The sequence below is a fragment of the Neoarius graeffei genome, chromosome 2, assembly GCF_027579695.1.
Source record: "Neoarius graeffei isolate fNeoGra1 chromosome 2, fNeoGra1.pri, whole genome shotgun sequence".
Classification (NCBI taxonomy): Eukaryota; Metazoa; Chordata; class Actinopteri; order Siluriformes; family Ariidae; genus Neoarius; species Neoarius graeffei.
This window is the reverse complement of record NC_083570.1, coordinates 121,539,984-121,612,072: the sequence shown is the minus strand read 5'-3', so window position 1 is coordinate 121,612,072 and position 72,089 is coordinate 121,539,984. Positions and strand designations below refer to the sequence as shown.

The 72,089-nt window shown below is 46.1% G+C and overlaps 1 protein-coding gene across 1 annotated transcript; it reads right to left on the bottom strand.

Annotated features, from left to right (window-relative positions):
* Positions 1-39,226: 39,226 nt before the first annotated feature.
* msto1 (misato mitochondrial distribution and morphology regulator 1) lies at positions 39,227-71,767 on the bottom strand. The gene is made up of 14 exons (XM_060915491.1): positions 71,521-71,767; positions 70,679-70,808; positions 59,494-59,563; positions 59,272-59,347; positions 58,164-58,227; positions 57,857-58,010; positions 57,652-57,766; positions 55,906-56,040; positions 55,671-55,823; positions 55,395-55,526; positions 53,638-53,822; positions 48,286-48,390; positions 48,046-48,155; positions 39,227-41,049 (listed from the first exon to the last, which is right to left on the bottom strand). The coding sequence occupies exons 1-14, from the start codon at positions 71,602-71,604 to the stop codon at positions 40,793-40,795; spliced, it is 1,770 nt and encodes a 589-aa protein (XP_060771474.1). The 5' UTR covers positions 71,605-71,767; the 3' UTR covers positions 39,227-40,792.
* Between the last annotated feature and the right edge of the window lie 322 nt (positions 71,768-72,089).

Below are 72,089 nucleotides of genomic sequence, written 5' to 3'. Positions count from 1 at the left end.
TCTAGTGAGACCACCACTTCTGATGTCCCAACAGGAGCTGAAGATAGAAGGACATTAAGAACTCTGGGAATGTTTGAGAAGGAATGTCGATTTTTCATAAATCCCGTCTGGTCAGACGATATAATGTCTAGCAGAACAGGTTCCAATCTTGTTGCAAGTATTTTAGCTAAAATTTTATAATCATTATTCAAGAGTGAGATCGGCCTGTAAGAATCGCACTCTGTACTATCTTTGTTCGGTTTCAACAATAAGGTTATTGAGGCTTCATTGAGGGTTTGAGGTAAGGTTCCCTGATCCAAAGAGTCATTAAACATATTAAGAAGAAGAGGGCTTAGCTTATCAATGAATTTTTTTATAAAACTCTATAGGATACCCATCAGGGCCAGGGGATTTGCTGCTTTGCATTAGTTTAATTGCATCAGTAATTTCATTAATTGTCAGAGGTTGATCCATATCGTTTGCTTTGTCAGGAGCAATGGATGGGAATTCCAAATCATCAAGAAATTTCATCCTATATGTATCAGTATTAGAGGCTTCAGAAGTATATAATTTAGAGTAGTAATTTTAAAGGTATCATTGATTACAGATGGGATTATTGTAAGTACTCCTGAGGAAGTTCTGATTTGTCTAATTTGTTGGGATGCTGTTCGACTCTTGAGCTGGTGAGCTAATAGTCGTCCTGCCTTCTCACCATGTTCATACAAAAAACCTCATGAGTGCAATAGTAGCTTTTCTGTCTCACATGTTGTAAGGAGATTATACTCCATTTGGAGATTTTGCCTCTCCTTTACCAGCTCTGGGGATGGCGACACTGATAGCTTGTTATCCAAATGTTTAATATTTTCCAATAACTGCTCTTGTTTTAGTCTTTTACATTTATTTAAACTAGAAGAATATGATATAATCTCTCCCCATATGACCACTTTTAATGTTTCCCAAAGCAAAGAAGGAGATATGGTATCTGAGTTTTTATTTATGAGGAAATTGTCAATTGTTTCAGAAATCATGAGGTTAAATGTGTTATCATTGAGCAATGTACAATTCAGCCTCCAGGGGGGGCGTGTTTTTTGTAGAAGCTTAAAGGAGAGATCAAGGAGCAGAGGTGCATGATCTGATATGACTATGGCTGAGTATTCTATGTGACTGACAGCTGGAAGGAACTCACTGTCAATGAAAAAGTAATCTATTTGTGAAAAACTTTGATGAACCTGGGAGTAAAATGAAAATTGTTTTTTATCAGGGTAGAGGAAATGCCATGGATCCACACTTCCTATTTGGCTCATGAAAGATGAGAAGGATTTAGCCATTTTAGATGGTGGGTATCGTCTGGAGGAGGATCTGTCTAATAGTGGGTCTACTGCACAGTTAAGGTCACCCCCCAAAATTAGTTGATGACCACCCACATCTGGGAAAGATGACACCACCCTTGTAACAAATGCTTCATCATCCCAGTTGGGTGCATACAAGTTAACAAGAGTGACTGCCACATTATTAAGAGAGCCTGTAACTATAATGAATCGGCCTTGGTTGTCAGTTATTATGTTAGATGGACTAAATTGAACTTTTTTATGGAATAAAATAGCTGTATCCCTTGCTTTACTATTGAAATTGGAATGGAAACATTGGCCAACCCATGACGCCTTTAGTCTGTGGTGATCCTTAGTGATCAGGTGGGTCTCCTGCAAGAAGGCTAGATCTGTTTTCAAGTGTTCTAAATGGGACAATATCCTGCCCCTCTTGACTGGACTATTTAGTCCTTTAATGTTCCAGGATACCAACCTCAAATTTGCTCCCTTTTATTATATTAGCCATATGTAATGGACAGAGGTATGTAAAACTGCCTTAACAGGAAAAAATTAGGAAGGGGGGGACAAAAAAACAAAAACAAAACAAAAATCTCATCTCATTATCTCTAGCCGCTTTATCCTTCTACAGGGTCGCAGGCAAGCTGGAGCCTATCCCAGCTGACTATGGGCGAAAGGCGGGGTACACCCTGGACAAGTCGCCAGCTCATCACAGGGCTGACACATAGACACAGACAACCATTCACACTCACATTCACACCTACGGTCAATTTAGAGTCACCAGTTAACCTAACCTGCATGTCTTTGGACTGTGGGGGAAACCGGAGCACCCGGAGGAAACCCACGTGGACACGGGGAGAACATGCAAACTCCACACAGAAAGGCCCTCGCCGGCCCCGGGGCTCGAACCCAGGACCTTCTTGCTGTGAGGCGACAGCGCTAACCACTACACCACCGTGCCGACCCCAAAACAAAAATCATATATATATATATATATACACAACTTGTAGTGCAGACACGCCCACCCACCCCTCCCAATCACACATATGTACATGCCCAACCACCCACCCATTTCCCTCCCAAAGAAAAACCCCATATTAAACTCTCAGAACGGAGAGTGTACAACACCAATGCAATATGAATGAATGGGGCCATGTATCGTGAGAGTTTGAGTGAAAACCTCCTTCCATCAGCAAGGGCTGATGGAAGGAGGATGGAGAACATTCCTAAGCATGTTCTCAGAACTAGAACTAGCAGCAGGATAATCCAAAAAGCATCACTTCCAGATGACATGAACCACTTCTCTCCTACTTTAGTCAGGGGGCTCCTATTTTAAGCAACGTATTCCACTGTAGGAAGGGCCTACACCAATGTACTGTACCTACAGTATACTGAAATAATAAACACTAAAACTAAATAAGATCAGTAGGGAGGCAATGTAGCCTAGGCCTGTAATCAATGTTCAGCTACTCATTCACATTAATTGTGTAAGTCTAATTGCATTTATAAGGAATAAGGAAATAAAATGATAGGCCCATAATAAAATATAGCCTAACTCAGGTAATCGTAAATCTCCCCAAAAGAAAGGTAGGCTACTTGCAACCTTATCAGTCTAAAACAACAGAAAATTCCAGTTTGCTGGCTGTAACAAACATCTTGGGATGAGGCCGGTCTCTGCAGCCTCCTGGGCTTTTTGTGGTGAATCAAAATGATAGTCCTGGTCTTGGAATGTGACGTGAAGATGGGCTGGATACAGTAAGTGAAATTTTATTCCTTTCAGATACAGGGAGTTTTTAATCCCATTGAATGATGCTCGCTGTTTGGCCAGTTCAGCACTGATATCTGGGTAAACTCTCAGTTCGGAATCGTGGTAAGTCATCATATGTTTCCTAGCCCATCTCAGGACTTTTTCTTTCTCTTGAAAACAGAGGAATTTGACAATAAAGGCTCTTGGCTTCCCTGTATTACTGTCTCCCGATCTATGAAGGGAGCGGTGAGCTCTCTCTATCTCTGGGGGACGACTGAAGACTTTGGAGCCCGTCACCATCATCAGCAAGTCCGACACAAACTTAGCTGGGTCTTGGCCCTTTTCACTCCCTTCTGGCACGTTGATTATTCTCAAATTTGAACGCCTGGATCTATTTTCGAGATCGTCGACTTTATCCAGAAGTTTTCCACACTGGGATTGAAGTGCCTTAACCGTAGCCTCCATTTCGGTGAGTTTTCCAAAGTTTTCCCCAGCCAAAGCTTCTGTTTGAGTGAGACGGCTATTAAAGGATGCCACCTGTTGTCCCTGTGAATCCACCGATGATTTGAGGGATTCTGTTGACTCTCGAATCAGAGTTGCCACATCAGCCTTGAAGCTTTCTCTCTGGTCATTGAGTAGAGCCTCGAGGTCACTTTTAGTAATCCAGCTGCCTTCATCATTGCTAGTAGAGTTAGCGTTTCTAGCCATTTTAGCTAATTTAGCCGAAATGCTACCTCGAGTTTCTTTCTGCTTCACTTTGTGTATTAGGCCTATTCCTTGATACTAATGTGTAAAATGAATATAAACGTCCAGTTTAAGGTTTGCAAAATAAAGAAAATAAGTATTAAGGTTGTTCAGTTTAACAATATGAAAAGTTTGGTCGAAGTCCCCTTTTGCATGTCTGCTCACGAACTCGCCATGCCGGAAGCCCTGTCTCCTCATTCTTAAGTTAAACACCCATAATGTCTCAGAAAACTGAGGCATGTGTCAACTGACTTAAATATTATGAGTAAAATTTATCAGTTTAATAAAAACATATCTGTAGCGCGTATCGAGTGTGGGTGGAGCACAGAGGACGGCAGGACAATGCTTTGAGGCAGATAAGGCTATTTATTTTTACAACTTTTCAGTCTAAGTAAGCCCATACACACACACACTTCGTCTGGTCCCGGGTTGCGCTCCCTCTCCTCTCTCTCTGCCTCCTTAAATAGGGAGCGGTTACTGGGAAAACACACACAAACACAGGTTAATTACCATCAGGTGTAGCGATTCTGCCACTCACCTTCCCTGGCTCCACCCTCCTGTCACAGACCAGCGCTTGACCATGCCCCCGCTGCCACATACCCCCACCGCCCGACTCAGGCCGGGCGCCCGTCCGGCCCGCAGCCGACTCCCCCCCCCCTTGACGGGAGAGGAAGTCCGCCACGACCATCTGCGCCCCCGGCCTGTGGACCACCTTGAAGTTGAAGGGTTGGAGTGCCAGATACCAACGGGTGATCTGCGCGTTGGCATCCTTCATGCGGTGGAGCCACTGGAGGGGCGTGTGGTCCGAACAGAGGGTGAAAGAGCGCCCCAGCAGGTAGTAACAGAGGGCGAGGACCGCCCACTTGATCACCAGGCACTCTTTCTCAATTGTGCTGTAGCGCCCCTCACGCACTGACAGCTTCCGGCTGATGTATAGGACCGGGCGGTCCTCCCCCTCCACCTGCTGGGACAAAACGGCCCCCAGCCCTCTGTCCGACGCATCCGTCTGCAACAAAAAAGGAAGAGAGAAGTCAGGGGAGTGTAAAAGTGGCCCCCCACACAGTGCAGCCTTTACCTCAGAGAAAGCCCGCTGGCACTGCTCCATCCACTGGACCGGATCTGGCGCCCCCTTTTTAGTGAGGTCAGTCAGCGGGCTGGTGACGTCCGAATAATTAGGTATAAACCTACGATAGTAGCCAGCCAGCCCCAGGAACTGTCTCACCCCCTTTTTGGTCTTGGGCCTCGAGCAGGCCACAATCGCTGCTGTCTTATTAATTTGGGGACGCACCTGCTCGTTGCCCAAGTGGAAGCCCAGATACCGTACTTCCACCCGCCCAATCGCACACTTCTTCAGGTTGGCAGTGAGTCCCGCCCGCCTCAGCGACCTAAGTACGGCCCTCAGGTGTTGGAGGTGCCGCTGCCAGTCATTACTATAAATGATGATATCGTCTAGGTAAGCGGCCGCATAGGTGGCGTGGGGCCGGAGGACCCGGTCCATCAGTCGCTGAAACGTAGCGGGCGCCCCAAACAGCCCAAACGGAAGTGTGACGAACTGGTGTAAGCCGAACGGTGTGGAAAAGGCCGTGTTTTCCCGGGATAATGGAGTCAAGGGGATCTGCCAATATCCCTTCGTCAAATCCAGTGTCAAGTAAAAGCGAGCCGTGCCTAGTCGATCGAGCAGCTCATCAATACGAGGCATTGGGTACACGTCGAATTTAGACACCGCGTTGACTTTTCTATAGTCCACACAGAACCGGACCGAGCCGTCAGCCTTGGGAACCAAGACCACCGGGCTGCTCCAGTCACTGTGGGACTCCTCGACGATGCCCATTTCGAGCATGGCCTGAAGTTCTTCCCGAACCACCTTTTTTTTGTGTTCGGGTAATCTATAAGGACGGCTACGCACTACCACCCCCGGGGGCGTCTCTATGTGGTGTTCTATGAGGTTAGTGCGACCGGGCAGGGGCGAGAACACATCCGAAAACTCGGCCTGCAACTGGGTAACCTCCGTGAGTTGGGTCGGGGAGAGGTGGTCTCCACAGGGGACCGGAGAGGTACATGATGCCAATGACCCTTTTTGGACCTCCGGCCCCAGCTCCGCCTTCTCCGGAACTACCGACACCAATGCCACGGGGACCTCCTCATTCCAGAGTTTCAGCAGATTGAGGTGGTAGATCTGTAGTGCCCCCTCCCTGTCTGTTTGCCTAACCTCATAGTCGACGTCCCCGACTCGCCGTGTGACCTCAAAGGGTCCTTGCCACTTGGCGATTAATTTGGAGCTCGACGTGGGCAACAGGACGAGTACCTTATCTCCCGGAGTGAACTCTCTAAGGCGCGTGCCCTTGTTGTACAGGCGGGCTTGCCGTTCCTGGGCCTGCCGCAAATTCTCCTGAGTTAGGTGGGTGAGCGTGTGGAGTTTTGCGCGCAGATCCATAACGTACTGAATTTCGTTTTTGCTCTGTGAAGGTCCCTCCTCCCAATTTTCCCACAGTACATCTAAGATGCCGTGCAGCTTACGCCCATATAATAATTCAAACGGGGAGAACCCCATGGAGGCTTGGGGGACCTCTCGCACTGCAAACAACAAGGGTTTGAGCCACTTATCCCAGTTACGTGCGTCCTCACTTACGAATTTTTTGATAATATTCTTGAGAGTGCGATTGAACCGTTCAACCAAACCATCCGTCTGTGGGTGATAAACGCTGGTGCGGATTGGCTTAATACCCAGTAGCCCATACAGTTCGCTCAGTGTTCGTGACATAAACGAGGTGCCTTGGTCAGTCAGAATCTCTTTCGGGATTCCAACCCGGGAGATGACGTGGAAGAGGGCCTCCGCAATACTGCGTGCTGAGATATTGCGAAGAGGCACCGCTTCCGGGTATCGCGTTGCATAGTCCACCAGAACCAATATAAAGCGGTACCCTCGTGTTGACCGATCTAATGGCCCGACGAGATCCATCCCAATTCTTTCAAACGGGGTCTCGATTAATGGTAGGGGGCGCAAGGGCGCTTTTGGAATGGCCGCTGGATTTACCAACTGGCATTCGCGGCACGCCGTACACCACTTACGGACGTCGCCGCGAATCCCCGGCCAATAGAATCGGGCCATTATCCGGGCGAGTGTCTTATCCTGCCCGAGGTGTCCAGCCATGGGATTAAAGTGAGCTGCCTGGAATACCAATTCCCGGCGGCTCTTTGGAATTAACAACTGGGTGACTCGCTCTTTCGTCTGAGTGTCCTGCGTCACTCGGTATAACCTATCCTTCAAAATGGAAAAATAGGGGAAGGATGGGGTGGCGTTTGGCTGGAGCGTCTGACCATCGATTACTCTCACTTGGTCAAACGCGTGTCGCAGAGTCTCGTCTCGCGATTGTTCCAGTGGGAAATCTGCGAGGGATTCCCCAATAGAAAGAGGAGGGGCCGGTGGCTCCTCACTCTGTCGCGGAGATGATGTAGACGGCTCTGCGACCGCAGCTCCAGCCAAAGCGACACCGGGACCTTCCCCTGTCAACCGGCAGGACCCACTCTTTACTAGGCGTGCCATTAAACCCCGAAATCCCGGCCAATCAGTCCCCAAGATCAAAGAGTGGGTAAGGCGAGGATTAACCGCCGCCTTCACTATCGATTTTTCCCCTCTGAAATGTATGTGGACCAACACCAATGGGTAGCTGTGAACATCCCCGTGCACACACAACACCTTTACCCCTTGTGCTCCCCCCAATGCCTCGTCTTGCACCAGGCTTTGGCGGATCGAGGTCTGATTGCAACCCGAATCCACCAACGCCTGATATGTAGCCTCTTGTACACTTACCGGTATGCGATACGCTCTGTCCCGATCGAGGGCAGCCTCTGGCGCGTCGGGGATCCGCACCACCGCCCCCACTTCCATCGCTGCACACTGTTGCTGCAGGTGGCCCGGTTCCCAGCAGCGCCAGCAAACTGGCCCAGGCCTTCCCTCTGCAGCTGTGTTCTGGGGCTCACTCACCTGAGGGGGGGGAGAGACAGACACAGAAGGGAGAACGGGAGGGCACCATGGGTGCGGTGGGCCGGCTGGGGTGGAGCCGGCCCCCGCCTCCGTGGTGGAGGAATGGGGCGAGGACGGGACACGGGAGGAGGGGGGGGAGAAAGAGAGAGAGAAGAGGAGAGAGAAGATGATGTCGTCCGCTGTCCTGCTGCCGGAACAGCCGCCAGATGATCCTCCGCCAGTCCCACGGCCTGATCCAGCGACACCGGGCGGTGGCACTGGACCCACTCCGCGGTTCCGGCTGGTAAGCGGGCGATGAACTGTTCCAGCGCCACCTGGTCGATGATTCCCTCGGCGTCGCGATCTTCGGCCCTCAGCCACCGCCAGCAGGCGTCCCGGAGCTGCTGGCCGAACGCGAATGGGCTGCCGACTTCCTCCATCCGCAGCGCGCGGAAGCGCTGGCGCTGCTGCTCCGGCGTGTGCCCCACGCGCTGGAGGACAGCCCGGCAAAGGTCGGCGTAGGCCAGCCTGCGGTCGGCGGGGAGCTGTAGTGCGGCCAGCTACGCCTCTCCCGTCAGGAGGGGGAGGAGGCGCGCCGCGCGCTGCTCCATCGGCCACCCCGAGGCTTCGGCGACCTGCTCGAACAAAGTGATGAAAGCCTCGGGGTCGTCCTGCGGGCCCATCTTGGTCACGGTGAGGGGAGATGGGCCCGCGGCCGGGGCGCTGGTGGACCCTGCCGACGCGAGGAGATGCCGGAACGCCTCTCGATCTTCCTGCTGGGCCAGCACCAGGGCTTCGAAGCGGCGCTCCTGCTCCTTTCGGAGCGTGACAAGTGCCTGGTGCTGGCTCTGCTGAGCCGTGGCGAGGGCGTGGACCAAGTCCGCGAACGGGGAGGATTCCATGGGGCTGCTGTGTTGGTGCTCCACCTTAATCCCGGGTTTCGGCACCACTGTAGTGCGTATCGAGTGTGGGTGGAGCACAGAGGATGGCAGGACAATGCTTTGAGGCAGATAAGGCTATTTATTTTTACAACTTTTCAGTCTAAGTAAGCCCATACACACACATACACACACTTCGTCTGGTCCCGGGTTGCGCTCCCTCTCCTCTCTCTCTGCTTCCTTAATAGGGAGCAGTTACTGGGAAAACACACACAAACACAGGTTAATTACCGTCAGGTGTAGCGATTCTGCCACTCACCTTCCCTGGCTCCACCCTCCTGTCACAGACCGGCGCTTGACCACGCCCCCGCTGCCACAATATCATTTCTTACTCACATCTCTCTCCTTTAGGACCACAAAGACACAAATTCTAAGCTACATTATTGTCTGTGAAGATTCTCAGTCATCCAGGTCATGGTAAACTGTGGGTGGTAAAAGAGAGCAACTGGACTTGCTTGAAGATTCTTGAAGACGTTTCACCTCTCATCCGAAAGGTTTCTTCAGTTCTGTCTGACTGGTAGGGAGCATCAGGTATTTATCCTCTCATGGATGAAAAGCTCATCTAAGGTGTCATGGAGTCATCCTGTTGGTGTGGGTCAACTGTGGGCTGGTTGTGAACGGCCTCGAGAGTCGTTAGGATGATCAATGGATTGCCTGTTGGAGTGATCAATGGAATGCTGATTCTCTCTGTCCTCCTGTGAGGACAGAGAGAAGGTGTGCATTCAGTTGTCTGGGAAGTGTGCCAAGAACTGCATTGTAGGTGGCTGATAAATGATGTCTAAGACCCCCACCTCTGTTCAGTGATGGCCGTTCCAGGTTGACAAAAATGGCTTCTTTAACTCCTCGCTCATACCAACGATTCTCTCTGGCTAAAATGTGTATGTTGCAATCCTGAAATTAGTGTCCTTTGTTGTTAAGATGAAGGTAGACAGCAGAGTCCTGGTCTGAGGAACTGGCTCTCCTGTGTTGAGCCATGCGCCTGTGAAGAGGTTGCTTAGTCTCCCCAATATATGAGTCCGTGCATTCCTCACTGCACTGAATGGCATACACTACGTTGTCCTGTTTGTGTCTGGGTATTCTGTCCTTAGGGTGGACCAGTTTCTGCTTCAGAGTGTCTGAAATGTACTGGAATGTTGTGTTTGTAGAAGATCCTCCTGAGTTTTTCAGATAGACCAGAAATGTAGGGAATGACAACATTCTTGCATTTGTTCCTGTTATCCTCCTTGTCCGTTCTGTTCCTTTTCTGCTCTTGAGGAAAGACCAGTTGGGATACCCACAGTTCTGAAGTGCTTTCTTGATGTGATTCTGCTCCTTCTCTTTTCCCTCTATCGTTGTAGGGATATTCTGAGCCCTGTGTTGCAAGGTCCTAATGACCCCCAATTTGTGCTCCAGTGGGTGGTGAGAGTCAAAGAGTAGGTACTTGTCTGTGTGTGTGAGTTTCCGGTAGACCTCGATGCTCAGGCTTCTGTCTTGTCTAATGTGTACATCACAATCCAAGAAGGCTAGATTATTCCCACTGACATCCTCCTGAGTGAAGTTGATGTTAATATCCACTGCATTGATGTGCTTAGAGAAGGCTTCCACCTCATGGGTTTTGATTTTAACCCAGGTGTCATCCACATATCTGAACCAGTGGCTGGGAGCAACTCCTGAAAAAGTGGTCAAAGCTTTATGTTCCACTTCCTCCATGTAAAGATTGGCCACAATAGGGGATACCGGTGAGCCCATGGTGCATCCATGCTTCTGTCTGTAGAAACTTTCATTAAACTGGAAATAAGTGGTAGTCAGGCAGAGGTCAAGCAGGGTGCAAATCTGGACCTGCAGGGTCAAGCAGGGTGCAAAACCTCACCACGGACCAGATTTGCACCCTGTTGATTACAGAAACCTGGCTTCATTCATCCATTCCGGACTCTGCTATCCAGCTAGCGGGTTACACAGCACAGCGTCATGACAGAACCAGTGACTCTGGTAAGAGCAGAGGAGGGGGAGCTGTGTGTGTACGTAAACAACACCTGGTGCACTAACACAGTGACTGTAGACAGTCACTGCTCCCTGAACTTGGAGTATGTGACTGTCAAATGCAGACCTGTTTACCTTGCCAGGGAGTTTACTGTGGTTATGATCACTGCTGTCTACATCCCACCAGATGCTAATGCTAACTTGGCTCTTGGACATTTGTATGGCAGCATTTGCAGTCAGCAGAGCATTTGCATGTTCTCCCTGTGTCTGCGTGGGTTTCCTCCAGGTGCTCCGGTTTCCCCCACAGTCCAAAGACATGCAGTTAGGTTGACATGGGGTGGCCTTGGGCTGAGGTGCCCTTGAGCAAGGTACCGAACCCCTGACTGCTCCCCAGGCACTCTGGGCTGCCCACTGCTCTGAGTGTGTGTGCGTGTGTGTTCACTGCTTCAGATGGGTTAAATGCAGAGGATGAATTTCACTGTGCTTGAAGTGTGCATGTGACGAATAAAGGTTTCTTCTTCTGACACTGTGTGCATCATAGATAGATAGATACTTTATTAATCCTAGAGGGAAATTCAAGGTATCCAGTAACATTTTCACATTGCACAAGATCAATACAAAAACTAAATAGCATTATACTAAACTAAAATACACTAAAATACAAAATACCAAAGAAATAAACATTACCAATAAGAGCAAGTAATAGAATATCCAGCTTTCAGTGTGGGAGGCAGTGTTGGTTACGTTACTTTCAAAAAGTAATTAGTTATAGTTACTAGTTACTTTTCCCCAAAAGTAACTGAGTTAGTAATGGAGTTACTTTGTCATAAAAGTAACTAATTACCAGGGAAAGTAATTATTCCATTACATTTTGTTCCCCCTCAAAAAAAATCAAATTCAATTAGTGTAATCATAATAAAAGTGAATGTTAAATGTGTTTAATGACTGAAATGGACACTTAACAGAACCAATTAGTAATGTTATCTACACTATATTAATATTTTTGTGGGACAATGTGAGATAAGACATCTATCAAATGTAATATATTTTTGTAGTTATTAAAATTATGTTACTAATTACTGGCCACTGACGAGGACAAATGCTTTGTTCCTCGACATAATGTGCATTGCACGTAAACACTCTTGCCTTTTATTTCAAGTAATGAAAAGTAATGGTTGTATTTCCAATGTGAAAACACAGTGCTTGGCTGACTGCTCGCCATCGCTGTGTCTTCCGATTGAAAGAGCGTGCAGTAGTGCAGTAGGCGTGGCCTACCTATGTATGTTGTCCAAATCTACTCTGATTGGCTTACTGTGCCGTTGTCTCGTGTCTCCCCGCCCCACACGAAAGCAGAGTAAAGAAAGGCTGAACGAGCAGCGTGCCAGATGAGAACAGCTTTAATAATGTAACGCATAGTATTTTATTGTAAGTAACGGGAACGGCATTATAACGATGTAAAAAGTAATTAGTTAGATTACTCGTTACTAAAAAAAGTAATGCCGTTAGTAACGCTGTTATTCCCATCACTGGTGGGAGGTAGTGAGGTCGTGCAGTTGGCAGTAACCAGTCACAGTGCAAATAAGAGTGTAATGAGCAGTGCAAATACTTTGTGGACAGTTACATACATGTGCAGCATGTTTAGTGGTATATGATAGATAAAAAGCATAGTATATTACATGATAGGCATAGTTACAGTATATATAGTATATGTAATAGTGTGATAGTATACGATATATAATATTAAGTTAGTACAGTATATAAATATTAAGTTAGTATATATAGCAGTATGTATAATATATAAGTAAGTAAGTAGGTGCATTATAACAATATATAATAATAAAGTATATAATAAGGTAAAGTACAACATACCAGCTTATCTACAAATATTTGTATATACCCATCTATGCATATAATGTACATCTACGTAAGCAGCAGAAAAGTGCAATGGACATGAAATGAGCAGTATAACTAGTCCTGAGTACAGCAGAGTCACAGAGTCTTATTTTTGCTGAGCCAGGAGTTGAACAGTCTAATGGCCTGAGGGACAAAAGACTTCCTGAATCTGTCTGTGGTGCAGGGCAGGGACAACAGTCTGCCACTGAACGAGCTCCTCTGCCTGATGATGGCACCGTGCAGAGGGTGGTGAACGTTGTCCATGATTGAGAGCAGTTTGCTCAGGACCCTTCGCTCTGCCACTGATGTAAGGAACTCCAGCTCAGTTCCCAGCACAGAGCCAGCTTTCCTCAGCAGCCTGTCGAGCCGTCCAGTGTCTCTCTTCTTAATGCTGCCTCCCCAACACACTACAGCACAGAAGAGGACACTGGCTACCATAGACTGGTAAAACATCAGCAGCAGTTTTCGGCAGATCCTGAAGGACCCGAGCCTCCTCAGGAAGTAGAGTCTGCTCTGACCCTTCCTGTAGAGGGTGTCAGTGTTCACTGTCCAGTCCAGCTTGTCGTCCAGATGTACACCCAGGTATTTGTAGGTCCTGACCATCTCCACATCGACCCCCTCAATAGAGATCTGCTGCAGAGTCGGCCTGGACCTTCTAAAGTCCACAAGCATTTATTTTGTTTTGCCAATGTTCAGCTGCAGGTGGTTGGATTTACACCATGTAGTAAACCCCGGTGTGGGTGGAGCACAGAAGCACAGCAGGCGAGAGTTTGTGTTTACACACACGCACTTTATTCGGCTTTCTTTCTTTCTTTCTTTCTTTCTTTCTTTCTTTCTTTCTTTCTCTCTCTCTCTCTCTCTCTCTCTCTCACTCACTCACTCACACACACACACAAGTGTTGTGGTCAGGGAGCGCCTCTTCTCTCCTCTCCCCCTCCCTTTATACTCCATCCCTGCAACAAAACACACACACACACAAATTGACATCAGGTGTAATGACCTAGCCACTTACCTTCCCTAACCCCGCCCTCCATTCACAGACTGCTGCTTGGCCATGCCCCCGCTGCCACATACCCCCACCGCCCAACTCAGGCCGGGGAGCCGTCCGGCCTGAAGCTGACTCCCCCCCTTGATGGGACAGGAAGTCCGCCACCACCATCTGCGCCCCCGGCTTGTGGATCACCTCGAACTTAAATGGCTGGAGCGTGAGATACCAACGGGTGATCCGCGCATTGGCATCCTTCATGCGGTGGAGCCACTGGAGGGGCGTGTGGTCTGAACAGAGAGTGAAAGGGCGCCCCAGCAGGTAGTATCGGAGGGCTAGGACCGCCCACTTGATGGCGAGACACTCCTTTTCAATTGTGCCGTACTTGCTCTCGCGCATCGACAGCTTCCGGCTGATGTACAACACCGGGCGCTCCTCACCCTCCACCTCCTGGGACAAAACGGCCCCCAGCCCCCTGTCCGATGCATCAGTCTGCAAAATAAAGGGGAGGGAGAAGTCAGGGGAGTGTAAAAGTGGCCCCCCACACAGTGCAGTTTTTACCTCCGAGAAGGCCTGTTGGCATTGCTCTGTCCACTGGACCGGATCTGGAGCCCCCTTTTTAGTGAGGTCGGTTAGCGGGCTGGTGACGTCTGAATAGTTAGGTATAAACCTACGATAATAGCCAGCCAGCCCCAAGAACCGCCTCACCTCCTTTTTGGTCTTGGGCCTCGGGCAGGCCGCAATCGCTGCAGTCTTGTTAATTTGGGGACGCACCTGCCCATGACCCAAGTGGAACCCCAGATACCGTACTTCCACCCGCCCAATCGCACACTTTTTTGGGGTAGCTGTGAGACCCGCTTGCCTCAGCGACTTTAGAACAGCCCTCAGGTGTTCCAAGTGCCGCGGCCAATCATGACTGTAGATTATTATGTCGTCTAGATAGGCGGCCGCGTAGGCAGCATGAGGGCGGAGGACCCTGTCCATAAGTCGCTGGAACGTAGCGGGCACCCCAAATAACCCAAAGGGGAGCGTGACGAATTGGTGTAAACCAAACGGTGTGGAAAAGGCCATTTTCTCTCAGGATAGAGGAGTCAAGGGGATCTGCCAATATCCCTTGGTTAGATCCAGTGTCGAATAAAAGCAAGCAGCGCCTAACTGATCAAGCAACTCATCAATGCGAGGCATTGGGTATGCATCAAATTTAGACACCGTGTTGACCTTTCTATAGTCCACACAGAACCGGACCGACCCATCAGTCTTGGGAACCAGGACCACTGGGCTGCTCCAGTCGCTGTGGGACTCCTCGATTATGCCCATTTCGAGCATGGCCTTGAGTTCATCCCGAACCACCTTTTTCTTGTGTTCGGGCAAGCGGTAAGGGTGGCGACGCACTACCACCCCCGGGGGCATTTCAATGTGGTGTTCTATGAGGTGGGTATGACCCGGAAGGGGCGAGAACATGTCGGAAAATTCCTTCTGCAACCTGGCTACTTCCGTGAGTTGGGTCGGTGAGAGGTGGTCTCCACAAGGGACCGGAGTGGTCTGCGATGTTATCTTTTTTACCTCCGGCCCCAGCTCCACCTTCTCTGGGATGACCGACGCCCACGCCACAGGGACCCCTCATTCCAGCGTTTTAAAAGGTTGAGGTGGTATACTTGCAGTGCCCCGCCCCTATCCATTCGCTTTACCTTATAGTCGACGTCCCCGACTCGCCGTGTGACCTCAAAGGGCCCTTGCCACTTGGCGACTAATTTAGAACTCGACGTGGGCAATAATACGAGTACTTCTTCTCCCGGCGTGAATTCTCTAAGGCGCATGCCCCTGTCGTACAGCCGGCTTTCACGTTCTTGTGCCTGCCGTAAATTCTCCTGTGTTAATTGCGTGAGGGTGTGGAGTTTTGCGTGCAGGTCAAGAACGTACTGGATTTCATTTTTACTTGGTGAAGGTCCCTCCTCCCAATTTTCCCGCAGCACATCCAGAATGCCACGCAGCTTACGCCCATATAATAATTCGAAGGGAGAAAACCCTGTGGAGGCTTGGGGAACCTCTCGTGCTGCGAACAACAGGGGTTCGAGCCACTTATCCCAATTACGCGCATCTTCACGAACCAATTTCTGGATTATGTTTTTGAGTGTCTGGTTGAATCGCTCTACTAATCCATCCATTTGTGGGTGATATACACTGGTGCAGATGGACTTAATCCCCAGTAACCCATACAGCTCGCGCAGTGTGCATGACATAAACGAGGTGCCTTGGTCTGTCAGGATTTCTTTCGGAATCCCGACCCGGGAGATAACGCAGAAGAGCGCTTCTGCAATGCTGCGTGCTGAGATATTGCAGAGAGGCACTGCTTCTGGATATCACATTGCATAGTCCACCAGAACTAAAATAAAGCGATATCCCCGTGCTGACCGATCTAATGGCCTGACGAGATCCATCCCAATTCGCTCAAACGGGGTCTCGATTGGAGGAAGAGTGCGCAACGGCACTTTTGTAGTGGTCGTGGGATTTACTAATTGGCAATCACGGCATGCCGCACACCACCAACGGACATCTCCGCGAATCCCAGGCCAATAGAACCGGGCCATTATTCGGGCTAGTGTTTTGTCTTGCCCCAAGTGTTCAGCCATGAGATTAAAGTGAGCCGCATGGAATACGAGTTCCCTAGGGCTCTTTGGGATTAACAACTGGGTTACTCGTTTATTGGTTTGAGTGTCCTGCGTCACTCGGTACAATCTATCTTTAATAATGGCAAAATAGGGGAAGCTTGGCACCGCGCTTGGCTGAAGAGTTTGACCATCGATTACTTTCACTTGGTCAAACGCATGCCGCAGAGTCTCGTCTCACAACTGCTCTAACGGGAAATCCCCAAGAGAATCCCCGAGAGAGGGAGGAGGAGCGGAGTGCTCCTCACTCTGACATGGTGGTGACGCAGACGGCTCTGTGACAGCTTCTCCAGCCAATGCCACACCAAGATCTTCCTGTGACCTACTAGGGCAGGACCCACTGCGTGTTAAATACTCCATTAATTCTTTAAATCCCAGCCAATCAGTACCCAAGATCAACAAGTGGGTAAGGCGAGGATTAACCGCCGCCTTCATTTTATGCGTTTGGCCCCGGAATAGAATATGGACAGACACTAGAGGATAATGGTGAACATCCCCGTGCACACACAACACTTTCACCGTTTGTGCTCCCCCCAATGCCTCACCTTGCACCAGGCATTGGTGAATTGAGGTCTGATTGCAACCGGAATCCACCAAAGTGTGATATGTATCCCCTTCAATACTCACCGGTACGCGATACGTTCCGGCCCGATCGGGGGCGGTTTCCGGCACATCAGGGATCCGGATGACAGCCCCCACCTCCCTTGCGGGACTGTGATTCGGGAGACGCTCCGATTCCCCGCCGTGCCAGCACACCGGCCCAGGCTTTCCCTCTGCACTGGTGTTATGGGTGTCACTCACCTGAGGGGGAGACAACACAGACACAGAAGAGGGAGATAGGAGGTCACCATGGGTGTGATGGGCCGGCTGGGGAGGAGCCAGCCGCCGCCTTCGTGGCAGGGGAACGGGGTGGGGAGGGGGACAAGAGACAGGAGAGAGAGAGGGAGAGAGAGAGGGGGAAGAGAAGTGAGGGGAGGCGCCTCGTCTGCCTGCTGTCAGAGCCGCCTCCATATGGTCCTCCGCCAGTTCGATGGCTCATTCCAGCGATGCCAGGCGGTGACACTGGACCCATTCCGCCGTTCCTTCCGGAAGTTGAGAGATAAACTGCTCCAGTGCTACCAGATCGATGATCTCCTCGGCGTCGCGGTCTTCCGCCCTCAGCCACCACCAGCAGGCATCCCGGAGTTGCTGGCCGAATGCAAACGGCCAGCTGACCTCCTCCAGTGTCAGCATCCGGAAGCGCTGACGGTGTTGCTCCGGGGAGCGGCCGAGCCGCTGCAGGATGGCTTTCCTCAGGTCTGCAAAGACCAGCCGGCTGTCAGCAGGGAGCTGCTGCGAGCTGCGCCTTGGCAGTTAGGAGTGGGAGGAGGTGCGCTGCGCGCTGCTCCAGCGGCCACCCCCACGCCTCGGCTGTTTGCTCAAAGAGAGCGAGGAACACTTCTGGATCGTCCTGCGGCCCCATCTTCGTGAGGGTAGCGGCAACGGTGGCCAGTGGCCCTGCTGACGTGAGCCAGTGCCGGAACGCCTGGCGATCTTCCTGCTGGGCCAGCATCAAGGCTGCAAAGCGCTGCTGCTGCTCCTTCCGGAGGGTGATCAGCTCTTGATGCTGGTTCTGTTGGGCGGTCGCGAGGGCAAGGATGAGCTCGTTGAATGGGGAGGACTCCATGGGGCGGTTCCCTTCTGTGCGTCCCAGGTTTCGGTACCACTGTAGTAAACCCCGGTATGGGTGGAGCACAGAAGCACGGCAGGCGAGAGTTTGTGTTTACACACATGCACTTTATTCGGCTTTTCAGCTTTCTTTCTTTCTTTCTTTCTTTCTTTCTTTCTCTCACTCACTCACTCACTCTCTCACACACACACACACACACACACACACACACACACACACACACACAAGTGTTGTGGTCGGGGAGCGCCTCTTCTCTCCTCTCCCCCTCCCTTTATATTCCATCCCTGCAACAAAACACACACACACACACACACAAATTGACATCAGGTGTAATGACCTAGCCACTTACCTTCCCTGACCCCGCCCTCCATTCACAGACTGCTGCTTGGCCACACCCCCACTGCCACACACCACAACACAAAGTCCTGTATCAGGCTCCTGTACTTCTCCTCCTGTCCATCATGAACACATCCCACAATCGCAGCATCATCCGAGAACTTCTGCATGTGGCAAGACTCTGAGTTGTATTTGAAGTCTGATGTGTAGAGAGTGAACAGAACTGGAGAGAGCACAGTCCCCTGTGGTGCTCCCGTGCTGCTGATCACCGTGTCAGAAATGCCATCCCTGATCCTGACGTGTTGTGGTCTCCCGGTGAGGTAGTCTGTGATCCAGGAGACCAGATATGTGTCCACCTCCATCTTCTGCAGCTTGTCTCTCAGTAGAAGGGGCTGGATGGTGTTAAAGGCGCTGGAGAAGTAAAAAAACATGATCCTCACTGCACCGCTCCCCTTGTCCAGATGAGAGTGAATCCTGTGCAGAAGATAGAGGATGGCGTCATCCACTCCCACCTTCTCCCAATATGCGAACTGCAGTGGGTCCTCCGCATGGTGGACCTGGGGTCTGAGGAGGTTCAGCAGCAGTTGCTCCATGGTCTTCATCACATGTGATGTCAAGGCGACTAGCCTGTAATCATTCAGTTCCTTTGGATATGTTTTCTTGGGAACTGGAATGAGGCATGACATCTTCCACATGACAGGAACCCTCTCAAGGCGAAGGCTCAGGTTAAAGACATGTTGGAGGGGCTCCACCAGTTGGGCAGCACAGGCCCTCAGCATCCTGGGACACACCTTGTCCAGGCCTGCTGCCTTCCTGGGGTGGAGTCTCCTCAGCTCTCTCCTGATTTGGTGAAGATGGGGGGACTGGGGGAGTGGATGCGTATTCCGTCTGCATGAAGTGTTGATGGCTCTGATGATGATGATGTTGGTGGTGGGGGTGAGAGCTGATCTGCCAGTGATGGTGACGAGGTGACAACTGTTGCAGGAGGAGGGGAAGAGGTGGCAGCAGGAGCAGGACAATCAAACCTGTTGAAGAAGTGGTTAAACTGGTTTGCCCTGTCCATGCCCCCATCTGCTGAGCTGCCGCTGTTCTTCTTGCAGCCTGTGATGGTTTTTATCCCATCCCAGACCTCCTTCATGTTGTTTTCTTGCATCTTCTGTTCTACCTTTCTCCTGTATGACTCCTTGGCCTCTTTTAGCCAGATTTTGAGTTCCCCCTGTATAAGCTTCAGCTCTGCCTGTCTCTGTCTTTGAACACCCTCTTCTTTTGGTTGAGGAGGCCCTTGACTTCACTGGTAATCCAGGGCTTGTTGTTTGGAAAGCAGCGTACAGTTTTTGTGGGAACAGCAACATCCCTGCAAAAGTTCAAGTAGTCCGTTATGCAGTATGTCACCTCCTCAATGTCCTCCCCATGCAGGTCTCACAGTACATTCCAGTCGGTCATCTCGAAGCAGTCTTTAAGAGTTTCCTCTGCCTCGGGAGACCAGGCACTGAATGAACGCATGGTGGTGGGCTGCCTCAGAACCATTGGTTTATACTGAGGCTGTAGGAGAACCAGATTATGGTCAGATCTCCCCAGCAGTGGTAGTGGGATTGCCCTGTATGCGTCCCTTACATTGGCATACAATAGGTCTATGGTCCTGTTTTTCCAAGTGGGACAGTCCACAAACTGATGAAAGGCAGGGAGATTGGAGTCCAGAGTGACATGGTTAAAATCCTCAGAGATTGCAAAGAAAGCCTCGGGGTGTTGTGTCTGCAGCGCTGCTATGGTGGAGTGAATGATGTCACACACCGCCTGCGCATCCGCATGCAGAGGAATGTAAACACAGATGAAAATGGCGTGTGTAAACTCCCAAGGCATGTAATACGATCGAAGACTCAAGATTCAAGATTCAAGATTTTTTATTTGTCATATACACAATAACAGACACAGCGGTTTATTATTGGGTAATGAAATTCTTATTTTGCAACTGCCCGACCAAACTACACTTACCAAAATAAAAAGAAATATATATATATATATAATATGAAATATAAAATATAAAGTGCATATGGAATGCAAAATATAAAGGTAGAGTGAAAAATGAAGATAACATTAAAAAAGGAGAGGCAAACAAACAATGTGCAAACATGGAGGTAGATATACTGTGCAATGTCTTTAAAAAAAAGGGAGAGGCAAACAAACAATGTGCAAACATAGAGGTAGATATACTGTGCAATGTCTTGTGCAAAATTTCTAATATAATCCATGGTTCAAAGCCTAAAAACCCCTATGGAGAAAAAATCCAGGACCGTGACGTCGCCCGGTAGGACGCAGCCGGGGCCCCACCCTGGAGCCAGGCCCGGGGTTGGGGCTCGTATGCGAGCGCTTGGTGGCCGGGCCTTTGCCCATGGGGCCCGGCCGGGCTCAGCCCGAAGAGGTGACGTGGGCCCGACCTCCTGTGGGTTCACCACCCACAGAGGTAGCAGTAGGGGTTTGGTGCAGTGTGGATTGGGTGGCAGTCGAAGGCAGGGGCCTCGACGACCTGATCCCCGGACACAGCGGCTGGCTGTTGGGACATGGAATGTCACTTCGCTGGGGGGGAAGGAGCCTGAGCTTGTGCGGGAGGTTGAGAGGTACCGGCTAGAGATAGTCGGGCTCACCTCCACGCACAGCTTGGGCTCTGGAACCCAGCTCCTCGAGAGGGGCTGGACTTTCCACTTCTCTGGAGTCGCCCGTGGTGAGCGGCGGCGGGCTGGTGTGGGCTTCCTTATAGCTCCCCAGCTCAGCCGCCATGTGTTGGAGTTTACCCCAGTGAACGAGAGGGTCGCCTCTCTGCGCCTTCGGATTGGGGAGAGGGCTCTTGCTGTTGTTTGTGCCTACGGGCCAAATAGCAGTATAGAGTATCCGGCCTTCTTGGAGTCCCTGGGAGAGGTACTGAGGGGTGCTCAGACTGGGGACTCCATTGTGCTACTGGGGGACTTCAATGCTCACGTGGGCGATGACAGTGACACCTGGAGGGGCGTGGTTGGGAGGAACGGCCTCCCCGATCTGAACCCGAGTGGTGTTTTGTTATTGGACTTCTGTGCTAGTCACAGTTTGTCCATAACGAACACCATGTTCGAGCATAGGGGTGTCCATAAGTGCACGTGGCACCAGGACACCTTAGGTCGGAGGTCGATGATCGACTTTGTAGTCGTGTCATCTGATCTCCGACCCTATGTCTTGGACACTCGGGTGAAGAGAGGGGCTGAGTTGTCAACTGATCACCACCTGGTGGTGAGTTGGATCCGCTGGCGGAGGAGGAAGCTGGACAGACCTGGCAGGCCCAAACGTATGGTGAGGGTCTGCTGGGAACGTCTGGCCGAGCACTCTGTTGGGGAGGTCTTTAACTCCCACCTCCGGGAGAGCTTTTCCCAGCTTCCGAGGGAGGCGGGGGACATTGAGTCTGAGTGGACCATGTTCTCTACCTCCATTGTGGACGCAGCTGTTCGGAGCTGTGGCCGCAAGGTCTCCGGTGCCTGTCGTGGCGGCAATCCCCGAACCCGGTGGTGGACACCGGAAGTAAGGGATGCCGTCAAGCTGAAGAAGGAGTCCTATCGGGCCATGTTGACCTCCGGGACTCCTGAGGCAGCCGACGGGTATCGGCAGGCCAGGCGTGCTGCAGCTCGGGCAGTTGCGGAGGCAAAAACTCGGAACTGGGAGGAGTTCGGGGAGGCCATGGAGAAGGACTATCGGTCGGCCTCGAAGAAATTCTGGCAAACCATCCGGCGCCTCAGGAGGGGGAAGCAGTACTCTGCCAACACTGTTTACAGTGCGGGTGGGGAGCTGTTGACCTCGACTGGGGACATTGTCGGGCGGTGGAAGGAATACTTTGAGGATCTCCTCAATCCCACCGTCATGTCTTCCACTGAGGAGACTGAGGCTGATGACTCAGAGGTGGACTCGTCCATTACCCAAGCCGAAGTCACTGAGGTGGTTTGCAAGCTCCTCGGTGGCAAGGCACCGGGGGTGGATGAGATCCGCCCTGAGTATCTCAAGTCTCTGGATGTTGTGGGGCTGTCTTGGTTGACACGCCTCTGCAACATCGCGTGGCGGTCGGGGACAGTGCCTCTGGAGTGGCAGACTGGGGTGGTGGTCCCTCTTTTTAAGAAAGGGGACCGGAGAGTGTGCTCCAATTATAGGGGAATCACACTTCTCAGCCTCCCAGGGAAAGTTTACTCCAGGGTACTGGAGAGGAGAATTCGACCAATAGTCGAACCTCGGATCCAGGAGGAACAATGCGGTTTTCGTCCTGGTCGCGGAACACTGGACCAGCTCTATACCCTTCATAGGGTGCTCGAGGGTTCATGGGAGTTTGCCCAACCAGTCCACATGTGCTTTGTGGATCTGGAGAAGGCATTCGACCGTGTCCCCCGTGGTATTCTGTGGGGGGTGCTTCGGGAGTATGGGGTTCGGGGCTCTTTGCTAAGGGCTGTCCGGTCCCTGTACGAACGGAGCAGGAGTCTGGTTCGCATTGCCGGCAGTAAGTCAGACCTGTTCCCGGTGCATGTTGGACTCCGTCAGGGCTGCCCTTTGTCACCGGTTCTGTTCATAATTTTTATGGACAGAATTTCTAGGCGCAGCCAGGGGCCGGAAGGAATCCTGTTTGGGAACCACAGGATTTCATCTCTGCTTTTTGCGGATGATGTTGTCCTGTTGGCTTCTTCAAACCAGGACCTTCAGCATGCACTGGGGCGGTTTGCAGTCGAGTGTGAAGCGGCTGGGATGAGAATCAGCACCTCCAAGTCCGAGGCCATGGTTCTCGACCGGAAAAGGGTGGCTTGCCCTCTCCACGTTGGTGGAGAAGTCCTGCCTCAAGTGGAGGAGTTTAAGTATCTCGGGATCTTGTTCACGAGTGAGGGAAGGATGGAGCGTGAGATCGACAGGCGGATCGGTGCAGCCTCCGCAGTGATGCGGTCGCTTTACCGGTCCGTCGTGGTGAAGAAGGAGCTGAGCCAAAAGGCGAAGCTCTCAATTTACCGGTCGATCTACGTTCCGACTCTCACCTATGGTCATGAGCTTTGGGTAATGACAGAAAGAACAAGATCGCAGATACAAGCGGCTGAAATGAGTTTCCTTCGCAGGGTGGCTGGGCGCTCCCTTAGAGATAGGGTGAGAAGCACAGTCACTCGGGAGGAGCTCGGAGTAGAGCCGCTGCTCCTCCACATCGAGAGGAACCAGCTGAGGTGGCTCGGGCATCTTTTTCGGATGCCTCCTGGACGCCTCCCTGGGGAGGTGTTCCAGGCATGTCCCCCCGGGAGGAGGCCCCGGGGAAGACCCAGGACACGCTGGAGGGACTATGTCTCTCGGCTGGCCTGGGAACGCCTCGGTGTTCTTCCCGAGGAGCTGGCCGAGGTGTCTGGGGAAAGGGACGTTTGGGCTTCCATGCTTAGACTGCTGCCTCCGCGACCCGGTCCTGGATAAGCGGAAGAAGACGAGACGAGACGAGAGACGAGACGGTTCAAAGCCTGATGGAAATATAGAGGTAGATGGTGATTATAATCCTTGGTTCAAAAGCCTGATGGCCTGGGGGTAAAAACTGTTTGTCAGTCTAGTAGTCCTTGCTTTCACACTCCTGTAGTGTCTGCCAGATGGTAGGAGCGTGAATAGTCTGTGTTGTGGGTGTGTTTGGTCCCTGATGATGCTCTGTGCCCTTTTTGTGACCCGGGTGTTGTAAATGTCCTGTAGTGGGGGGAGGACAGCTCCACAGATGAACTGTGCCATTTTAATGACACGCTGGAGAGCCTTTCTGTCCTGAGTTGTGCAGTTCCCGTACCACAAAGTGATGGAATTTGTCAGGACGCTCTCCACTGTGCACTTGTAGAAGTTGCTGAGGAGTTTGGTGGACAGTCCAAATTTCCTCAGCTTCCTCAGGAAGAAGAGTCTCTGTTGAGCCTTCTTGATGGTCTGCTGTGTGTTGTGTGTCCAGGTGAGATCCTTACTGATGTGAGTTCCAAGGAATTTAAATGTTTTCACCCTCTCCACCTGTGTCCCGTTGATGTACAGCGAGGCGTGCTGGTCTCTCCTCCTCTTCCTTGGGTCAATAATCATCTCCTTGGTCTTCTCAGTATTCAAGGAGAGGTTATTTTCCTGGCACCAGGAGACCAGCTGAGCCACCTCCTCCCTGTAGGCGCTCTCATCTCCACCGGTGATCAGCCCAATGACAGTGGTGTCATCAGCGAACTTAATGATGGAAGTGTTGCTCTGGGTGGGGGTGCAGTCATAGGTGAAGAGGGTGTACAGGAGTGGACTGAGCACACAGCCTTGGGGGGTCCCTGTGCTCACTGTCTTGGTGCTGGACGTTCTTGTACCAACTCTGACAGCCTGGGGTCTGTTTGTGAGAAAGTCTAGAACCCAGCAGCAGAACTCACTGCTAATAGTTCAATGTTCCAGCACCAGATGATCACCTTAACATTTACATGTCCTGGGTTGCACCATCTGGTGTTAATAAACAGTGCGAGTCCCCCACCTTTGCACTTGCCGCTCAGCTTCGCGTCCCTGTCCGCTCTCACTGTAGTGAATCCAGGTAGCTCCACATTAAAGTCCGGTGTGTCGCTGTTAAGCCATGTCTCCATGAAACACAACAAACTACACTCCCTGTAGAGCCTCTGGGTTTTCACCAGTCCTGCCAGCTCATCAGTTTTGTTGGTTAGTGAGTTCACATTCCCCATAAGCACCGACGGAACCGAGGGTTTGTACCTCCATTGCCCCTCCATCTTCTTAGCCTTGTGCTTGGCCCTGGCTCTGCAGCCCCAGTACCTCCTCCTCTGTTCTGCAGGTATTAAGTGGACAATGTCCTCGCGTCCCCTTGGTCATAGGCGAGCAGCTGTTCCTGAGAATAACCACGAAAATCTCCGCTGCGCCACATGTTGACACCAGAAATATCCATAGGGTATAATAATAATGGGCCAGTTGTTCAAAAAATTTAATCTGGATCAAAATGATCCATATTTCCAAATCACATTTTTTGCTATCCAGGATCAGGTAATCCTTCTTACTTTTATGTCGGTTTTTCAAAGCAACATTGGATTGGATCACGCTAATTCAGATACACCGTTTTCAAGATTACCTAATCCAGATAACCAATGCTCTAAATGGGACAGCATATCACAATGTGGGCTACCAGGTATGTAAAGAACAGGTGGAAGAGCCAATATGGGGTCACTTAAATGTATTTTATTTTGAGACAAAACACAAAAATAACCCACAAAAAGACCCACTTTTGTTCACAATTGCTTTTACAATCTCCTCTGAGCAACAACAAATAAAAAAATACATTAACAAATACATTGTGACTATTTTGAAAATATCTTAAATAAAAAAAATGTCCTATTCACAGGGTTCTTCTTCAGATGAGGAGGGAAGACCAGCATTTTCAAGGCCTGCTTTCAGGATGAGGATCTGAAGTTTTGCTTTGGTTTGCTGCAGTTTGGTCAGTTTGATTTGTTCCTCTGCCAGGAGTATCTGTGTTTCTGCCCTTTCAGTTTCTCTTTTAAGTAGTACTTGATAGGCATCATCATTCTTATTTGGCAAAGGACGCTTCAAGGATATTTTCTGAGCTCCTGTGACTGCTGGCTCTAACTGTGAGGATACAGGTTGTTCTTCCGTAACAGGGCTGAGATCTAGAATAACTGTTTCCTCCTCATTAAGGGGAACTGGCTCACTTTCCTCTACAGTTGGCTCACCATCCCCTACAACACCTTGAATCCCATGCAGAGCATTAGAGTTCTCACCTCCAATAATGTCCAGCACCACATCTGTGTATTCACCTTTCTTAAAGGGTTTGTTGCCCGTTTGGGTGTTTTTTACTTCAGCGAGGTCCTTTGTTTCTCTGGCCCTCAGATTCTTCCATCTAAATTTCACTTGATCCAAGGTCCTCTTCTGGCCAGAGCCCATTGCATTCACATTCTGGGTGATTTCAATCCAAATGTCTTTCTTCTTTTTGTAAGTTACTATTGCACCTGAACTAGAACTTCCTATTATTGAGGCATAATGGTGCTTAACACCCTCCAGCAGTGCATGGGTTTCTGCAACAGTGAAAGTAGGTCCTTTTGAGTCCATGGTTCCACCTCATCTGTTGCAGTGAACAGAGTATTCATAGGCTTTGGACATGATTGATGTAATTGAACACAAGCTGAAGGACATCAACTAATGAGTGGGTGGGTATTTGACAACCATCTTATATTCAGCCTCTCTCAGAGGACTTACAGAGAGACACTGAAATGGCAGGTATTGTCCATCGCTACCACCATGTTGGAGGAAGAGGATACCATCAAAGGGTGTATGTTGAGCATGCAAAACTACTCGAGCAATACACCACTGAAGAAATGTATGCTCGCTTTCGCTTTGGGAATGCAGATATTATGTACATTGCAGACCTTGTCAGGCCAAAACTTCAACGGACAACCCGAAGGAGTCACAGTCTGTCCGTGGAAGAACAGGTCCTCATTGCTCTGCGCTTCTATGCATCTGGGACTTTCTACCAAGTTGTTGGTGACAATATAGGAGTAGACAAGTCAACTGTGAGTGATGTAGTGAAAGCTGTTTCAATTGCATTGGCCAGCCTGGTCAATCAGTTTGTTTCATTTCCAAAGGATGACCAGATTGCACAGACCAAGCACAAGTTTTTTTCTTTTGGGGAACATGCCCAATACTATTGGGGTTATTGACTGCACTCATGTGCATATCCAAGCACCTCATGAAAGGGATTGGGAGTACATCAACCGAAAGGGGAGGCGTAGTATCAACATTCAACTTGTGGGCAACGCTGACCTAATCATCACAAACTGTGTTGTGAAGTGGCCTGGGTCTGTTCATGATGCACGTATCCTGAGGGACAGTGCTTTATACAGAGAGCTCCAAACTAACCGACTGGATGGCATAATATTAGGAGACAGTGCCTGTCCACTCCTACCATGGCTAATGACTCCTTTTCTTGCAGCAGCCACACCTGCTAAGGCACGCTTCAACACTGCTCATTGCAAAACAAGATGCTCAATTGAGCGTTTAAATGGAGTTCTAAAGAGACGCTTTGCATGCCTTAACTACTTATGAGTGAAACCACAGGTAGCATGTAACATAATACTTGCATGTATTGTCCTACACAACATCGCTACCAGACGCAATGTGCCTCTCTGTGACAATGTTTATGATGCACCTGAGCCTGGTGAAGAACCAGACCAACCTCTGGCGTTTTGTCAGAATGTGGGACAGACTGGACGTGTAGTAAGGGATGCAATTGTTAGAAATTATTTTTGATGGCATCTGTCATCTCTGATTGTTTCTTTGAAATTAATATAGGCTACAATGGTCAATGACAGAAAAATATAATGTATTTTAGTTTGTTAATGAATTCTGTTTGGGAAAAAAAATTATATATATATATATATATATATATATATATATATATATATATATATATATATATATATAAAATACAATACTGAAAGGCTTAATTGGTAGCCTATGTCTACTTCTACTTTATCACTGTATTGGTTAAACAAGTCAAGTGCAAAACATAAATAAAAGTATCACTAAATAATGCAGTTGTATTATTGGACCAATTTTTGAAGTTTTACTACATTTTCTACCTGATATCCACCTTGAAATCCTACCCCCTGTTGGGATCAGGATAATCTTGTTTTTTTGGATTAAAGTTATCCAGATCCTTATGAAAAGTTTTGGACAACACAAACTGAAGGTTTGATCCAGATTGAAACTAGAATTGGATTACATGATCTGATCAGATTTCAGAATCCTACTTTCTCTTTTGAACAACCCATTTTCAAGATTTGATCCAATCCGATTACCAAAATCCGCTAAGATTACCTTTGAACAACTGGCCCAATAATACACACCAGACGTGTGTAGTTGTAAAAAGGGACATTTGCCTTCAGGACTGGTGATACGGCTCTCTTCAGTGCAGCCTGTACCAACCTGAAGAGAAGCATCCGGAAGGCCAAGTCGGCCTATAGGAGGAGGATCGAGGACCATCTGGACAGCAACAACAGCAGGCAGGTGTGGCAGGGAGTCCAGCACCTCACCAACTACAGGACCAATGTCAGAACAGCTGATGGGGACGCTTCACTAGTGGAGGAGCTGAACATCATCTTCACCCGCTTTGAGGAGGAACCACCAGAGGCAGCCACACCAGACACAGTGGCCCATGGCAACTTCACTCTCATAGTGGAGGAAGGTGAGGTGAGGCGCACACTGGGAGCTGTCAACCGAGGAAGGCTGCTGGACCTGATGGCATCTCTGGACATGTTCTGAAGGACTGTGCAGGCCAGCTGGCTGGGGTCCTCACCAGGCTCTACAACCAGTCCCTGTCCCAGTCCATTGTCCCACCCTGCCTGAAGGCCTCCACCATAGTCCCCCTGCCCAAAAAACCAACCATCTCTAGCCTTAATGACTACCAGTAGCACTCACTTCTGTGGTGATAAAGTGCTTTGAGAAACTGGTCCACAGTCATATCATGTCATTTATCCCTCCCAGCTTTGATGCACACCAGTTTGTGTACAGGGCTAATAGATCTACTGAGGATGCCATAGTCATAGCCCTCCATGCTGCACTGACCCACCTGGAGCAGCAGGGGAGCTATGCATGGTTGCTCTTTGTGGACTTTAGCTCTGCTTTCAACACCATCCTTCCTCACAAACTGGTGTCTAAACTGTCAGCCTTGGGAGTTCCATACCTCACCTGCCTTTGGATAAAGGACTTCCTAACTGACCGCACTCAGAGGGTTAGAGTAGGCCCCCACACCTCCACAGTTATTAGCCTCAGCACTGGCTGCCCACAAGGCTGCATGCTGAGCCCCTTGCTCTATACCGTCTACACTAATGACTGCACCCCTGCCCACCACAGCAACACCTTCGTCAAATTTGCGGACGACACCACAGTGGTGGGGCTCATCTCTGGAGGGGATGAGTCTGCCTACAGAGACGAGGTGGGGCGGTTTGTGACGTGGCGCAGTGACAACAACGTGCTCCTAAACATGACAAAGACCAAGGAGCTAATTCATCAATGGGGACAGTGTGGCGAGGGTTTCTGACTTCTGCTTCCTGGGTGTCCACATCTCGGAGGACCTGACTTGGGGCGTCATGACAACGGTACTGGTAAAGAAGGCCCAGCAGAGACTTTACTTCCTGAGGGTCCTCAGGAAAAACAACATCTCCCAAAAACTGCTGGTGTCTTTCTACTGCTGTTCCATTGAGAGCATTCTAACTTACTGTCTCTCTGTGTGGCACACCAGCTGCACAATGGCACAGAGGAAGGCGCTCCAGGGGGTCATAAAGGATGCCCAGAAAATAGTAGGCTGCCCTCTCCCCCCATTGGAAGAACTACACAGTTCCCACTGCCTCAGGAAAGCTCAACACATTCTGCAAGACTCATCACATCTGGGTCATAAACTGTTTGAACTGCTGCCATCAGGCAGCCGATACAGAACACTGAAAACAAGGACAAACAGACTGAGAAACAGCTTCTTCCCAGTAGCTGTCAGCACAGTGAATGCTGCAAGCGTCTAGATGTTTTGTATTGTGTGGCTGTGTTTTTTATTCTTTCTTTTTAAAGTATTTTATATTTTTGTCTATATTATTTTACATTTTGTATATATTTTATAATTTTCCCCTTTTATGTTGCACTGATTAAGGTCTGCACTTTAATTTCATTGTACATGTTACAATGACAAAGATTTCTATCTATCTATCTATCTATCTATCTATCTATCTATCTATCTATCTATCTAACAGTGACCCAAAACAGTTACAGTTAGAACTTGTCATGTGGATCTACCTCCCTACACACTTTACTGTGCTCCAGGCTCCCACCACTTGAACCTCCACTCAAGCACTCTATGAGCCCAGTGGTTAAGTATTCCTTGAAGATCTGGGCACAGTTTAGATGACCATTTTCACTCAACAGTCTCTCAATTAATGCCCCTATAGCAAGAAACTGTATGTTTAAACCCTTTATTACAGATGGATCTTTCAGTGCTTGGACTTGTATGTTGATGATAGTTTTGCATCCTTTGAGCAGCTAAGATCTAAATTCAAAATCCCTAACTCTCATTTTTTTTTTCAAATACTTGCAACTTCGCAGCTTTGTATCATCAAATTCAGCTAATTTTCCATCATTACCATCCAGTACTCTCCTTGAATTGGTTTCAGAGCTCAGTTCCAACTCTAAAAAGAGTATTGGAAAAATCTATACTTTACTCAAATCTTACAATTTAGAATCCCTGACATGTTTAAAAACACAATAGGAGGAAGAATTAGATGCATAACTTTCTGAAGACATATGGCAATCAACATTAGATAAGATATACTCATCCTCAATTTGTTTAAAACATAAAGTAATACAATTCAAGATTGTGCACAGATTGCATTGATCTAAAGCAAGATTGGCCCAATTTGCACCAAATTTCAATTCTAAATGTGATCACTGTGGAACAACACCAGCCACTTTATCACACGTTTTGGCTCTGCCCAAAATTAACAGACTTTTGGCAAGCTATATTTCAATTTTTTCCGACATGCTAGGAACATTCATGGAGCCCCACGCCACAATAGCAATATTTGGCACAGTACCACAGGATCTTTGTCTCAACAAATGTGGCAAGCATATAATAGCTTTTGCAACACTTTAAAGGACTTGTATGTTGATGATAGTTTTACATCATTTGGGCAGCTGAGATCTAAATCCTGGCCAGGAGACTTGTACTGCAAACTCCTGGCCAGGAGATTGGTACTACTCAAATGGAAAGAAAGATCCCCTCCAACTTTCTGTATGTGGATTAGAGATCTTATGGATCATCTGACCCGAGAGAAAATTTCTTATGCTACAAGTGGCTGTGCTCTTAAATTTTACACCATCTGGCGACCAGTTCTGGATCAGGTAGAAAAGATGGACACTTCAAACATTAAATGGGAACTGAAGGCAAATTTTTTATTATCAAAATTCTATTTATCTCATTTTATTAAATATAGGAATGCATTTTTGATAGCTATTTTGTCACTGCTATAGCAAGTTATGAGTGTTTGAAATATGCTATGTAATATATCAGTCCATATGTCAAAGCAATGGCCGTAAACGAGATTCATTGAGACCTGTGCGAGACATTGTACGACGGAAGTAAAACGTACAGCGGAAATCAAGTGACCAACATCTTCTTTCTTCTTCTTTTATATTGTTTTATGGCGGTTGGCAAACAGCTTTTAGGTGCATTATCGCCACCTTCTGGACTGGAGTGTGAACCAGAACGTTTACTACACTATTGTGCTAAATTCTCCTAATAATTCCTGTATCATTTAAAAACCTAAAAATAGCCCGATATGCCACATTATCAGACCTCAACTGCAACATCTCTCTGATACCTAGTGTCATATGATTCCTTTGAAACATGTCTGTGAAGATTCTCAGTCATCCAGGTCATAGTAAACTGTGGGTGGTAAAAGAGAGCAACTGGACTTGCTTGAAGATTCTTGAAAATGTTTCACCTCTCATCCGAAAGGCTTCTTCAGTTCTGTCTGACTAATAGGGAGTATCAGGTATTTATCCTCTCTTATCCTCTATTTATCCTATCCATGACAGGATAAATACAGTGGTGCTTGAAAGTTTGTGAACCCTTCAGAATTTTCTATATTTCTGCATAAATATGACCTAAAACTTCATCAGATTTTCACACAAGTCCTGAAAGTAGATAAAGAGAACCCAGTTAAACAAATGAGACAAAAAATATTACACTCAGTCATTTATTTATTGAGGAAAATGATCCAATATTACATATCTGTGAGTGGCAAAAGTATGTGAACCTCTAGGATTAGCAGTTAATTTGAAGGTGAAATTAGAGTCAGGTGTTTTCAATCAATGGGATGACAATCAGGTGTGAGTGGGCACCCTGTTTTATTTAAAGAACAGGGAACTATCAAAGTCTGATCTTCACATCACATGTTTGTGGAAGTGTATCATGGCAGGAACAAAGGAGATCTCTGTGGACCTCAGAAAAAGCGTTGTTGATGCTCATCAGGCTGGAAAAGGTTACAAAACCATCTCTAAAGAGTTTGGACTCCACCAATCCACAGTCAGACAGGTTGTGTACAAATGGAGGAAATTCAAGAGCATTGTTACCCTCCCCAGGAGTGGTCGACCAACAAAGATCACTCCAAGAGCAAGGTGTGTACTAGTCGTCGAGGTCACAAAGGACCCCAGGGTAACTTCTAAGCAACTGAAGGCCTCTCTCACATTGGCTAATGTTAATGTTCATGAGTCCACCATCAGGAGAACACTGAACAACAATGGTGTGCATGGCAGGGTTGCAAGGAGAAAGCCACTGCTCTCCGAAAAGAACAATGCTGCTCATCTGCAGTTTGCTAAAGATCACGTGGACAAGCCAGAAGGCTAATGGAAAAATGTTTTGTGGATGGATGAGACCAAAATAGAACTTTTTAGTTTAAATGAGAAGTGTTATGTTTGGAGAAAGGAAAACACTGCATTCCGGCATAAGAACCTTATCCCATCTGTGAAACATGGTGGTGGTAGTATCATGGTTTGGGCCTGTTTTGCTACATCTGGGCCAGGACGGCTTGCCATCATTGATGGAACAATTAATTCTGAATTATACCAGTGAATTCTAAAGGAAAATGTCAGGACATCTGTCCATGAACTGAATCTCAAGAGAAGGTGGATCATGCAGCAAGACAATGACCCTAACCACACAAGTCGTTCTACCAAAGAATGGTTAAAGAAGAATGTTTTGGAATGGCCAAGTCAAAGTCCTGACCTTAATCCAATCAAAATGTTGTGGAAGGACCTGAAGCGAGCAATTCGTGTGAGGAAACCCACCAACATCCCAGAGTTGAAGCTGTTCTGTACAGAGGAATGGGCTAAAATTCCTCCAAGCTGGTGTGCAGGACTGATCAACAGTTAGCGCAAACATTTAGTTGCAGTTATTGCTGCACAAGGGGTTCACACCAGATACTTAAAGCAAAGCTTCACATACTTTTGCCACTCACAGATATGTAATATTGGATCATTTTCCTCAATAAATAAATGACCAAGTATAATATTTTTGTCTCATCTGTTTAACTGGGTTCTCTTTATCTACTTTTAGGACTTGTGTGAAAATCTGATGATGTTTTAGGTCATATTTATGCAGAAATATAGAAAATTCCAAAGAGTTCACAAACTTTCAAGCACCACTGTACCTGATACTCCCTATTAGTCAGACAGAACTGAAGAAGCCTTTCGGATGAGAGGTGAAACGTCTTCAAGAATCTTCAAGCAAGTCCAGTTGCTCTCTTTTACCACCCATAGATTCCTTTGAAGCATCTCTTTAAGTGTCTGTCTCTTTTGTTGATATCGAGGACAATCCAACATCACATGCTCCACCGTTTCCTGGAGTCCACAATGTTCACATCTACCATTAACATGCTTATCCATTATGTTTAATGTACTGTTCAGACCAGTGTGACCAAACCTCATCCTTGATATAATGTCTTCCTCCTTTCTATTTACGGTATATTGCTTCCTCTCATTTCTCCTACTATTTTTTGAATGTTTTAGTAATACTGACCCTTATTTCCTCTGGAATCAGAACCTATCAAAACTTTAACTGGTTTTACTTCCTCTACCCAGCTTAGAGCGAGAAGAATAGTGAACAGTTCCTCTGTATATACTGCTAAATTATCACTATCCCTTTTATTCAACATGACATTAACTTCTGGAATGATAAACACTATTCCTACTCTATTGCCAAATGTTTTAGATGTGTCTGTAAATACTTTTACATATACTGGATAACTTTCTTTGATGTATTTACCAACGTCATTTTTGCTTATATTTTCCCCTTTCTCCTTCTTTAGCAGATTTAAATCGACACTTGTTCCTTCTAGAGTCCATGGTAGGACAACACAGAGTGGCACAGTGGGACTTACCATTTTATCAGCTATTCCAAACTCATTGATCTTATCCTCTATCGTCCAACCAAAACTCTTTGTATGTTCTTTTTCCTTCTCCTGGCATGGTTTTAATACACTCCGAGCCGGATGACTTTCGTTATGACCCCTTAAGTTTGCCCTATTAGTGCTATCTGAGTTCTTCGCTTTTCCAAAGGCATTTCACCCATTTCTACCTGTAGAGCTGGTATCGGAGTTGTCTTTATGGTCCCACAGCACAGTCTCAAAACATGACTCTGGATTGTGTCCAATTTTTTAAGTAATGTCTTTGATGCCGATTCATATATTATACATCCATAATCAAGAACTGACCTGATTAGACCTCTATAGATAGCCTTCAAGGCCAATTTATTTGCTCCCCGCGCTCTACCCTTCAGACATCGAATAACATTCACTGTCTTTTTACATTTTCCTACTATTCTTTCAATATGTGTTTTCCAAGTGAGCTTCTTGTCAAACCAAATCCCTAAATATTTAAAACAATCTACTCTTTCTAGATTTTCTCCATATAGTTTGACTAATTTGATTATCTACTGTCTTTTTAGTAAAAAAAAACAACCTTTGTCTTTACAACCACAAATCTAAACCCCCATTCTTGTGCCCATGCCTCTACTTTCTCTATTGCTTGTAGTTTCTTCACTATAAACTCTATACTTTGTCCCCTTTTCCACATTACCCCATCATCAGCATACAGTGAGACCCCAACAGACCCATCTAGATTACTAAATATTCCATTTATCATAATTGAAAACAATATTGGACTTACTATAAACTAGCAGTTATCAAACCCCTGATTAAAAAACCTGACCTTGATCCCTGGCAGCTGTCCAATTATCAGCCAATATCAAATCTCCCCATTTATCTCCAAGATCCTTGAAAAAGCTGTGGCACAACAGTTATGCTCATATTTACATAGGAATAACATCCATGAAATGTATCAGTCAGGATTTAGACCTCATCATAGCACAGAGACAGCACTGGTTAAAGTAGTAAACGACCTACTGTTGGCGTCTGATCAGGGCTGTGTCTCGCTGCTTGTGTTGCTTGGCCTTAGTGCAGCATTTGATACCATTGATCATTCCATTCTTCTGGATAGACTAGAAAATGTTATGGGAGTTAAGGGAATGGCCCTCTCCTGGCTCAGCTCTTATTTAACTGATCGCTATCAGTATGTTGATGTAAATGGTGATTTTTCTAGACATACTGAGGTAAAGTTTGGTGTTCCACAAGGTTCTGTCTTGGGTCCACTGCTTTTTTCTTTATATATGTTACCTCTGGGTGATATTATTCATAAACATTGTATTAGTTTCCACTGTTATGCTGATGACACACAGTTGTATGTTTCTACAAAACCCCGATGAGAGGCACCAGATTAATAGAATTGAGGAATGTGTTAAGGACATTAGACACTGGATGCTTATTAACTTCCTTCTGCTTCACTCTGACAAGACTGAAGTACTTGTACTCAGACCACATGCAGCTAGAAGTAAGTTTTCTGATTCCACAGTAACTCTGGATGGCCTTTCTGTTTCTTCATGTGCAGCAGTAAAAGACCTCGGGGTAATTATTGACCCCAGTCTTTCATTCGAAACTCACACTGATAACATCACCCGGATAGCTTTCTTTCATCTCAGAAATATTGCTAAGATAAGAAATTTAATGTCACGACATGACGCAGAAAAACTAGTTCATGCTTTCGTTACCTCCAGGTTGGATTATTGTAATGCCTTACTGTCTGGATGTTCCAATAAGTGCATAAACAAGCTCCAGTTAGTTCAAAATGCAGCAGCAAGAGTCCTTACTAGAACTAGAAAATATGACCCCATCACGCCTGTCTTATCCACACTGCATTGGCTCCCAATCAAATTTCGTATTGATTATAAAATACTACTATTGACCTTTAAAGCACTGAATGGTCTCGCACCACAGTACCTGAGTGAACTTCTGCTCCTCTATGACCCGCCATGCCTACTTAGATCAAAAGGTGCAGGCTATCTGCTGGTACCTCGTCTCGTGAAGGCTACATCAGGGCCTTTTAGTTAGTGAAGGCCTTTTCTTACAAAGCCCCACAGTTATGGAACAGCCTTCCAAGTAGTGTTCGGGAATCAGACACAGTCTCAGTGTTTAAGTCTCGGCTGAAAGCATATCTGTTTAGTCAAGCCTTTTGTTAATGGTGTTTATGAGGTAAAGGTGAAGATCTGGAGGATCCTCAGACAGAGTGTTTTGGTAAACTGGGATGTATGGATGCTGTCAGTCCCCACTCGCTTGCTCACTCGAGTTTGTTGATGGTGTAGTGGCTGCTGCTTTATGTCCCGGGGCTCCCTCATGCCTGTGTTACCTTCTGGCTCTCCCCTTTTAGTTATGCTGTCATAGTTAGTTGCCGGAGTCCCTGCTTGTACTCAGTGCAATATGTATACTGTTCCTACTTATTCAAGTGACATTGGGCATACCTAACAACCTGTGTTTTCTCTCTCTCTTCTCCCCCCAAATCTGTCCCTCTGAGTTACATGTTGGTCCTGGGATCGAGATGCTGAACCTCTTCTGCTCCTCGGACCTGCCTGATCCATCCTGGTGCCCTGTGTCTGGTTGGAGTCTCATCACATCGCTCCTGTGGAGGGTGGCCCCATGTGGACAGTTGGGGGTCGTGCCTGGAGGACACTCTGGACTCTTGCAGTGGTGCTTTTGTGGTTGGGGACTGTAGTTGACTTGCTGACTTTGGGATTATGGTTGTTGTGAACAGTTTTGCGCTCGGGTTTCCATCAGTGGGGGGGTTTATAGCATCAATGAAGCTGACTTTATGCTAGGACTGGTAATGTTATAGTCATGCTGTCTGTTGTTGCCCAAATGAAGATGGGTTCCCTTTTGAGTCTGGTTCCTCTTGAGGTTTCTTCCTCATGTCGTCTGAGGGAGTTTTTCCTTGCCACCGTCGCCACAGGCTTGCTCATTGGGGATAGATTAGGGATAAAATTAGCTCATGTTTTAAGTTGTTCAGATTCTGTAAAGCTGCTTTGCGACAATGTTTATTGTTAAAAGCGCTAAACAAATAAACTTGACTTGACTACCTTGCGGGGTTCCTGTAGAACAGGATAAAGCAGCTAGAGATAATGAGATGAGATGAGACAAAGCAGCTTTACAGAATTTGAACGACTTAAAACATCAGCTAATTTATCCCTAATCTATCTATAGTGCTTCTTCCTTTCCTAAATCCACTTTAATAACATTTTATTACACCTTTGATTTCTAAATAATAAACTCACCTTTCTTTCATCATTCTTTCCATAATTTTTCCTACATGTGATGTTAGGGCTCTATAACTCGATGCCAAGCTCGGATCTTTACCTGGTTTACAAACTGGAACAATTATGGATTCCTTCCATTGATTGGACAATGCTCCTTCTTCCCATATCTTATTATACATTTTTAGTAGTATTTCCTTACTTCTATCACTAAGATTTTTTTAACTTTAAGTAATTTATTTGGTCTCTCCCTGGAGTTGTCTTTCCGGATATTTTCAGTGCTTTATTCAATTCTGTCACTGAAAACATCATATTAATTGTATTTCCATATTCCTTTTCATCCTGAAGTGCTTCTATGTTTTTAGCTATTGTCCCTTCCCTCCCTCTTTTTTCCGCATCTCTCAAATTACCTGTACTATGTACTTTAACAAAGGTCTTTGTTAATAATTCTGCTTTGTTCTTATTGTCTATTATTATACATCTACCATCTTTCATTATCCATGCTCTTTCCTATTCCCAGACATTCTTTTAATCATACCCCATACTCTATCTAATGGTGTATTTCTACGTACAGATTCACAATATTTCCTCCAATGCTCTCTTTTAGTCTGCTTTATTATACTCCTCACGGCTGCTTGCTTTCTCGTCAATTAACTTTGAAAGCCTTATTTCGACTTGGTATTGCTTTAGTGCATTCTTGTGTCCACCATGGAACTAACTTTCCTTTCTATTACCACTTCTTTTTGGGATCGACTCTTTTGCTGCTCCTATTATAATTGCACCGATTTCAGAATTTAAGTCATTAACTGGTTGATTTATATTTACAGTTTTGAGTTTCTCCTCACATAATCCTTTGAACTTACTCCAATCTGCTTCCTCAAATTTCCATCTTCCTTCTCTTTCATCCTGTTTTATATCATATTCTATTCCTGTATTAACTAATATTGGGTAATGATCACTTCCTAGAGTACTTCCTTTCAGTGCTTTCCATCTACTTTTTCCAGCCAGTGAAACCCGTGTGATATCGATTGCTGATTCTGTTCCTCTCACCACATTCACCCTTGTGCCTGAACCATCATTTAAACACACCAATTCCTTTTCCACTATTATATGTAATCATGAAATGAGTGAGCAGAGAGAAAGCATTTACCTAATTACTTAGCTTATTTGCTCATTCTTTCATGTGAACATTTGTTCATTTAATTAAAAACAAGCTTGGGGGAGAAAAAAAAATTCCCCAAAAAACGTTAGTTTCATTACCACATAATATATGTAATGCTTCCAGCTGATACTACATATCTTACTTTAAACACTTTATATTTCATTAGATTTTGGTTAAAAATGAATGCCATGTGACCTTATCGACAGGATTTAGCAACTACGAATGCCTTCAGCAACACCAGTATGATAGCCTTTAGCAACTACTAATGCCTATATCGGGGATGCGCTGCAAAGACGCTCTTCATCTTGTTGCTTTTTAGGCTCCTTCTTACGAGTGAGTTTGGGAAAACCACGTGCAGAGACAATGTTTGTTGCTTAAGAGAGTCTCAAATCTCCCTTTAGCTCTAAAGGGCAACGCTATCGAGAAACCTACCTCTGACCGTTTAGACAACCTTCAACAATCAGACTGTGCCAAGTTTCCCCAAAAGCATTGTAGCACAATCATTAAATAGTAGAGCAAGCAGCACAATGAACACTCTCTCTCCTTGTTAAGATGCTCTTAGTATTAAGAGGCTTTTGGGAAACCCACCACTGGATAGTTTTTCCATCAGATCCTCCTCCATCTTAGAAAGAATTTGACCACAACACTGTTTATTAAGAAATGTTTTATGCCATTCACAACTGATTCATGTTAACACAAAGCTATATACAAAAACATTGTTTGTATTATACATTTTGTTTTAGTAACATCACTCAATATTTGAAGCAGCAGCCTTTTCTTTAAATAAAAACTAGCTTGGTTACACATGCATGGACCACAATAGTGAGGTTCTCTCCATCAACAGATATTTTATTCCTGACTAACACTCACAGTGACTACGTTTACATGCACATCCAAATCGAGCTGCTGTCGGTAATCGAGCTGAAGGTCCCAGCAGGGTGCCAGAGAAATCCAATCGTACATGCACACAATGAAATCGGGCTATTGTGTGAGGTGCATTGTGCACCCGAGCCACAGGTGGCGCTACATGCCCCATCATGTTGGTACACTTCCGGTTGTCGTCATGAAGAAGAGCTATTCAAGAGTGTAAACAAAGTTATCAGTTCCGTGTTCTCCATTGCGCGTTTTTCTCCCGTCCATGAATTTTAATATATTCAACTCCTTAAGCTGAATGAGCATGAACTCTGTCTCCTCATTGCTCCAGAAGTGCACGTTTCTGCTTGCCTGTGGCAGTGGGGGCGTGGTCAAGCGCCGGTCTGTGACAGGAGGGCGGAGCCAGGGAAGGTGAGTGGCAGAACGACGGTACACCTGACGTTAATTAACCTGTGTTTGTGTGTCTTCCCAGTAACCGCGCCCTATTTAAGGAGGCAGAGGGAGAGCAGAGGGGACAGCTCATCCCGGGACTAGAACACAGCGCGCGTGCGTGTGTGCACGCGCGCTTCTCTCAAGAATAAAAGTAGGCTGTTAAACTGAAAAGTCTGACAATAAAAAGCCTATTAGTACCAGAAGCTTTGTCCTGCCGTCCTCTGTGCTCCACCCACACTTCAGAGAGCTCTACCTCCACATTTTCTCTTCTTCGTTTGTTCCTCCTGACCTCTTCTGCTGCTTGCTACTACTGTTGTCATGCCGACCGAGGCTGTTGCGTTTCCCGCTTGTGGTCTCGTCACTCGTCACTTCCGGAAGTAGCTCGACAACTAGCTCGATAGGGTATATATGCACAAAGTAGCTCGGCAGAAATCGCATAAACTAGGTCGTGTAGCTCGATTCCGAGAAATCAAGTTCGGTTCAATTTCAGCCGAATTAAGGTGTATACATGGCATTTTGAACTTCGATTTCAGTCGAGCAACGGCAGAAATTCGATTCTCTCTATGTGCATGTAAACGTAGTGACTGTATTCTTTACTTGAACCTCTTGAAAAAAAGTCTCAGTCCAATCACCTTTTTTTACGTGACAGTTACAGCCCCCCTACACGCTGAATCCAGGGTGAGTGTGAACACAGACTGCACTACATTTTTCACTGTACTCTGTTTCCACCACCATTCACCTACACAGCTTTTCCTCTCTCTTTCTTCGCAGCTCATTCATCTCACCATCAATACCACCCACTATCTAAATATCCTTCCATCTCTATTTCTCAGCTGTGTTACGATTCAGTGCAAAATTGATTTAGTTTGAACAAACATTTTCTCGTTGCTCTTGGATTGTTTACACACACCTAATCATCATCATCATCTTCAGAGGAAGAGCGCACCATGCCACCACTGTCGTCACGGTAACAGCGTGCAAGTGTCCGGAGCTGCTCAAGGCTCTCTGCGATTTCAGCTTGGTCACCATGAGAAAGGAAACTGGGAGAAACACGACGTAAATCAATGGCACTGCAGGACTTCTGAAGATCGGCTAAGAAATGAGACACAGATGAACTGGACTGCAAACTTGACAGCACAGGAACAGACAAAACCGGCAGAGTAGCCACTGCAAAAGAGAAAATCAAACATGCAGTACAATTAGCTCACTTACTACTAAAGCTAAATTAGCCCAATTACTGATAATTGCTTCATGGATGCAAAGTAAAAACCTGCTTCACCCAGACTGTGAAGCACTTCCACAAACATGTGTTGTGAAGATCAGACTTTGATAGATCCCTGTTCTTTAAATAAAACAGGGTGCCCACTCACACCTGATTGTCATCCCATTGATTGATAACACCTGACTCTAATTTCACCTTCAAATTAACTGCCAATTCTAGAGGTTCACATACTTTTGCCACTCACAGATATGTAATATTAGATCATTTTCCTCAATCAATAAATGACCAAGTATAATATTTTTGTCTCATTTGTTTAACTGGGTTCTCTTTATCTACTTTTAGGACTTGTGTGAAAATCTGATGTTGTTTTAGGTCATATTTATGCAGAAATACAGAAAATTCTAAAGGGTTCACAAACTTTCAAGCACCACTGTATGGTCCATAATATCATTAAAAGATTCAGAGAATCTGGAGAAATCTCTGTATGCAAGAGACAAGGCTGAAAACTGACACTGGATGCCTGTGATCTTCAGGCCCTCAGGGGACACTGCATTAAAAGCAGACACGTGTCTGTAGTGGAAATCACTGTATGGGCTCAGGAACACTTCAGAAAACCATCGTCTGTGAAAACACTGAAAACAGTTAAAACCAGATGTAAACAATATCCAGAAACCCCACCCCCTTCTCTGAGCTCTTTTATGATGGACTGAGACAAAGTGGAAAACTGTCCCGAGGTCCGACTAATCAAAAGTAGAAATTCTTTTTAGAACTCATGGACCCCACGTCCTCCAGGCTAAAGAGGAGAGGGACCATCCGGCTTGTTATCAGTGCATAGCCCAAAAGCAGCATCTGTGATGGTATGAGGGGGCGTTAGTGCACATGACATGGGTAGTTTGTACATCTGGGAAGGCATCATTAATGCTAAATGATATAAAAACGTTTCAGAGCAATATGCTGCCATCCAGACAAAATCTTTTTCAGGGAAGGCCTTCCTTCTTTCAGCAAGACAACGCCAAACCGCTTTCTGCACACATTACAACTGCATGGCTCTGTCATAAAAGAGTTCGGGTGGTAAACTGGCCTGCTGCAGTCTAGACCTGTCTCCCCTTTAAAACATTTGGCGCAATATGAAGCACAAAATACAACAAAGGAGACCCCGAACTGTTGGGTAACTGAAATTGTATATCAAGTGAGAATGGGACAACACTTCTCTTCAAAAATACAGCAGTTGGTCTCCTCAGTTCCCAAACGTTTAGTGTGTTGTTAGAAGTAGAGGTGATGCAACACAGTGGTAAACACGCCCCTGTCCCAACTTTTCTGAAACATGTTGCTGACATCAAATTCAAAATGAGCAAATATTTTTCAAACAACAAATTTCTTAGTTTCAATATTTTACATGTCTTTTCTGGAGAAGCAAAAGGTGAGTGCTACCATGAGTCCTGTGTTATGCCAGCAGTAAAGCATCCTGAGACTATTCATGTGTGGGGTTACTTCTCATCCAAGGGAGTGGGCTCACTCACAATTTTGCCAAAGAACACTGCCATGAATAAAGAATCGTATCAAAACATCCTCCAAGAGCAACTTCTCCCAACGATGCAGTAGCAATTTGGTGATGAACAATGCTTTTTCCAGAATGATGGAGCACCATGTCACAAGGCAAAAGTGATAACTAAGTGGCTCAGGGAACACATCACACATCACACACATCACATTATCTCTAGCCGCTTTATCCTTCTACAGGGTCGCAGGCAAGCTGGAGCCTATCCCAGCTGACTATGGGCGAAAGGCGGGGTACACCCTGGACAAGTCGCCAGGTCATCACAGGGCTGACACATAGACACAGACAACCATTCACACTCACATTCACACCTACGGTCAATTTAGAGTCACCAGTTAACCTAACCTGCATGTCTTTGGACTGTGGGGGAAACCGGAGCACCCGGAGGAAACCCACGCGGACACGGGGAGAACATGCAAACTCCACACAGAAAGGCCCTCGCCGGCCCCGGGGCTCGAACCCAGGACCTTATTGCTGTGAGGCGACAGCGCTAACCACTACACCACCGTGCCGCCCGGCTCAGGGAACAAAACATTGAAATTTTGAGTCCATGGCCAGGAAACTCCCCAGATCTTAATCCCATCAAGAACCTGTGGTCAATCCTCAAAAAGCAGGTGGACAAACAAAAACCCAAAAACTGTGATAAACTCCAAGCACTGATTATGTAAGAATGGGTTGCCATCAGTCAGGATTTGAGACGTGACACACCTCTGTCAGTCGAGGGGGAACATGTTCGTGGGCTCAACACTGATGACGGTCAGCCAGCCGCGATCATTCACAGGCCTTGCCCTGGCTAACACTACCGACTTTTTGTTTTAATATACAGGGGCCTGCAAAAGTAGGTATACAGGAAGGATTATTCCAGTATTACCAGTATGATAATAGTGGTGCTCGGTTTCATTTAATACTAGAATTTTTCATTACTGTATACCTACTTTTGCTGCCCCCTGCACATACACAAATATCATCAAATACCATATACCCTGGTGAAACGTCAAGATAGTATGAAGATTAACTAACAAACAAACAAAGAGAGAGAGACCACCCAAACTTAGCCTTAAATCGGTTTAATTTATTCCAATGGAGGCAAATACATGAACTTTTTTTTAATTCTGAGTGATCAGTCACTTTATTAACTGATTATTCACCAATCAACAACTCAGGACAGACATCTGAGGGAAAATACGTCATATTCAGACATTTAAACTGCAACTCAAGCCATCACTGAAATTCCATCCAAGGATACGACAGGTGGCGTGTACATTACATCTAGAAGCGATGGCAGCCTCTTTGATCTGAAGAGACTTAAGGTCAGAAACCAAACAGACCAAGTGTTCAGAGAACTACTTTACGCTGCTGCTGCTGCACTAGTATCCCACGCAGCTGAAGATCTACAAAAGATACCAAGTGACTTTTTTTTTCTACAGCCAAGGCTCTCAGCCTCTCTGTGAATACCTCCAAGACAGAAGTGATGTTTCAACCTCCACCTGGTGTTGAACATCAAGACCCAAACATCTCTCTCAATGGAACTGTGTTGAACTGTGTAAAGCACTTCAAATATCTTGGCAGCACAATATCAAGCAATGCCACAATGGAGCAGGAAATCACCAATCGTATCAGTGCCGCATCCAGTGCTTTCGGCAGACTCAGTGATAGAGTACGGAAAGGACGTGGCATCAGGTTATCAACCAAATGTGTTGTCTACAAGACTGTACTGCTACCATGTCTACTGTCCCCTGTAGAAACATACATTCTGTATCAGAAACACATCAAAAAGTTATTTCAAACTCTGATGAGACACTTGAGGTACATTTCGGGTATTGACTGGAGCGATCATGTTACCAACAGTGATGTCCTCCGGCTCTCTGGAATGCCAAGCGTTGAGGCAACACTCCTTGCCATGCAGTTGCGATGGGTAGGACATGTGTATAGGATGCCTGCAGAAAGACTCCCCAAGAAAATCCTGTACTGGGGAACTCGGCACAGGAAAGAGAAGTGTCGGCCGTCCAAAAGTACATTACAAAGATTGTATAAAGAGGCATCTGAAAAATGCCAACATGGATGTGGACAAATGGGAAAGTATTGCAGCACAGAGACATAAGTGGTGTGCTGCAGTTCACCAAGCAAAGAATACAGCCGAGTCAAAAAGAGCTGAAAGTGCAGATATTAAGCGTCAGAGAAGACGCAAACAAAAGTTCACTTCCTGCTCATGCCAGATTTAAATATGTCATTTCTGTGGGAGACTTTGTCATGCCAGGATAGGCTTATTCTCTCACGAACATGCCTGCCAAAACAAGTAGATGAGCTTGCATTAGTGGCCATACTTGTACCAAGAGGCTGTCGTTGAAACGATAAGTGGTTAGCACGGTCGCCTCACAGCAAGAAGGTTGTGGGTTCGAGCCCAGCGACCGGCGAGGGCCTTTCTGTGCGGGGTTTGCATGTTCTCCCCGTGTCTGCGTGGGTTTCCTCCGGGTGCTCCGGTTTCCCCTACAGTCCAAAGACATGCAGTTAGGTTGACGTGGGGCGGCCTTGGGCCGAAGTGCCCTTGAACAAGGTACCGAACCCCTGACTGCTCCGTGGGTGCTGTAGTGTGGCTGCCCACTGCTCTGGGTGTGTGTGCATTCACTGCTTCAGATGGGTTAAATGCAGAGGATGAGTTTCACTGTGCTTGAAGCCTGCATGTGAGAAATAAAGGTTTCTTCTTAAACTACCACTCAAACCCATAAAAAAAAAAAATTAAAAAAAAAAAATACATTTAGGGCGCAAAACATTAAACTTTAACCTCGCTGTACTGTCCTGTGTGTGCAGTGTAAATGCAAACCTTGCATTCACTACAGCCATCATGCACCGCACCTTCACATTCCATCTAATTTAAACTTTCATGACACTACATCCTCGTGCGGCTTTCGAACTCATGGTCTCCGGATAAGAGTGAACATGTTTCCGTTGCACCAGGAGTGAGTGTTGTAGTAATAATAATAATAATAATACTTTTTTTGTCCCACTAGGGCAATTATTTTGCAGTGGTAGCACCCATATTTACTTACACATTTCCACAAAACATTTCAAAACACAGAATTTAACATAATAAATAGAATGAAAAGTGGTTGGGGGGGTATAGAGGTTATCTATACTATTTTCCTAGTAGAGTTCAATAACCAGACAGCAGAAGGTATAAAGGAGTGTTTATATCTGTTGGTTCGAGCTAATGGATATTTGAAACGGGAGCCAGAGGGCAAAGCCTGAAATTCGCTGTGCAGAGGCTGGGTGTAATTTGACAGGATGGATTCAGCCTTCTTAATTACCTGTTCCTCATACAGTGTGGACATACGCTTCTGCTGAACACCAGTAACACTACTACACACCTTAATGACCTTAGAGATGGCATTTTTCTGTTTCACATTAAGCAGGGCATACCAACAGATGGCTGAAAAAGTAAGTATTGACTCAATGAAGGCTCTGTAGAGAAAAGAGTCATTAGAGATTTATCTACATTAAACCTTGCCAGCTTCCTGAGGCAGTATAGACATTGCTGTCCTTTTCTACACAACATATCTGTGCTACCGTTAAAACTTGTCAATAATGGAACCCAAATACTTGTATTGTTGGACGATTTCAATGTCCTGCCCATTGAGTGCGTCATGATGACATGCCATCAACCACACAGAGCTCACAAATTAAAAAAAAAAAAAAAAAAACCCACAGAACCTAGAGACAGATTCAGGGGTGATAGCATTCCGGCGCCGTGCCGGATTTCCGGCGTACCGTGGCTGGGGAAAAAAAAAAAAAAAAAAATCTAGTTCGCCCATTGTCCTGTGTCATTCTGAGATGCGCAGATAGACAGTAAAGGGAATTCGGAATTCCCTTTACTGTCTATCTGCGCATCTCAGAATGACACAGGATAATGGGCGAACTAGATTTTTTTTTTCCCCAGCCACGGTACGCCGGAAATCCGGCGTGGCGCCGGAACACTATCACCCCTGCAGATCTTTGTCCTTGCAATAATACCAAAAATCCAGGGAGTGAATCCAGTTCCTCCGAGAAGCTTAACCCCTAACCTCTGATTGTTACCCACGAGACGCTGTACAACAAACATGCTTATCCAGCCTGAAACACCAAGTTGTCTCCATGCCCTGGACTTTTGGTTTGACTCCACCCAGGTAGGAGGAGCAGGAACAGGTCTGACTCCACCCTCTGGACTTGTGATGATTACTTAATTATTCTCAGAAGGTGAAGTGAATATTGGTGAATAATAATTGAGTCGAAGTTGAGGTTATTATTCAATATTCACTGAGCCTGAGGTGGACAGTTGTCTTAGTATAAATACACAAGTGATGGATAAAAAAAAAAAAAAATTATTAAAAATAATTTTTCAAACTTCAAAAGCAGCATGCAAATGAAATAACAGCGTGGCGTCAACTTGTCTCATTCATCTCATCATCTGTAGCCGCTTTATCCTGTTCTACAGGGTCGCAGGCAAGCTGGAGCCTATCCCAGCTGACTACGGGCGAAAGGCGGGGTTCACCCTGGACAAGTCACCAGGTCATCACAGGGCTGACACATAGACACAGACAACCATTCACACTCACATTCACACCTACGCTCAATTTAGAGTCACCAGTTAACCTAACCTGCATGTCTTTGGACTGTGGGGGAAACCGGAGCACCCGGAGGAAACCCACGCGGACACGGGGAGAACATGCAAACTCCGCACAGAACTCGCCGGCCACGGGGCTCGAACCCGGACCTTGCTGTGAGGCGACAGCGCTAACCACTACACCACCGTGCCGCCGGCGTCGACTTGTGTCGCATAAAATACTTTGTTTTGAAATCGATAAAATAAATCCCAACCCCACCTCCCTTTGAACAGTTTAAGACCAAACTTCAGAGCATCTTTAGCGCTTTTAGGAACAGCGTTTTCTCTCATCTGTAATTCTGCCGCACTTATAGCGACGAAGCGATCGGAGCCATTTTGCCGAGTCGCTCGAGGTGATTATCGAGAAATAGTCCGAATCTCTCGACCAATCAGAGCGCGTGATTTTCTATTACCGCCTGTGTATTTAATATTAAAATAATACTCACAAACACCTAATTTACTGCCCTGTGATTGAATATTCAAAAACAGACTCCCGTGTTCCCACAATGCCCGAGAACCCATCCCATGGTGTGGAGAACATCACAAGATGCCATGCAAACTTGACACAGGTCCACATCCAGGTTCCAGATAGTTCTGGATTTGGGTAAGTAATTGCTCCGTGCTTATAAAAAGTCCTACTGTGTCCTGTAAGGTAGTGTATATTGTTAATAGCGCATGCCCTTCTGAGAGGTCTGTAATGGAGCACTACAGAGGAGAGAAGTGTACAGCAGTGTTATTAACACGTACCTGGTGTGGATGTTTGGTTCTGTATCAAACCCTGAGAGTTGAGTTTTGGACTGAAGAGCTGAGGAAATGGTGGAGTCAGTTTACTCGGGGAGGAGAGCAACTGGACTGCTCTGTGAGGCACACACACGCACCTTATATTTAGTCTTCATGCATGATCTATTATTTTTTTAATATATATATATATATATATATAAAATGTATGTATGTATGTATGTATGTATGTGTGCGCATGTTCCTTACAGTGGTGTAGATGGGTAGTGTGTTCTGAGGTGTGCGCTCAGCACTTCTTCTCCTGACTGAGCACAGTGCAGAATGGATGGAGGTTCTGTTCCAGGACCCAGAGAACTGCAGGGATAAAAGCACATTATAACCCCTACACAGACAAGTTCACGGCATCTTCATGATCGAGCCAATCTCTGCATAAACAATATCAATATCGGTTTTCCTTTAGATATAGAAAAGTTTCTTCTTTCCTATTCTATGTAAAGCAATTAATAAAGTACACGTGAAGTTTTTTTTAGCTTCTACATCTCAACTAACACAGAGGAGTGGCATCGCTAAGAAATATCCAGCTGATGCTAATCTTCTGGGGAATGATAACTCACAGCAGCATACTGCAGAACTCCTACGGCAGAAAACTAGGCGTGGGGTCGCTTCTACGTAAAGCGCGGTATTTATCGATGTGGACATGAGCTGAGGCTACGATCAAATCTCACATCAAGTCTCCCCACGTGTACAGACGTTTCTGAGTCAGCGCAGACGTCTGGGTCAGAACACAGCAGTAAATCTGACCGAGTGGAGAACTGTTTTTTCACCTAAAAAAACCGGAGAGAGTAGTCCCCCCTCCCCCCATTATTTATTAGTCATTATTGCAACTGTAAACCAGCCCCTTGCATTTGCCACTGAGCGGTCTGTGAGCACACGCCCCACTCGCCGAGTGTCCAGTTTGAGAACTACTGGTCTAGTCTGTTTATTTCGAATGGTGAACCGAATTGTATACGCTCACCAGCCATTGTAATAGGAACACATGTACGTGTATGCGCAGTGCGCGACTGTTACTCTCTTACAGCACGATGACGTAGTGGCTAGCGCCTCTATATAAGGCAGGAGACACAAAAAAAAAAAAACGATTTTCAACTTTTTGGTGACCTTGACCAGATGACCCTCAAAATGTTGGAGGTTCTATTTGAGACCAATGACCATCTATCCTGAAAGTTTCATGAAGATTGATCCAGCCATTTGCAAAGAAAGAAAGAAAACCCCACTGAAAACAATAGCTCGCCCCCTGGTGTACTCCGTCCCAGGCGAGGTAAAAACGATACCCACTTGCATCTCACGAGCAGTGTCCTGTTCCAAAGGAGACTGCAGTTTATTTCACATAGAACAAAGTGAACAGTGATGCACCATGGCACGAGTTGTTCAAAAATACTGATCATTAAATTTTGGCAACAGTACGGATGATTAAATCCTCTCACTATCAGACTCGAGATGGTCAGCAACATGCAGTGCACTGGCCGTCGCAGTCTCACTACAGTCTGCCGCTGTTTTCCGCAGTTTTCGTTGTGAAAAACTCCAATTTAGCTGCAACCCGTCAGTGTTTTCCTGACTCGTACCCAGCTTGAAGGTTTTGCCATTTTTGCATAAATTACCTATGAACATTAAATGCGCATCGCTCGTCCAATCAACGCGGGATACCGAACACACTCAGCCAATCAGCGTGGAATATCCTTCTCTGATATCCGCTGTGAACTCCGGTCACATACAGGACCATGGGCTCACATGGACGGTACTGATTACCTGCTCAAAGGCGACAAAACACATGCACGTTGATTCGAGCTTGATACCGTCGGCCTAAATCGTAAGCGTCGCAGTGGCGGTTTAATGGATAGCAGCATGTCACTAAGCGTATCGGTCAAACAATTAAGCATAGTGGGGCTGCTACGCGACGATGCTTTAGGGGAAACCCTGATATATATTCTGACTGGTGTTTAAATCAGACAGTCACATATTCATCACTTAAGAATATGCAGCATATGGCAAAATATTAGATTTTGTAAAGGCCCACACTGATGAGGTCATATATCCCGAACATAAACTTCCGAACTGTTTGCAATTAAAGGGGTTAATTTTTTTTTTTTTTTGGGGGGGGGGGGGGGGGGGGGGGGATGAATTTCTCTCTCAACTTTCTACTAGTGACATAATTACAAGCAATTAATAGCAATAGCTGACCGATTTGCCATGTGGTACATTACATGCTTATTCCATCAACTATTTAAAACAAGAGCTTTACAAGTCATCAAAACCTCTGCAATGGCACATCTGGCTCTGTTAGAAGACCTGCACACTTCCATAAGACCTGACGGGGTATTTCAGGAGCACAGAGATTCTTTTTTTTCCCTGGAGAGTGACAAGTGGTTATTAAGTCACTTTCATCTCCCAAAGCATCCGGGGTGGTGGTGTGGCAGCATGGGAGATGGAGCAGACGTGCTTTCTCGCTCGCTCTCTGCTCGCGGTCTGGCTCTGTGGGGCTTCAGGCCGGTTTGTCGACCTGAAGGCTGAACACCACTGGTGTCTGGCTCTGACTGATCTGAAACATCACTGACTGTTTTTTCTTCACCTATACGTAGCCTAAAGATTTGTTAACTATTACTGTTATATACAGGAGCCCACACTGGCTGTAACCTACACATCACGGATGTCTAAATTAATTATTAAAACATCAGCTGGAGTTCGATTGTCGAAAGCAACGCTGTCAACTGCAGCAGTGATTTTTTTCCCCCCATACTGCATTTTTCCAGCTTCTATGATTCTCCTTTTTAGGCTGCCAAATAGAAATAATTAATTCAATTGGAATAAAAAAAAAAAGCGTTTGAGCTTCTGTTTCGAGGGTGGATAAGTTCTGGAGAAGTGGTCAGCACGGTCGCCTCACAGCAAGAAGGTTCCGGGTTTGAACCCAGTGGCCGGCGAGGGCCTTTCTGTGTGGAGTTTGCATGTTCTCCCCGTGTCCGCGTGGGTTTCCTCTGGGTGCTCCGGTTTCCCCCACAGTCCAAAGACATGCAGTTAGGTTAACGTGGGGCAGCCTTGGGCTGAGGTGCCCTTGAGCGAGGTACCGAACCCCTGACTGCTCCCCGGGCGCTCTGGTATGGCTGCCCACTGCTCTGGGTGTGTGCGCGCGTTTGTCACTGCTTCAGATGGGTTAAATGCAGAGGATGAATTTCACTGTGCTTGAAGTGTGCATTTGACAAATAAAGGTTTCTTCTTCACTGGCTGTATTACGCCTCTCCATAGTGTAAAGTCTGGAGGCGAGGCCTCTAAACCGAGAATATTTAGGGGCGTGATATTTAAGTGATGGGTTTCAGTGGTGACGTTGATCTGGCACTGACCATTCTTACACTGCGATTGGCGAGATACAAATCGTTCTTGAGTCACACATGAATCCTGTCATACAATGATTTCTGCACTCGAATCTGCGCCGGTTTCTACATTAAATTGAATACTGAGGGTCAATTTGTGAAGGATTGCAATTCAGGAGAATCTAAATCCCATACATAGTTTATTATTGTTTCATGTATTTTTATGATTAAGCCCTGTGATGACCTGGCGACTTGTCCAGGGTGTACCCTGCCTTTCGCCTGTAGTCAGCTGGGATAGGCTCCAGCTTGCCTGCGACCCTGTAGAACAGGATAAAGCGGCTACAGATAATGAGAGGAGATGAATGAGATCATTATTACTCCTACTACAACTCCTGTTCTGTAGCCCAGCTCAGTGTTGTGTGTGAGATTGGACTGGATTGGAGATCAGATTGTGCGGTGCATCAGCTGGCAGCACCGTTTATGTGCAGATCATCTGTTTGGACACCAGAACATGAGTTCCCTCTTTACACAAGTAAAATAGTACACTATGTCGCCATCTAGTGGTCATGTCTAACCGTCTTGTATTCTACTGACCTTTTTCCTCTTGCAGATTCTGATTAATTCACCTATATTGCATTTGACACAATTCTACATTCTCTACAGGCTATATATTATATACAGCAACACTGTACATGGTGCTTTACAAATCTGCATACAGTAAGTTTATATCAATACTACAGTTAAATAAATAAGCACATTATAAAATCTAATCGTGTACTTATTTCGTTTCAATTTGTGAATGTTTTTTCTGTTCTTTTCCCTGGCAGCCAGCATGACCATGTACTACCTCATTAAACCACCAGAAGAACCTCCACAAACAACCACTGATTTTAAAACCCACAAATATGTTGTTTAAAGGAGCATTAGGTCAGAGTGATCATTTATCTCAAGTTAAGTGAGTGAGTTCAACATTGAGATTTTTTTTTTTTTTTTTTTACTCCTTGAGCCCTCCCCAATTCCTGCCCATGTTCACAAAGCTCCACCCCCAGGACCTACAGCGCCCACTAAAGACAGATACTGCCAATTTAGTGACGTTATCGTTAGATTTAATGACGTTTTTTGACCTTCCCTAGAAACTACAAATCTTTTCTCGTGACTAGAGACTCCTGGCAACTTTGGCAGCCTCCATTCTCATTGTCTAACAGCAGCAAAAATCAGTAGGTGTGTCACACATCTCCCTTAGTTAGCTACTTCTATGCTAACGCATCACAAAACTCGGTTTATTTTGGTCAGATGATGACAGCTCATTCACACAAAACAGTCAGTTAACAGTTACTTAGTGATGATTAAAAAAAAAAAAAATCGGTGCTTTGGGACGTGCCTATAAAATGACTGACAGAAGGCCCAACCAAACAATTACAATACGGAGTGAAGTGCATTTGCAGTTTTTAAATTTTTTTAGCCAAATAATACACTGGTGCTGAGGTCTGGGCTTACACCATTATTTTTATCATGTTCTAAACATTTTCCAGGTTAATTGTACATTTTGGAAATGTACACTACCGTTCAAAAGTTTGGGGTCACTTTGAAATGTCCTTATTTTTGAAAGAAAAGCACTGTTCTTTTCAATGAAGATCACTTTAAACTAATCAGAAATCCACTCTATACATTGCTAATGTGGTAAATGACTATTCTAGCTGCAAATGTCTGGTTTTTGGTGCAATATCTCCATAGGTGTATAGAGGCCCATTTCCAGCAACTATCACTCCAGTGTTCTAATGGTACAATGTGTTTGCTCATTGCCTCAGAAGGCTAATGGATGATTAGAAAACCCTTGTACAATCATGTTAGCACAGCTGAAAACAGTTTAGCTCTTTAGAGAAGCTATAAAACTGACCTTCCTGTGAGCAGATTGAGTTTCTGGAGCATCACATTTGTGGGGTCGATTAAATGCTCAAAATGGCCAGAAAAATGTCTTGACTATATTTTCTATTCATTTTACAACTTATGGTGGTAAATAAAAGTGTGACTTTTCATGGAAAACACAAAACTGTCTGGGTGACCCCAAACTTTTCAACGGTAGTGTAAACAAAATCAACTGCTATTACTTTAAAATAGTTTTTTTTGTTTGGTTCAGATAACAGCAATGACTTCTGGGTAAACTGTGCTACTGAAGTCTGGAGTGCTGTGATTTGACCAACTTGACAACGCAAAGCTGTTCGGGCTTAACACCTCGTACCTCACTCGGCTCCACCCCGCCAGCCCCCTGAGTGTCACCGATTGGCCGAAACACCGCCCGTCGGCCTGCTCAGGGCAACCTGATAAAGGTTTCCATGGTAACGCATCACCACAGGCGTTTAGTGCGTCAGGAAGGCGGCTGCCTTGCATCATGGGAAATGGAACAGATCCATAAGCGCAAACAACCTGAGAACAACAAACAGAACATTTATCTGCTCTCTGGTCCTGTCCCCTTCTGTAAACATGCATTTAAATATTTACAAACATAATATCTGTTTATTTATTTATTTTTTAAGATTTTTTCTGGGCTTTTTTCACCTTTATTGGATAGGACAGTGTAGAGACAGAAAATGAGCGGGAGAGAGAGACGGGAGGGATCGGGAAATGACCTCGGGTCAGAATCGAACCCGGGTCCCCGGATTTATGGTATGGCGCCTTATCCACCTGAGCCACGATGCCCCCCATGTTTATTTATTTTTTTTTTTTCACGGTCCGGTTTCCATCAAATCCCGTGCTCTGATTGGCTGGCGAGCAGGTCTGTATCCTACGGTACGGACCCCGGTTACAGACCTTTGGCGACTCGCTCGTTCACAACAACAAACATGGTAGCAATTTTTGTCAACATTTATTTTCGCATTTCTCAGGAGAATAGCCTTAATTTTACTGCATGGACAGCGATAACGACAGTGTTCACAGCGAAAGCGAGTTTTACTACCTTGAGGAAGAAGAAATAAAACATTTCAGGAGAAACCTAAAAACCTGTAACTGTTGCTAACGCCGAGCAAAAACATGGCTGAATCCTGAATGACTCCTATTTGTATAAATAGGGGACTACATAGGCAGCAAAATGTAGTTTTTTTTCCTGCCATGGAAGTGCACTTGTATACTGAGGAGGAAGCCATTTGCATTACAGCCATGAATGAGGATTCAAAATGGCGGCTCAGCTCGGTTTTCCCTTTCGGGCGCTCTCGTTTTCTGTTAGAATTTGGTAAAGAAAAAAAAAATATATATTATTTACCAGCTTAAGGTCGGTCTGTATGGTGAAATACCGTGACCTCGGCCTTGAATACTGACCTCGGCCCAGAGGGCCTCGCTCAGTACTTTCAAGACCTCGGTCACGGTATTTCACGATACGGACCTCCCAGCTGGTAAATATATATATATTCATATTCTAACACTCCATTATCCATGACTGTATATACTGTTACATACAGCATCACTCTGCTGCAGCACTTACCTCTGGAACTTAACTATAAATAACACTGTTCAGGCACGGCCTAAAGGTGGAGCTACCGAAGAGTGTAAAATGTGTTAGGAAATAAGCCCATGTTGTTTTTTTAAAAAGCAAATTAAAAGTAAGGGCTGGATTTAAAAAAAAAATATATATATATATATATATATATATATATATATATATATATATATATATATATATATATATCTCTTCTGTAAGTAAAGATACAAATTGTTGTCGTCCGGTGGTCAAGCGTTTATGATACACGCTACCTTACACTTACGATCGGTTCCCTGTGGTGGTATACATTCATCCTTCGTACAGACAGTCACAAAAGCCATATAGAAATCAGGTTGATGCTTTACCATATTCTCTTAAGTATGAAGCTCCACTAATACTGTATTCTTCACTTCTGGTTAGATGCTAAATGCATTTCGTTGGCTTTGTACCTGTACTCTACACAACGATAAAGTCAAATCTAATCTAATCGTATTTAATACAAAGGAGACGTGCTACTATCCCACCTTCTTGCCTGAGACGGTTAGAGAGTCTGCCAGATGCCACATGGGGGCGCTGTTCTGTCTCAGCCTGTAGGGGACAGTCAGCGTGTCCAGGGCTAGAGCCAACATAGAACTGCTGTGATACCACAGAGAGGGCTAGAGAGAGACGGGGGTGTGAGACAATATTATTAATATTAGGCACAGACACACCTACAGACAGATGAAGAGGCTGACAGACAGATTCCTAATCACCAGGTTTAACACATGACTGATAAAATGTATAAACTTCACTGAACTTACATCATAGCTGAGGAGAGGGAAAGTGGTGGGTGGAGCCGGACGCCTCCCTAACCCGCCCCTCAGGGTCAAAGGGCAGAACATTGAACTGTGATTGGCCATGTGCATCATTCCCAGGGCACAGTTCATCATGTGATACACCTCCTTAATTGGACTCTGTCCAGGAAAGAAACACAAACAGTCAGACAGACAGAGAGACAGACAGACAGGAAATTACCAACAAGACCAAATGACTTACTGAGTCAGGGTGACTGACAGGAGCCATGCCCCATGTCAGGATGCCCCGTCCACTGTAGGAGTCCTGCAGCAGCTCTGTGACCTTTGACCCCAAACCTGAGAAACCATCAGCCATATCGCACAGCACCTGGAACCCCTGATGAACAGACAGTTGTCTTGGTAACCAGGAACACCGACATACTTATCTACACTCGAATTGTGTGCGCGCACTTGCACTGGATTAATCTCAAACTGTCTGTCTCTCTCATCATTGTCCAATTGTCTGTCCCGTCTCATCACCTGTTTGTCTGTCTGTCCATCTCATTAACTGTATATTTGTCTCATCAATTGTCTATCTGTCTCTCATTAACCATCTGTATGACTGACCTACCACCTGTCTATTCAACCGTCTGTCCATCCGTCTCTCTCAGCGACCGTCTGTCCCTCTCAACAACCGTTTCTCTGCCTCATCATTGTCCAATCACCTGTCTGCCTCCCCATCTCATCACCTGTATGTCTGATCACCTGTCTGGTTGATCAACCACCCATTTCAGCGGCAGTTTGTCTCAAGTGTAAGGTCACTTTGGACAAAAGCTTCAGCCAACTGTGCAAAACGTCTCTCTCATGACCTGTCTATCTGACTCTCTCATCACTGTCTGATCAGACATCAGAACTGTGAGCACAGGGACCCCCCAGGGTTGCGTACTGAGCCCTCTGCTGTACACCCTCTTCACCTATGACTGTGTGGCCTCTGAGTCCAATACCAGCGTTACAAAGTTCGTGGACGACACCACAGTCATTGGACTGATCACCCGTGGAGAGGAGACAGCATATAGGAGAGGTGGCAGGAAAATAATATCTCCTTAAATACAGATAAGACCAAGGAGATGATTATTGATAAAAGGAGGAGGAGGGAGCAGCACGCCCCAATATACATTGGGAAGACAGAAGTGGAGACGGTAAAACCTTTTAAGTTCCTCGGCACTCACATCAGTGAGGACCTCACCTGGTTTCACAACACTCAGCAGCTTCTGAAGAAGTCACAGTAGAGACTGTATTTCTTGAGAAGGCTGAGGAAGTTTGGTGTGCCAACCAAAATCCTCAGCAACTTCTACCGATGCGCAGTCAAGAGTGTCATCACCAGCTCCATCACAGTGTGGTATGGAAACTGCACTGCTCAGGACAGGAAGGCTCTCCAGCGGGTGATAAAGACTGCCCAGTCCATCTCTGGAACAGCCTTCCCATCACTACAGGGCATTTACAACACCAGGGTCATCAAGAGGGCTCATAACATTATTAAGGACAACACACACCCACAACACGGTCTCTTTACACTCCTGCCATCAGGGAGACGCTACCGGAGTGTCAAATCAACTACAAGACTCACAAACAGTTTCTATCCACAGGCTATCAGGCTCCTGAACGATACAACACACTAAATCCTGCACTCCCCATTCTCCAGCATCCCCACTGCAGCTACCGGTTTGTCACTTTACAAATTAACCCAGGGTTTTTTTTATTTTTAAGTTTTACTACTTATTACTTTTATTCCCTTTTTAAGACACACTTTCATCATGTGTTTGTGTGTGTGTTACTGTTGTGTATAAGGAGAGCAGCAAAGTAAAAATTTCTTTGCATTGTCTGAACCTCCGTGTTTTTTACTACACATATGACAAACTTCTTGAATCTTGATCACCTGTCTCATTAACTGTCTGTCTCGACCCCAGCCATGTGTGATCATGCATGTGTTCTGATTGGATGACTGTACCTGCAGGTAGTCACACTCTTCAATGAAAAAATGCAGTTTATCTTCCAGATCCTCCAACACAGAGCCCTGTAACAGCGCCTCCCCCTGACCGAACGCCTCCAACCGTGCTGCCTCGCTGTCTCACACACACACACAGACACACACAGTCTGAGTTTTGTTTCCAGCCACTGTGTGTGTGCGTGCGTGCGCGTGCATGCGTCCTAACCCGTCATGATTGTACTGATTGATGATGGATATGGTACGAGGGTGGAGGTGGAGCCTAAGGAAGTCTGACCACACCCTCACACTGTCCTCCAGCCTATAGGATCGCTGCATTCGCTCCAAACTGCTGTTCACCGTCTCCACAGCAACAGGCCTTCCTGTTTCAGTCGGCGAGACAACTTTAAACACTGTGTGTTATTAAATCAAGTACACATTATCATAATTTAAGAAGTGTGTGTGCATGTGCAATTACATCTGCATGTCTATAACTTTTTTGTCTGCATTCACACACACAATCACATGCAACTCACCTGAAGAGGAGTGTTTGGCTGGAGCAGATGAATTGAAGTCTGGCTCTGCTAACAACTCCCCTGTCTATACAGAAACACACACACACACACACACACACACACACACACACACACGAGAGAATGTCAACTAAATATATAAATATACACTACCGTTCAAAAGTTTGGGGTCACTTTGAAATGTCCTTATTTTTGAAAGAAAAGCACTGTTCTTTTCAATGAAGATCACTTTAAACTAATCAGAAATCCACTCTATACATTGCTAATGTGGTAAATGACTATTCTAGCTGCAAATGTCTGGTTTTTGGTGCAATATCTCCATAGGTGTATAGAGGCCCATTTCCAGCAACTCTCACTCCAGTGTTCTAATGGTACAATGTGTTTGCTCATTGCCTCAGAAGGCTAATGGATGATTAGAAAACCCTTGTACAATCATGTTAGCACAGCTGAAAACAGTTGAGCTCTTTAGAGAAGCTAAAAAACTGACCTTCCTTTGAGCAGATTGAGTTTCTGGAGCATCACATTTGTGGGGTCGATTAAATGCTCAAAATGGCCAGAAAAATGTCTTGACTATATTTTCTATTCATTTTACAACTTATGGTGGTAAATAAAAGTGTGACTTTTCATGGAAAACACATCTGAGTGACCCCAAACTTTTGAACGGTAGTGTATAAACAGAGAGTACATAAACTAAATATCAGGCTTACGACCTTTACACACGGATATAACAAAATCGTAACGCAGAGAAGCGAAAAATTTGTGGATGATATTTTCGCTCAGAAAGTAAACACACCAAATTCGATGTGAATTTTTTAAATATGTTTTGTTCTAGTTCGTGCTCGTTTCATGCCTCAACCGTCAGTAGTGTCCTGAGCGAACGAGGGAGTCGTCTAGTAGTGATGAAGACTATAATTATCGACAGGATTTTGAACAACAAAAAAAAAGCCGCGATCACAGTGTTGTGGGTTCATGAGTGAAGTAATGTGGAGGTTTATTCCTGTCTTTTAAAGTTCAATTAAAACAAAAAAGTTTGTGTGTGTGTGTGTGTGTGTGTGTGTGTGTGTGTGTGTGTGTGTGTGTGTGTGAGAGAGTGAGAGAGAGAGAGACTCACATCCAGCTTGTCGAGGTCCTGCAGGAATGGGTTTCTATCTGCAGGAGCTTCTGCATGAGTGACTAGATCACCCTGCCTGGAAAACACACACACAGTCAGTCACTGGAGTAATCATAACACACAATATTTTATTTTTTTATATATATATATATATATATATATATATATATATATATATATATATATATATGACAATTAAAAAGTAATGAGCCACACACAGACCATGTGAAGGTGGTGTTGTCGTGCTCTGTGGAGTACAGACAGCCTTCCTGTTTCAGAGTCTGCAGACTTCCTGCACAGTGGCACAACAATTTATAATTATACACTGTCGGTGCAATTGCACTCCTCACACAGGGCACCAAAATTACGTGAGTGCAAGTGAGTTATTAAATCGGTCTCATAAAATATATCAGTTCATTAATTTTACTCATCAATATTTCTATTAATTATTAAATTAATTAATTAATTACTCTAGTGATGCACTAGATCAGTGAAGGCAAATGTGAATTCTTTGATGGCAGAGGATGGCTTCAAGCAATACTGCAGCAAAACAGACAAGACAGTTTCTGGTGAATATTTAATTTCTTAAAATGACAATCAAATGAGGATAATACTGATCTGGTACATTCAATAATACTAGCAGCAGTCGAACAATCAAGGCACAAAATGGTGATATGAGATAGTAGTGTGTTTACAGGCTGAACAAAGGGTCGTCTGTGTGTGAAAACGTGGGGGAAGGGACCATAGGCGCTCTGTGTGACTGATCAGACAAAGGATTTTAATGAAGGTGCATAATCGCTGGCCCATATGAGGATCGAACCCGCAATCTTAGCCTTATAAGCACCATGCTCTAACCAGCCCTTAGTTTACTGAGGTCTGAATGTTGAGATGTACATAACGGTGCATGGTAAGAAAGTGTTAGAGAGAGGGCATACAAAATCTATCTACCAGAGTAAAACTGAGAAATACAATAACGTGATCAGACCAAAGCTATCCGATTATTGTGCACACACTTGAAACAACCTTAGGTTTAAATAGCACTTTTCACATAAATTAATCAAGCTAGGACTAACGTTGCCCAAATGCCAGCCTTACTTGGGACCGCTCTTGCGTGGCAGCTGAAGGAGTTTGTCGATGATCCTCCGTTTCAGCATATTCTTCTGAAAAGAGCGGAGCACAGCTTCAATTCAGCTTAATGCAGCTCTGATATGTTGCAGAAGTCCTTCACAGGCGGGATCTCATTGATCCAGAAGGTCCTTGGTCCAGTGCTCGTTGGCTGAAGACGTGGAGGGAACCGCTCACCTCTACTCTTCCTAATTTGCATTATTATGGTGTAGTAACAACGGTAGCCAGTTTCAAACACAACAAAAGCAAAATAATGCGAATTAGGTACTTTTTAAACAGTGGCCAGTGGTCCATACTAGGGGTGGGTATTGCCAAGGACCTCACGATACGATACGCATCACGATACTTGAGTCACGATACGATACTGCAATATATTGCGATATTCTACATAGTTCACTGAAAAATGTAAACGCATTATGCATCTTAAAATCCGAGTTGTATGTACATCAGATGATAGTGATAATTCATGCGACAAACTGAGTCAAAACAATGCAATTCTAATTATCCATGCCATTTTATTGTAACTATACAAGCGCAAGTTACAACATATTTGCAGAAACAACACACTGTCTGGAACACATTGAAAAGTGCAGTGTGCATCTTAGTCTCCCTGAGCACAATTATGAAACAAAGTGCAGTGTGGGTCAGTGTCCACACACTGAAACTGAATTGAAACCTCAGTGAATCACGTTTCTTCTGAACTTTGAGTAAATACTCAAAATAAAATGAAATTGACTAAAATTTCTCACACTAAAATTGAAAATGCAAAATAAAAGTGCAGCTTCTTGCCTTTGGTCTTAAATGACAAAATTAAGTTCACAGTTACAGTAAGTCACACATCACTGAAGTAGACGGGAGGACTTTGGCGCTGTCCAGTGTAGTTTGCTTCGGGTCGGGTTTCGGTGGCTCCGGCTGAGCTAATATGTCGGGGTGGTGTCGTGCTAAGTTAAGTTCGCAAGTTTGCTGTGTTACCTGAATATCTAATTGGAGCGAAACAGGTTTTGCAAAGTGAGTACTCTTTGTCCAGCTCACTGTTTTTTTTTTCCTCCTTTCCTTTGGAATCCAAAGTGCCTCCAAACATCTGCCTTAAAGTTCGGCGGGATCTCTAGGTTTACATTAACAGCCATGCTTGCTTGTTTTTTTTTTTCCCCTCACTGCAACCACCGGGAAAAAAAAGAGAAGACGAAGAGTGCCTTGCAGTGAGGTAGCGGCACAGCGACACCTCGCGGAGCGGAGGTGCGGAAGTCGTACTGGATTTACAACCCGTCTGAAACATGATTTATTATTTGAAAAAATATCGATATTGAATCGGAAGACAAAGTATAGCGATATATCGCCGTATCTATAATTTTGCCCACCCCTAGTCCATACAACAACGTGTTTGTTCCTTCACTTCCACCTGCAGGCCATAGTGTCTCTTTAATACCAACAGAGCGCCAGTCAAGAGGAGTGGCAGAGAGAGACAGACGCTTCTTAGCGCACCGGTCCGAGAGAGCAGAGATGCCGGGCACCGGTAGCTGTACGCATCCGCAGCTGTGACGAGGTATTTGCACGGCGGGACGCAGAAGACTTGTGTTGGGAGGTCGAGCAGAGAGAGTAAAATTTGTTCAGACCATCCAATTTATTGGCGAGCTTGTGCCACAATCCACAGTAGTGCACCACCCAATTGTGGCGCAGTGAAAGATGAGATTAAGCAGATATTGTCCAAGGCAGGAACTGAGAACTATGGGAAATGTAGTTGCAGAGATGTGCTGTACCTACATCATGTGTGTATTTCTATGATCACATCTCTCCACGTAAACACACTACACTGTCACACTTAATGTAGGTGCAGCATGTGCTAACCGTGATGCGGCACAGGTTTAGTTGCTCTCCACAGGATGTTGTTCCAAGCTCTACTCAGTTCTTCCTGAGTTTGAGCTCATCACTGGTGTACACCTCGTTCTAAACCCTCTGTATGTACTGAAGCTTCGCTTGATTGCCGACTTTGATTTCTTCTGTTATCCACCACAGGTTCTCTCCGCTCCCCGGTCTTCCAGGCCATATGGTGTTCCTGAGCTCGCCAGCACATTCTTTTTATTTAAAATCGTACCAAACAGTTGATTGGGCTATACCTAATGTTTTCACGATTTGTCTGATAGGTTTGTTTGATTTTTGAGCCTTTTGGTCCCTTTAAAACCCACAGATAAAATGCTGTAACTCCGACACTGTTCAGCTGATTTGGATGTAAATAACCTTTAATTAAAGCTGAAAGTCTGCACTTCAGTATACTGTACTACACAACAATCAAAACTCTCAATGTCAAAATATTTATGGACCATTTCATTTACACATTGAGTGAGTGAGTGAGTGACACACGAAGAAAGAAAAATAAACCAACAATCAACAGGCCGAGAGATAAATAGAAAGGCAGGCAGACAGTTAGGAAAACAAACAGGCCTGAGTTTCCCAAAAACATCGCAGCACAAAGATCATCATTAAACGGTAGTGCGAACAGCACAATGAACACCCTCTCTCCTAGTTAACATGCTCTTCATGTTAAGAGGCTTTTGGGAAACCCACCCCAAACTGGTCGGTCTCTCTCTTGTCCATCGTGTTTCGATGAAGACCACGGACATCTCCCTCGTTTACTGTTTGTTATGCATTTGTGTATGGCTGATGAGGCCAATGCAAGCTCGGAACCCCCTCCCACATGTGGAGCACACACGATCTGCATGATTTGGTATTAGACTGCTGCTGCTAGCATGCACTTTCCTGCTAGCTCTCTTCTCTTCTGCTGCTTCAGTGAGACGCTGCTCAGACTGCAGGGCACCACTGTGGATTTGGGCTCTCCATCCTGGTCTGTCCACCGCAGATTTTTCCCAGGTATCCGGGTTGATGTCAAAGCTCCTTCGGGACTCCTTTAGGCCGTCTTTAAAACACTTCTTTGGGTGGCCACGAGAGCGCTTCCCTTCACACAGTTCGCCATAGAGCAGTCTCTTTGGAAGTCGGTCATCAGGCATGCGGACGAGATGTCCTGCCCATCTGAACTAGGCCTTCTGAAGCAGGCAGTGGATGCTTGGTAGTCCCGCACATTCAAGAACTTGTGTGTCTGGGATTCAGTCCTGCCACCAGATATGCAACAGGTGCCACAGACAGGTGGTGGGGAAGTTGGAGCTTTCTGGCCTGGCTTGTGTACACAGTCCAGGTCTCATAAGCATACAACAGTGTTGGTAAAATGACCACCCTGTACACATTCAGGATGGTTTCTCGGCTGATGTCTCTGTGCTCCCAGACTAGGGCTGTGCCGATAGACGATGCCATCGTCCATCGACGATGGTGGTCATCCATCACGATGGAGAGCCACCATCGTGATACCACGCCCCCTCCTGTCAAACATGCATATACGGTATCATCTGGGCCTATTTAATCTAAAAAGTTAGTTTTTTGTTAGTTTAGTTAGTTAGTTTTGTTTAATATATAAATATATTATAACAATTATATATAAATATATAACTATATAAATCATTATAAAGTAATATCCTATTACCGCTTGTTCACGTAGGCTATGGTGCAGGGACGTGCTAGTGAACATAACATGGTTACGCAAATACAGTATGCTACTAATAATAAATTTTGACTTCATTTTTTAGCCTACACTATACTTTTAATGTAAAATTTGTCATGTTGTTCAAACAAATAGCCACTATTAACGACTTTAGTCGGGAAATATTGCACCTTATCAAACGGCAGTGAAGCGCAGACTTCGGCAGAAGTCAAATAACTTTAATCTGGTAAACAGGCCTACTTTCAGACACAAAATGGTCCACTCTAAGCCATAATGTCAAACCAAATGGAAGAATCAAGGTGATTCTGACAAATGTAAAGACAGTAAAAAAAAAAACAATATTAAATCATGATTTTAAAAGCTGGTGCAATAATTCAAACACTAATAAATTGGAAAAATTAGCGCGTTCAAGTGCGCACTAAAGGCCGAAACGCATCTTCAATTGATATGGTGTAAATAAACAATGAGTAATAGCTTAAGTGTAGTTTCTTCTCATAGTTTGAATCCTAGTCTTTCATTGTTAGAGCAGATTAATATCTTACCGTGATCAGTGAGTGCTCGGGGAGGTTCATTTCCACCTGCGCTTTGCGCAGCTCATTTCTCCGAAGCCAGCTGTGCGCAAACGCAGTGTTGACTGCTCGGCAAACTCCAAACGCTCAGTCTGTACTGGCCCTCTGTTGCGCAAGCGAGTTGGTTATGGCCAGGTTCAAATTGTGCCCAAAACAACTTAACCACGGCCATTTCAATTGCCTGATGGCTGTGACAATATTCGCCCCGTTGTCCGTTGTTATGCAGGCGATCTTTTTCTCCTCTATTTTCCATTCGGCAAGTGTCTCGCACAATGCGTCTTCTAAATTGTCCGCTGAATGTGTCTCTGGCATGAAACTTGTCTGCAGGCATTTGGACTGCATTGCCCACTCTCGGTCCACATAATGTACGGTAGCTGACATATAGGGCATCATGTTGCAGCTGGACCACATATCCGTTATCAAGGCCAAATATTCCACATCACCTAGCGCTTTTTTTTCTTTACGTGCCAAAGCCTCGGATGAGTATCTAATAATAATAATAATAATAATAATAAAAATAAATTTAATAATGTGGTATTAAAATCCCCCCCGCCCACAATATGATCGTCCATCATGATGTCTGCACTGTAAACATCGTCGATGCCAATTAAGGGGACATCGCACAGCCCTATCCCAGACTGTGGAACACAGTCTGCCGAAAGCTGCACTGCCCTTTGCGATCCGGCTGGTCACTTCGACGTTGGCACAGACGTCTCTGGACAGTGTGCTGCCAAGATACGTGAACTTGCTGACCACCTCAAGTCTCTGCCCTTGAACTTAAATGTCAGGCTCTGTGTACTCCTTGCCTGGTGCCGGCTGGTACATGACTTCGATTTTCTTGGTGTTGATGGTGAGGCCGAAGTCATCGCAAGCAGTAGAAAGGACGGCCATACAAGCCTGCATGCCAGATTCAGAGCTGCTGCTCAAGGCACAGTCGTTGGCAAACAGGAATTCATGAATGATGTCGTTTAGGACCTTGGTCTTAACCTGAAGTTATCGTAGGTTGAACACACCACCATCCATGCGGTACCTGATGGGGATACCAACGCTGCAGTCTCTGAAGGCATCTGTTAGCATGGCAGTGAGCATCATGCTGAACAGGGTTGGTGCCAGGACACACCCATTTCACGCCGCTGATCACTTCAAAGGCATCGGATACCTCTCCATCATCCAGGACCTGTACACGCATTCCTTCGTGGTATGGAAACTGCTCGGCTGTGGACAGGAAAGCTCTGCAGAGGGTGGTGCGCACAGCACAGAAGATCACACGTTGCAGCCTGCCATCCATAGATGCAGGAGCAGAGCGGCCCGCATCATGAGTGACACCATCCACCCAGCACACAGACTATTCAGCCTCCTCCCCTCAGGAAAAAGACTCTACAGCATCAGGGCCAAAACATCAAGGCTCCAGCACAGCTTCTTCCCAGAAGCTGTGAGATTAATGAACACTAAGCCTAAGCTGCCCCCCCACTCCCCTCATTTTGCACATATTGAAGTTTTTACTGTTCACCTGAACACTTTTTAAATCATGGTTGCACTATTTTTCTATTCTATTTATTTTTAATTCTTCTATTTATATACACTGCTGGGCCTGAGGCACAAATTTCATTTACATGTGAAACATGCAAATGACAATAAAGAATCTTGACCTTGAACTGTCTGACCATGGTGACAAACTTGTCAAGGCAGCCGAAATTAGACATGATTTTCCACAGTCCTTCCTGGCTCACAATGTCAAAGGCTTTTGTCAGATCCACAAAGGTGATGTACAGGTCCTGTCCCTGTTCCTGGCACGCAGCAAACACCATATCTGCTGTTCCTCGTCCAGTTCTGAACCCGCACTGGCTCTCTGGCAGGTAACCATGCTCAAGGTGTGTGATCAGGCGATTCAGCAGGACGCGAGCCGGGATCTTTCCAGCTATAGATAGCAGGGAAATCCCACGATGATTGTCGCACACTTGACGGTTGCCTTTCCTCTTGTACAGGTGCACAATAGAGGCGTCTTTCAGCTCCTGAGGGATTGCTTCTTGATCCCACATGGCTTGAAAGAGCTCGGTGAGCTTAGTGATGAAGGGCTGACCACCCGCCACGCACACCTCTGCTGGGATGGCATCAGCTCCCGGAGCTTTTCCAGAGGAAAGAAGGTTGATGGCCTTCTCCACCTCGGACTCAGTGATGGGGCAGATGGCCGGTTCAGGACACCACAGAAGTGCTCAGCCCATTGTTCTAGGATCTGTGTCTTGTCAGTTAAGAGGGTGGCACCATCAGCACTGTAGATGGGTGAGGTACCAAAGGGTTGTGATCCATACAGAGTGTGTAGGGCATTGAAGAAATGGGGATCATGTTTTGAGGCGTAGACCTCAATCTCCATTGCTTTTCTGCTCAGCCAGCAGTCTTGCATCTCTCTCAGCTTGGTCTGGAGAACTCTGCGAGCCTCTGAAAAAGGCTGCTTTCTTGGGATGGGATGAAGGATCTTCCTGGTGAGCCTTGTGTAGTTGTCGCTTCTTCTCAGTGAGCTACTGTATCTCCACATCATTCTCATCAAACTAGTCCTTGTGCTTGCGCTCAGAGGGACTGAGGTGGGGGAGGGCTGTGGTGTGGACCAGACCTTGGAAGGCCGCCCAGTCTTCTTCAGTGGTCTTGACTTTAAACTGGAGAGCACAGACCTGGGTGTCGAGTTCGTTGCTCAATTTCAGTCGGGCGTCTTCAGACTTCAGCTTGCCAACATCCAGCCTCTTCTTAGATTTCTTCCCTTGCGGGCATCTCTTGGGCTGGGTGTGAAGATTCATCTTGCTAATGACAAGTCTGTGATTGGTCCAGCACTCGACACCACACATGGGCTTGGTGACTCTGACATCATGCTGGTCCCTCTGTCTAACAAGGACGTAGTCGACGAGATACCAGTGCCGATCTTGGGTGCATCCATGTTGTTCTGTTGCGGGCTGGGAAGTGGAAGACAGTGTTGGTGATGAGAAGCTGGTTTGAGGCACACATCTTCAGCAACAGAAGGCTGTTACTGTTGCACTTGCCAATGCCATGTCTCCCGATGATGCTGTTCCAGTCCATACCAACTCTAGCATTGAAGTCACCAATGATGATGAGCTCGTCAGACTTGGGGACTGTGGCAATGAAGACTTCTAGGTCCTCGTAGAACTTGTCCTTGACATCATCTAGGTTTGTCATGGTGGGGGCATAGGCACTGATGGTGGTAAAACACTTTCTGGGCAGGGGGAGACGCAGAGTCATGAGTCGGTCGCTTCGACCCTTGGTAAGGCTTGTCAGTTTGCTAACAAAGCTGGACTGGATGCCGAAGCCCACACCTGCCTCATGTCGTTCTTCGCTGCTGCGGCCACTCCAAAAGAAGGTATAGCCAGCACCCACCTCTGTGAATTGTCCCTCCTCTGCCAAGTGGGTTTCGGACAGTGCAGCAATGCAGATGTTGTACCTGGACAGTTCATGTGCTACTAGCGCAGTTCTTCTCTCTGGTCTGTCTGTGTCAGGGTTGTCAAGCAGTGTGTGTACATTCCACAAAATGAGGGGTACCCTCTTTGTTTTCTCTCCTTTTCTTCGACCGCTGAAATGGGATCCCACCAGCCACGATATGCTGGTCAGGGTTGCGAGACAGGCAATTTTTAGGGTACCTTTTCTAGCCCCTTCCTCAGCCTACAGAGGTGAGGAGTGCATTCCTAAAGAGGGCTACTCAGTCGCTCAGATGGCTGCCGAATCCCGCTGCTGCTTCAGTCAACGAGAAGTGACCCTGTGGCCTGAGCCGCCTGTGTGCATGTCTACAGCTACAGTGGGGCAAAAAAGAATTTAGTCAGCCACCAATTGTGCAAGTTCTCCCACTTAAAAAGATGAGAGAGGCCTGTAATTTTCATCATAGGTACACTTCAACTATGAGAGACAGAATGGGGGGAAAGAATCCAGGAAATCACATTGTAGGATTTTTCATGAATTAATTGGTAAATTCCTCAGTAAAATAAGTATTTGGTCACCTACAAACAAGCAAGATTTCTGGCTCTCACAGACCTGTAACAACTTCTTTAAGAGGTTCCTCTGTCCTCCACTCGTTACCTGTATTAATGGCAGCTGTTTGAACTCGTTATCAGTATAAAAGACACCTGTCCACAACTTCAAACAGTCACACTCCAAACTCCACCATGGCCAAGACCAAAGAGCTGTCAAAGGACACCAGAAACAAAACTGTAGACCTGCACCAGGCTGGGAAGACTGAATCTGCAATAGGTAAGCAGCTTGGTGTAAAGAAATCAACTGTGGGAGCGATTATTAGAAAATGGAAGACCACTGATAATCTCCCTCGATCTGGGGCTCCACGCAAGATCTCACCCCGTGGGGTCAAAATGATCACAAGAACAGTGAGCAAAAATCCCAGAACCACACGGGGGGACCTAGTGAATGACCTGCAGAGAGCTGGGACCAAAGTAACAAAGGCTACCATCAGTAACACACTACGCCGCCAGGGACTCAAATCCTGCAGTGCCAGACGTGTCCCCTGCTTAAGCCAGTACATGTCCAGGCCCGTCTGAAGTTTGCTAGAGAGCATTTGGATGATCCAGAAGAGGATTGAGAGAATGTCATATGGTCAGATGAAACCAAAATAGAACTTTTTGGTAAAAACTCAACTTGTTGTGTTTGGAGGAGAAAGAATGCTGAGTTGCATCCAAAGAACACCATACCTACTGTGAAGCATGGGGGTGGAAACATCATGCTTTGGGGCTGTTTTTCTGCAAAGGGACCAGGACGACTGATCCATGTAAAGGAAAGAATGAATGGGGCCATGTATCGTGAGATTTTGAGTGAAAACCTCCTTCCATCAGCAAGGGCATTGAAGATGAAACGTGGCTGGGTCTTTCAGCATGACAATGATCCCAAACACACCGCCCGGGCAACAAAGGAGTGGCTTCGTAAGAAGCATTTCAAGGTCCTGGAGTGGCCTAGCCAGTCTCCAGATCTCAACCCCATAGAAAATCTTTGGAGGGAGTTGAAAGTCCGTGTTGCCCAGCGACAGCCCCAAAACATCACTGCTCTAGAGGAGATCTGCATGGAGGAATGGGCCAAAATACCAGCAAGAGTGTGTGAAAACCTTGTGAAGACTTACAGAAAACATTTGACCTCTGTCATTGCCAAGAAAGGGTAGATAAAGTATTGAGATGAACTTTTGTTCTTGACCAAATACTTATTTTCCACCACAATTTGCAAATAAATTCTTTAAAAATCAGACAATGTGATTTTCTGGATTTTTTTTTCTCATTTTGTCTCTCATAGTTGAAGTGTACCTATGATGAAAATTACAGGCCTCTCTCATCTTTTTAAGTGGGAGAACTTGCACAATTGGTGACTGACTAAATACTTTTTTGTCCCACTGTACAACTTCCAGTGAATCCACACCTGCTGCTTCATCGCTTGCCCATCGCCACAGGACTTCTAAGTGAAAAGGGTGATGTCGTGAGATGCACGTGAATTTGATTAAAGTGAGGTAGAGTTGAGCGGGGTCAGCCTCACTCTTTCGTCCATTCCTATCATACTCCAGTGGCAAGACAGAGCAAGATGGCTGGTTATAGGAATGGATGCAGCAGATAGCCATGGCTCCTTCTGTGCCCTGCCATGCCCTGAGCCTTCTGCAAGGCCTGCTGGTTCACCTTCTTAGCCATTGGACCTACTGTTGGTCACCTCCACCCTGTCAGTGCAAGTCCAGACTACGCATGTGTGGGAAGGGCGTTCCTTAAAGCTCGCTGAGGGCTTGAGGCCCAACAGCTACCCTCACCTGGTTTAGCCTGCCAAAGCGGTTTACCGGGGTGTGGCCGCTGCGCATGCTACAGCTACTAGGAGCCACAGGTGAGAGCTGGGTGCCAGAGGGAAGGCCAAGGATGGATGAGCTGTCCTAAAAAGGACACGGCAAGCTCACCCATTAGAGGTGCTAGCCCCCCCCACCAGAGGAGCTACTCTCACTGGACACTCCATACAGGTCCCCAGACTGGTAAGAAGATAGAAAATGAGCCAGATCAGATGAGAGACAGGCAGACAGACACAGATCAACAGACTGAAAGACAGACAGACAATGAGACAGATACTGAAAAAGACAGATCATCAAACAGACAGGTAGAAAAATGTGTGTGTGTGTGTGTGTGTGTGTGTATATATACACCTTTTAGGTCGAGGGCAATGAGGCGGGGTGTGTAGGTAACGTGCCCCCCCAGGGTGAGACCTTCTCTGAACAGCACATCACTCTGCAGCTCATCCAGCGGGACATCAGGGTCATAACACAGAGACGCATCCTGAGAGAGAGAGAGAGACACTGAGACCTAGGAACACTGAGTAAGGGGGAAAGACACTGAGACGGAGAAAGGCAACAAGAGAGTGTGAGACATGCACATCAAGTTTAATGTCTCATCTCATCTCATTATCTGTAGCCGCTTTATCCTGTTCTACAGGGTCGCAGGCAAGCTGGAGCCTATCCCAGCTGACTACGGGCGAAAGGCGGGGTACACCCTGGACAAGTCGCCAGGTCATCACAGGGCTGACACATAGACACAGACAACCATTCACACCTACGCTCAATTTAGAGTCACCAGTTAACCTAACCTGCATGTCTTTGGACTGTGGGGGAAACCGGAGCACCTGGAGGAAACCCACGCGGACACGGGGAGAACATGCAAACTCCACACAGAAAGGCCCTCGCCACGGGGCTCGAACCCGGACCTTCTTGCTGTGAGGCGACAGCGCTAACCACTACACCACCGTGCCGCCCACCAAGTTTAATGTCTTCCAAAATAAATCTGTCTCTGCATCTGTCTGCCTGTTTCTGTCTTCATCTCGTTTCCCAATTCACAACCCGAACTCTCCTCCATCACACTCAATGAGTTCGGTGTCTTTAGCCCAAGCTGTGCATCACGTGATGGATAATATGTTTAGAAAATGTGCGAAACATTAACAAGTCAGAGAGACAGAGTGTGTGTGTGAGAGAGAGAGAGAGAGAGAGAGAGATACCTGTAAATTCCACCAGTGTGTCCCCACAAAGTTGGAGTAATGTCCGATCTGTAGAGTGAGCACTTCTCTACACACAGCGCTCATCCTGCCTGCCTGCTTGCTTGCTTGCTTGCTCTCTCTCTCTCTCTCTCTCTCTCACTCACTCACTCACTCACTCTCACTCTCTCTCTCTCTGCACTCCGGAGGTTTATCACACGACACGCGCACTGCAGCATGCTGAGCAAAAAACACACACTCACTTCCGGGTTTGAAGTCCACACGTGACTTGGATGGATGACGCGCTCTAGTCGGGATTGGTTGTGAAGCGGTAAGTCCCGCCTCGTGTGTGCAGTCTCACAAACAGACCGGCGATTGGACGGTTGGGACGTCGTTTTACGTTACCATAGCAACCCTGAAACGCCACGAGCCTTGACGGTGCAAAAACAAAACAAAACAACACAGGAGAAGCTCGTATGTCAATTTTAATAATGTGAATCACTTTAAAATAGGACTTTAATCATTTTAATGGAACATGTTGGTGTTGTCTAAACAAATATTAATGGCTTGAAGAAGTTTATAATAATTTTTCT

Excerpts from the sequence above, each read along its gene's own strand:
- msto1 (XM_060915491.1), bottom strand. The coding sequence starts at position 71,604 with ATGAGCGCTGTGTGTAGAGAAGTGCTCACTCTACAGATCGGACATTAC. Across the intron at positions 58,011-58,163 it reads AGCCAAACACTCCTCTTCAG|GAAGGCCTGTTGCTGTGGAG; the intron begins GTGAGTTGCATG and ends CGACTGAAACAG. Across the intron at positions 53,823-55,394 it reads TAACCGTCTCAGGCAAGAAG|GTTGTTTGCGCTTATGGATC; the intron begins GTGGGATAGTAG and ends TGTTGTTCTCAG.